Below are 72,089 nucleotides of genomic sequence, written 5' to 3'. Positions count from 1 at the left end.
CTACCCAAACTGACTGGACTCTACCCACACAATGACTGGACTGTACCCACACACTGACTGGACTCTACCCACACAATGACTGGACTCTACCCACACTGACTGGACTCTACCCACACTGACTAGTCTCTACCCACACACTGACTAGACTATACCGACACTGACTGGACTCTACCCACACAATGACTGGACTGTACCCACACACTGACTGGACTCAAACCACACACTGACTGGAATCTACCCACACACTGACTGGACTCTACCCACACACTTTCTGGACTCTACCCACAAACTGACTGGACTCTACCCACACTGACTAGACTCTAACCATACTGACTAGACTCTACCCACACTGACTGGACTCTACCCAAATTGACTGGACTCTACCCACACACTGACTGGACTCTACCCACACACTGGTTGGACTCTACCCACACACTGACTGGACTCTACCCACACTGACTGGACTCTACCCACACACTAACTAGTCTCTACCCACACACTGACTGGACTCTACCCACACTGACTAGATTCTACCCAAACTGACTGGACTCTACCCACACAATGACTGGACTGTACCCACACACTGACTGGACTCTACCCACACAATGACTGGACTCTACCCACACTGACTGGACTCTACCCACACACTGACTGGACTGTACCCACACACTGACTGGACTCAAACCACACTGACAAGATTCTACCCAAACTGACTGGACTCTACCCACACACTGACTGAACTCTACCCACACTGACTAGACTCTACCCACACTGACAAGATTCTACCCAAACTGACTGGACTCTACCCACACACTGACTGAACTCTACCCACACACTGACTGGGCCCTACCCACACTGACTAGACTCTACCCATACTGACTAAACTCTACCCACACTGACTGGACTCTAACCATACTGACTAGACTCTACCCACACTGACTAGATTCTACCCAATCTGACTGGACTCTACCCACACAATGACTGGACTGTACCCACACACTGACTGGACTCTACCCACACTGACTAGACTCTACCCATACTGACTAGACTCTACCCACACTGACCAGACTCTACCCAAATTGACTGGACTCTACCCACACACTGACTTGACTCTACCCACACACTGGTTGGACTCTACCCACACAGTGACTGGACTCTACCCACACAATGACTGGACTCTGCCCACACTTACTGGACTCTACCCACACTGATTAGTCTCTACCCACACACTAACTAGTCTCTACCCACACACATACTGGATTCAACCCACACTGACTAAACTCTACCCACACTGACTAGATTCTACCCAAACTGACTAGACTCTACCCACACAATGACTGGACTCTACCCACACAATGACTGGACTCTACCCACACAGACTGGACTCTACCCACACTGACTAGTCTCTACCCACACACTGACTAGACTATACCCACACTGACTGGACTCTACCCACACAATGACTGGACTGTACCCACACACTGACTGGACTCAAACCACACACTGACTGTAATCTACCCACACACTGACTGGACTCTACCCACACACTTTCTGGACTCTACCCACAAACTGACTGGACTCTACCCACACAGACTAGACTCTAACCATACTGACTAGACTCTACCCACACTGACTGGACTCTACCCAAATTGACTGGACTCTACCCACACACTGACTGTAATCTACCCACACACTGGTTGGACTCTACCCACACACTGACTGGACTCTACCCACACTGACTGGACTCTACCCACACACTAACTAGTCTCTACCCACACACTGACTGGAATCTACCCACACTGACTAGACTCTACCCACACTGACTAGATTCTACCCAAACTGACTGGACTCTACCCCACACAATCTGGACTCTACCCACACACTGACTGATCTCTACCCACACACTGAATGGACTCTACCCACACTGACTAGACTCTACTCATACTGACTAAACTCTACCCACACTGACTAGACTCTACCCAAATTGACTGGACTCTACCCACACACTGACTTGACTCAACCCACACACTGGTTGGACTCTATCCACACACTGACTGGACTCTACCCACACTGACTAGACTCTACCCACACTGACTAAACTCTACCCAAACTGACTGGACTCTACCCACACAATGACTGGACTGTACCCACACACTGACTGGACTCTACCCACACAATGACTGGACTCTACCCACACTGACTGGACAATACCCACACTGACTAGTCTCTACCCACACACTGACTAGACTATACCCACACTGACTGGACTCTACCCACACAATGACTGGACTGTACCCACACACTGACTGGACTCAAACCACACACTGACTGGAATCTACCCACACTGACTGGACTCTACCCACACACTAACTAGTCTCTACCCACACACTGACTGGACTCTACCCACACTGATTAGACTCTACCCACACTGACTAGACTCTACCCAAACTGACTGGACTCTACCCACACACTGACTGAACTCTACCCACACACTGACTGGACCCTACCCACACTGACTAGACTCTACCCATACTGACTAAACTCTACCCACACTGACTGGACTCTAACCATACTGACTAGACTCTACCCATACTGACTAGACTCTACCCACACTGACCAGACTCTACCCAAATTGACTGGACTCTACCCACACACTGACTTGACTCTACCCACACAATGCCTGGACTGTACCCACACACTGACTGGACTCTACCCACACTGACTAGACTCTACCCATACTGACTAGACTCTACCCACACTGACCAGACTCTACCCAAATTGACTGGACTCTACCCACACACTGACTTGACTCTACCCACACACTGGTTGGACTCTACCCACACACTGACTGGACTCTACCCACACTGACTAGACTCTACCCACACTGACTAGATTCTACCCAAACTGACTGTACTCTACCCAAACAATAACTGGACTCTACCCACACAGTGACTGGACTCTACCCACACAATGACTGGACTCTGCCCAAACTTACTGGACTCTACCCACACTGATTAGTCTCTACCCACACACTAAATAGTCTCTACCCACACACATACTGGACTCAACCCAAACTGACTAAACTCTACCCACACTGACTAGATTCTACCCAAACTGACTAGACTCTACCCACACACTGACTAGACTATACCCACACTGACTGGACTCTACCCACACAATGACTGGACTGTACCCACACACTGACTGGACTCAAACCACACACTGACTGGAATCTACCCACACACTGACTGGACTCTACCCACACACTTTCTGGACTCTACCCACAAACTGACTGGACTCTACCCACACTGACTAGACTCTAACCATACTGACTAGACTCTACCCACACTGACTGGACTCTACCCAAATTGACTGGACTCTACCCACAAACTGACTGGACTCTACCCACACACTGGTTGGACTCTACCCACACACTGACTGGACTCTACCCACACTGACTGGACTCTACCCACACACTAACTAGTCTCTACTCACACACTGACTGGAATCTAACCACACTGACTAGACTCTACCCACACTGACTAGATTCTACCCAAACTGACTGGACTCTACCCCACACAATCTGGACTCTACCCACACACTGACTGAACTCTACCCACACACTGACTGGACTCTACCCACACTGACTAGACTCTACCCATACTGACTAAACTCTACCCACACTGACTAGACTCTACCCAAACTGACTGGACTCTACCCACACACTGACGTGACTCAACCCACACACTGGTTGGACTCTATCCACACACTGACTGGACTCTATCCACACACTGACTGGACTCTACCCACACTGACTAGACTCTACCCAAACTGACTGGACTCTACCATCACACTGACTGGACTCTACCCACACACTGACTGGACTCTACCCACACTGACTGGACTCTACCCACACACTGACTGGACTCTACCCTCACACTGACTGGACTCTACCCACACACTGACTGGACTCTAACCACACTGACTCGACTCTACCCACACTGACTGGACTCTACCCACACTGACTAGACTCTACCCATACTGACTAGACTCTACCCACACTGACCAGACTCTACCCAAATTGACTGGACTCTACCCACACACTGACTTGACTCTACCCACACACTGGTTGGACTCTACCCACACAGTGACTGGACTCTACCCACACAATGACTGGACTCTGCCCACACTTACTGGACTCTACCCACACTGATTAGTCTCTACCCACACACTAACTAGTCTCTACCCACACACATACTGGATTCAACCCACACTGACTAAACTCTACCCACACTGACTAGAATTCTACCCAAATTGACTGGACTCTACCCACACACTGACTTGACTCTACCCACACACTGGTTGGACTCTACCCACACAGTGACTGGACTCTACCCACACAATGACTGGACTCTGCCCACACTTACTGGACTCTACCCACACTGATTAGTCTCTACCCACACACTAACTAGTCTCTACCCACACACTGACTAGACTATACCCACACTGACTGGACTCTACCCACACAATGCCTGGACTGTACCGACACACTGACTGGACTCAAACCACACACTGACTGGAATCTACCCACACACTGACTAGACTCTACCCACAGACTTTCTGGACTCTACCCACAAACTGACTGGACTCTACCCACACAGACTAGACTCTAACCATACTGACTAGACTCTACCCACACTGACTGGACTCTACCCAAATTGACTGGACTCTACCCACAAACTGACTGGACTCTACCCACACACTGACTGGACTCTACCCACACTGACTGGACTCTACCCACACACTAACTAGTCTCTACCCACACACTGACTGGAATCTACCCACACTGACTAGACTCTACCCACACTGACTAGATTCTACCCAAACTGACTGGACTCTACCCCACACAATCTGGACTCTACCCACACACTGACTGATCTCTACCCACACACTGACTGGACTCTACCCACACTGACTAGACTCTACTCATACTGACTAAACTCTACCCACACTGACTAGACTCTACCCAAATTGACTGGACTCTACCCACACACTGACTTGACTCAACCCACACACTGGTTGGACTCTATCCACACACTGACTGAACTCTACCCACACTGACTAGATTCTACCCAAACTGACTGGACTCTACCCACACAATGACTGGACTCTACCCACACAATGACTGGACTCTACCCACACTGACTGGACTCTACCCACACTGACTAGTCTCTACCCACACACTGACTAGACTATACCCACACTGACTGGACTCTACCCACACAATGACTGGACTGTACCCACACACTGACTGGACTCAAACCACACACTGACTGGAATCTACCCACACACTGACTGAACTCTACCCACACACTGACTGGAATCTACCCACACTGACTAGACTCTACCCACACTGACTAGATTCTACCCAAACTGACTGGACTCTACCCACACTGACTAGACTCTACCCATACTGACTAGACTCTACCCACACCGACCAGACTCTACCCAAACTGACTGGACTCTACCCACACACTGACTTGACTCTACCCACACACTGGCTGGACTCTACCCACACAGTGACTGGACTCTACCCACACAATGACTGGACTCTGCCCACACTTACTGGACTCTACCCACACTGATTAGTCTCTACCCACACACTAACTAGTCTCTACCACACACATACTGGACTCAACCCACACTGACTAAACTCTACCCACACTGACTAGAACTCTACCCAAATTGACTGGACTCTACCCACACACTGACTTGACTCTACCCACACACTGGTTGGACTCTACCCACACAGTGACTGGACTCTACCCACACAATGACTGGACTCTGCCCACACTGACTGGACTCTACCCACACTGACTAGTCTCTACCCACACACTAACTAGTCTCTACCCACACACTGACTAGACTATACCCACACTGACTGGACTCTACCCACACAATGCCTGGACTGTACCCACACACTGACTGGACTCAAACCACACACTGACTGGAATCTACCCACACACTGACTAGACTCTACCCACAGACTTTCTGGACTCTACCCACAAACTGACTGGACTCTACCCACACAGACTAGACTCTAACCATACTGACTAGACTCTACCCACACTGACTGGACTCTACCCAAATTGACTGGACTCTACCCACAAACTGACTGGACTCTACCCACACACTGACTGGACTCTACCCACACTGACTGGACTCTACCCACACACTAACTAGTCTCTACCCACACACTGACTGGAATCTACCCACACTGACTAGACTCTACCCACACTGACTAGATTCTACCCAAACTGACTGGACTCTACCCCACACAATCTGGACTCTACCCACACACTGACTGATCTCTACCCACACACTGACTGGACTCTACCCACACTGACTAGACTCTACTCATACTGACTAAACTCTACCCACACTGACTAGACTCTACCCAAATTGACTGGACTCTACCCACACACTGACTTGACTCAACCCACACACTGGTTGGACTCTATCCACACACTGACTAAACTCTACCCACACTGACTAGATTCTACCCAAACTGACTGGACTCTACCCACACAATGACTGGACTCTACCCACACAATGACTGGACTCTACCCACACTGACTGGACTCTACCCACACTGACTAGTCTCTACCCACACACTGACTAGACTATACCCACACTGACTGGACTCTACCCACACAATGACTGGACTGTACCCACACACTGACTGGACTCAAACCACACACTGACTGGAATCTACCCACACACTGACTGAACTCTACCCACACACTGACTGGAATCTACCCACACTGACTAGACTCTACCCACACTGACTAGATTCTACCCAAACTGACTGGACTCTACCCCACACAATCTGGACTCTACCCACACACTGACTGGAATCTACCCCACACAATCTGGACTCTAACCATACTGACTAGACTCTACCCACACTGACTGGACTCTACCCAAATTGACTGGACTCTACCCACAAACTGACTGGACTCTACCCACACACTGACTGGACTCTACCCACACTGACTGGACTCTACCCACACACTAACTAGTCTCTACCCACACACTGACTGGAATCTACCCACACTGACTAGACTCTACCCACACTGACTAGATTCTACCCAAACTGACTGGACTCTACCCCACACAATCTGGACTCTACCCACACACTGACTGGAATCTACCCCACACAATCTGGACTCTACCCACACACTGACTGAACTCTACCCACACACTGACTGGACTCTACCCACACTGACTAGACTCTACTCATACTGACTAAACTCTACCCACACTGACTAGACTCTACCCAAACTGACTGGACTCTACCCACACACTGACGTGACTCAACCCACACACTGGTTGGACTCTATCCACACACTGACTGGACTCTATCCACACACTGACTGGACTCTACCCACACTGACTAGACTCTACCCAAACTGACTGGACTCTACCATCACACTGACTTGACTCTACCCACACACTGACTGGACTCTAACCACACTGACTGGACTCTACCCACACACTGACTGGACTCTACCCTCACACTGACTGGACTCTACCCACACACTGACTGGACTCTAACCACACTGACTCGACTCTACCCACACTGACTGGACTCTACCCACACTGACTAGACTCTACCCATACTGACTAGACTCTACCCACACTGACCAGACTCTACCCAAATTGACTGGACTCTACCCACACACTGACTTGACTCTACCCACACACTGGTTGGACTCTACCCACACAGTGACTGGACTCTACCCACACAATGACTGGACTCTGCCCACACTTACTGGACTCTACCCACACTGATTAGTCTCTACCCACACACTAACTAGTCTCTACCCACACACATACTGGATTCAACCCACACTGACTAAACTCTACCCACACTGACTAGAATTCTACCCAAACTGACTAGACTCTACCCACACAATGACTGGACTCTACCCACACAATGACTGGACTCTACCCACACAGACTGGACTCTACCCACACTGACTAGTCTCTACCCACACACTGACTAGACTATACCCACACTGACTGGACTCTACCCACACAATGACTGGACTGTACCCACACACTGACTGGACTCAAACCACACACTGACTGGAATCTACCCACACACTGACTAGACTCTACCCACAGACTTTCTGGACTCTACCCACAAACTGACTGGACTCTACCCACACAGACTAGACTCTAACCATACTGACTAGACTCTACCCACACTGACTGGACTCTACCCAAATTGACTGGACTCTACCCACAAACTGACTGGACTCTACCCACACACTGACTGGACTCTACCCACACTGACTGGACTCTACCCACACACTAACTAGTCTCTACCCACACACTGACTGGACTCTACCCACACTGACTAGACTCTACCCACACTGACTAGATTCTACCCAAACTGACTGGACTCTACCCCACACAATCTGGACTCTACCCACACACTGACTGAACTCTACCCACACACTGACTGGACTCTACCCACACTGACTAGAATCTACCCATACTGACTAAACTCTACCCACACTGACTAGACTCTACCCAAATTGACTGGACTCTACCCACACACTGACTTGACTCAACCCACACACTGGTTGGACTCTATCCACACACTGACTGGAATCTACCCACACTGACTAGAATCTACCCACACTGACTAGATTCTACCCAAACTGACTGGACTCTACCCACACAATAACTGGACTGTACCCACACACTGACTGGACTCTACCCACACAATGACTGGACTGTACCCACACACTGACTGGACTCAAACCACACACTGACTGGACTCTACCCACACATTGACTGGACTCAACCCACACACTGTCTGGACTCTACCCACAACTGACTGGTCTCTACCCACATACTGACTTGACTCAACCCACACACTGGCTGGACTCTATCCACACACTGACTGGACTCTACCCACACTGACTAGACTCTACCCACACTGACTAGACTCTACCCAAACTGACTGGACTCTACCCACACAATGACTGGACTGTACCCACACACTGACTGGACTCTACCCACACAATGACTGGACTCTACCCACACTGACTGGACTCTACCCACACTGACTAGTCTCTACCCACACACTGACTAGACTATACCCGACACTGACTGGACTCTACCCACACAATGACTGGACTGTACCCACACACTGACTGGACTCAAACCACACACTGACTGGAATCTACCCACACACTGACTGGACTCTACCCACACACTGACTGGACTCTACCCACAAACCGACTGGACTCTACCCACACTGACTAGACTCTAACCATACTGACCAGACTCTACCCACACTGACTGGACTCTACCCAAATTGACTGGACTCTACCCACACACTGACTGGACTCTACCCACACACTGGCTGGACTCTACCCACACACTGACTGGACTCTACCCACACTGACTGGACTCTACCCACACACCAACTAGTCTCTACCCACACACTGACTGGACTCTACCCACACTGACTAGATTCTACCCAAACTGACTGGACTCTACCCACACAATGACTGGACTGTACCCACACACTGACTGGACTCTACCCACACTGACTGGACTCTACCCATACTGACTAGACTCTACCCACACTGACCAGACTCTACCCAAATTGACTGGACTCTACCCACACACTGACTTGACTCTACCCACACACTGGCTGGACTCTACCCACACAGTGACTGGACTCTACCCACACAATGACTGGACTCTGCCCACACTTACTGGACTCTACCCACACTGATTAGTCTCTACCCACACACTAACTAGTCTCTACCCACACACATACTGGACTCAACCCACACTGACTAAACTCTACCCACACTGACTAGATTCTACCCAAACTGACTAGACTCTACCCACACAATGACTGGACTCTACCCACACAATGACTGGACTCTACCCACACAGACTGGACTCTACCCACACTGACTAGTCTCTACCCACACACTGACCAGACTATACCCACACTGACTGGACTCTACCCACACAATGACTGGACTGTACCCACACACTGACTGGACTCAAACCACACACTGACTGGAATCTACCCACACACTGACTGGACTCTACCCACACACTTTCTGGACTCTACCCACAAACTGACTGGACTCTACCCACACAGACTAGACTCTAACCATACTGACTAGACTCTACCCACACTGACTGGACTCTACCCAAATTGACTGGACTCTACCCACAAACTGACTGGACTCTACCCACACACTGGTTGGACTCTACCCACACACTGACTGGACTCTACCCACACTGACTGGACTCTACCCACACACTAACTAGTCTCTACCCACACACTGACTGGAATCTACCCACACTGACTAGACTCTACCCACACTGACTAGATTCTACCCAAACTGACTGGACTCTACCCCACACAATCTGGACTCTACCCACACACTGACTGATCTCTACCCACACACTGAATGGACTCTACCCACACTGACTAGACTCTACTCATACTGACTAAACTCTACCCACACTGACTAGACTCTACCCAAATTGACTGGACTCTACCCACACACTGACTTGACTCAACCCACACACTGGTTGGACTCTATCCACACACTGACTGGACTCTACCCACACTGACTAGACTCTACCCACACTGACTAAACTCTACCCAAACTGACTGGACTCTACCCACACAATGACTGGACTGTACCCACACACTGACTGGACTCTACCCACACAATGACTGGACTCTACCCACACTGACTGGACTCTACCCACACTGACTAGTCTCTACCCACACACTGACTAGACTATACCCACACTGACTGGACTCTACCCACACAATGACTGGACTGTACCCACACACTGACTGGACTCAAACCACACACTGACTGGAATCTACCCACACTGACTGGACTCTACCCACACACTAACTAGTCTCTACCCACACACTGACTGGACTCTACCCACACTGATTAGACTCTACCCACACTGACTAGACTCTACCCAAACTGACTGGACTCTACCCACACACTGACTGAACTCTACCCACACACTGACTGGACTCTACCCACACTGACTGGACTCTACCCCACACTGACCAAACTCTACCCACACTGACTGGACTCTAACCATACTGACTAGACTCTACCCATACTGACTAGACTCTACCCACACTGACCAGACTCTACCCAAATTGACTGGACTCTACCCACACACTGACTTGACTCTACCCACACAATGACTGGACTGTACCCACACACTGACTGGACTCTACCCACACTGACTAGACTCTACCCATACTGACTAGACTCTACCCACACTGACCAGACTCTACCCAAATTGACTGGACTCTACCCACACACTGACTTGACTCTACCCACACACTGGCTGGACTCTACCCACACACTGACTGGACTCTACCCACACTGACTAGACTCTACCCACACTGACTAGACTCTACCCAAACTGACTGTACTCTACCCAAACAATAACTGGACTCTACCCACACACTGACTGGACTCTACCCACACAATGACTGGACTCTGCCCAAACTGACTGGACTCTACCCACACTGACTGGACTCTACCCACACACTGACTGGACTCTACCCACACACTGACTGGACTCTACCCACACTGACTAGACTCTACCCAAACTGACTGGACTCTACCCACACACTGACTGGACTCTACCCACACACTGACTGGACTCTACCCACACTGACTGGACTCTACCCACACTGACTGGACTCTACCCCACACTGACCGGACTCTACCCACACACTGACTGGACTCTACCCACACTGACTGGACTCTACCCACACACTGACTGGACTCTACCCACACTGACTAGACTCTACCCATACTGACTAGACTCTACCCACACTGACCAGACTCTACCCAAATTGACTGGACTCTACCCACACACTGACTTGACTCTACCCACACACTGGTTGGACTCTACCCACACAGTGACTGGACTCTACCCACACAATGACTGGACTCTGCCCACACTTACTGGACTCTACCCACACTGACTGGACTCTACCCACACACTGACTAGTCTCTACCCACACACTGGACTCAACCCACACTGACAGACTCTACCCACACTGACTGGACTCTACCCAAACTGACTGAGACTCTACCCACACACTGACTAGACTCTACCCACACACTGGCTGGACTCTACCCACACAGTGACTGGACTCTACCCACACAATGACTGGACTCTACCCACACAGACTGGACTCTACCCACACTGACTAGACTAGTCTCTACCCACACACCGACTAGACTATACCCACACTGACTGGACTCTACCCACACAATGACTGGACTGTACCCACACACTGACTGGACTCAAACCACACACTGACTGGAATCTACCCACACACTGACTAGACTCTACCCACAGACTTTCTGGACTCTACCCACAAACTGACTGGACTCTACCCACACAGACTAGACTCTAACCATACTGACTAGACTCTACCCACACTGACTGGACTCTACCCAAATTGACTGGACTCTACCCACAAACTGACTGGACTCTACCCACACACTGACTGGACTCTACCCACACTGACTGGACTCTACCCACACACTAACTAGTCTCTACCCACACACTGACTGGAATCTACCCACACTGACTAGACTCTACCCACACTGACTAGATTCTACCCAAACTGACTGGACTCTACCCCACACAATCTGGACTCTACCCACACACTGACTGAACTCTACCCACACACTGACTGGACTCTACCCACACTGACTAGACTCTACTCATACTGACTAAACTCTACCCACACTGACTAGACTCTACCCAAATTGACTGGACTCTACCCACACACTGACTTGACTCAACCCACACACTGGTTGGACTCTATCCACACACTGACTGGACTCTACCCACACTGACTAGATTCTACCCAAACTGACTGGACTCTACCCACACAATGACTGGACTCTACCCACACATGACTGGACTCTACCCACACACTGACTGGACTCTACCCACACACTGACTAGTCTCTACCCACACACTGACTAGACTCTACCCACACTGACTGGACTCTACCCACACAATGACTGGACTGTACCCACACACTGACTGGACTCAAACCACACACTGACTGGAATCTACCCACACACTGACTGGACTCTACCCACACACTGACTGGACTCTACCCACACTGACTAGACTCTACCCACACTGACTAGACTCTACCCAAACTGACTGGACTCTACCCACACACTGACTGGACTCTACCCACACACTGACTGGACTCTACCCACACACTGACTGGACTCTACCCCACACTGACTGGACTCTACCCACACTGACTAGACTCTACCCATACTGACTAGACTCTACCCACACTGACCAGACTCTACCCAAATTGACTGGACTCTACCCACACACTGACTTGACTCTACCCACACACTGGTTGGACTCTACCCACAAACTGACTGGACTCTACCCACACTGACTAGACTCTACCCACACTGACTAGATTCTACCCAAACTGACTGGACTCTACCCAAACAATAACTGGACTCTACCCACACAGTGACTGGACTCTACCCACACAATGACTGGACTCTGCCCAAACTTACTGGACTCTACCCACACTGATTAGTCTCTACCCACACACTAACTAGTCTCTACCCACACACATACTGGACTCAACCCACACTGACTAAACTCTACCCACACTGACTAGATTCTACCCAAACTGACTAGACTCTACCCACACAATGACTGGACTCTACCCACACAATGACTGGACTCTACCCACACTGACTGGACTCTACCCACACTGACTAGTCTCTACCCACACACTGACTAGACTATACCCACACTGACTGGACTCTACCCACACAATGACTGGACTGTACCCACACACTGACTGGACTCAAACCACACACTGACTGGAATCTACCCACACACTGACTGGACTCTACCCACACACTTTCTGGACTCTACCCACAAACTGACTGGACTCTACCCACACTGACTAGACTCTAACCATACTGACTAGACTCTACCCACACTGAATGGACTCTACCCAAATTGACTGGACTCTACCCACAAACTGACTGGACTCTACCCACACACTGGTTGGACTCTACCCACACACTGACTGGACTCTACCCACACTGACTGGACTCTACCCACACACTAACTAGTCTCTACCCACACACTGACTGGAATCTACCCACACTGACTAGACTCTACCCACACTGACTAGATTCTACCCAAACTGACTGGACTCTACCCCACACAATCTGGACTCTACCCACACACTGACTGAACTCTACCCACACACTGACTGGACTCTACCCACACTGACTAGACTCTACTCATACTGACTAAACTCTACCCACACTGACTAGACTCTACCCAAACTGACTGGACTCTACCCAAATTGACTGGACTCTACCCACACACTGACGTGACTCAACCCACACACTGGTTAGACTCTATCCACACACTGACTGGACTCTATCCACACACTGACTGGACTCTACCCACACTGACTATACTCTACCCACACTGACTAGATTCTACCCAAACTGACTGGACTCTACCCCACACAATCTGGACTCTACCCACACACTGACTGAACTCTACCCACACACTGACTGGACTCTACCCACACTGACTAGACTCTACTCATACTGACTAAACTCTACCCACACTGACTAGACTCTACCCAAATTGACTGGACTCTACCCACACACTGACGTGACTCAACCCACACACTGGTTGGACTCTATCCACACACTGACTGGACTCTATCCACACACTGACTGGACTCTACCCACACTGACTAGACTCTACCCATACTGACTAAACTCTACCCACACTGACTAGACTCTACCCAAATTGACTGGACTCTACCCACACACTGACTTGACTCAACCCACACACTGGTTGGACTCTATCCACACACTGACTGGAATCTACCCACACTGACTAGAATCTACCGACACTGACTAGATTCTACCCAAACTGACTGGACTCTACCCACACAATAACTGGACTGTACCCACACACTGACTGGACTCTACCCACACAATGACTGGACTGTACCCACACACTGACTGGACTCAAACCACACACTGACTGGAATCTACCCACACACTGACTGGACTCAACCCACACACTTTCTGGACTCTACCCACAAACTGACTGGACTCTACCCACACACTGACTTGACTCAACCCACACACTGGTTGGACTCTATCCACACACTGACTGGACTCTACCCACACTGACTAGACTCTACCCACACTGACTAGATTCTACCCAAACTGACTGGACTCTACCCACACAATGACTGGACTGTACCCACACACTGACTGGACTCTACCCACACAATGACTGGACTCTACCCACACTGACTGGACTCTACCCACACTGACTAGTCTCTACCCACACACTGACTAGACTATACCGACACTGACTGGACTCTACCCACACAATGACTGGACTGTACCCACACACTGACTGGACTCAAACCACACACTGACTGGAATCTACCCACACACTGACTGGACTCTACCCACACACTTTCTGGACTCTACCCACAAACTGACTGGACTCTACCCACACTGACTAGACTCTAACCATACTGACTAGACTCTACCCACACTGACTGGACTCTACCCAAATTGACTGGACTCTACCCACACACTGACTGGACTCTACCCACACACTGGTTGGACTCTACCCACACACTGACTGGACTCTACCCACACTGACTGGACTCTACCCACACACTAACTAGTCTCTACCCACACACTGACTGGACTCTACCCACACTGACTAGATTCTACCCAAACTGACTGGACTCTACCCACACAATGACTGGACTGTACCCACACACTGACTGGACTCTACCCACACAATGACTGGACTCTACCCACACTGACTGGACTCTACCCACACACTGACTGGACTGTACCCACACACTGACTGGACTCAAACCACACTGACAAGATTCTACCCAAACTGACTGGACTCTACCCACACACTGACTGAACTCTACCCACACTGACTAGACTCTACCCACACTGACAAGATTCTACCCAAACTGACTGGACTCTACCCACACACTGACTGGACCCTACCCACACTGACTAGACTCTACCCATACTGACTAAACTCTACCCACACTGACTGGACTCTAACCATACTGACTAGACTCTACCCACACTGACTAGATTCTACCCAATCTGACTGGACTCTACCCACACAATGACTGGACTGTACCCACACACTGACTGGACTCTACCCACACTGACTAGACTCTACCCATACTGACTAGACTCTACCCACACTGACCAGACTCTACCCAAATTGACTGGACTCTACCCACACACTGACTTGACTCTACCCACACACTGGTTGGACTCTACCCAACCAGTGACTGGACTCTACCCACACAATGACTGGACTCTGCCCACACTTACTGGACTCTACCCACACTGATTAGTCTCTACCCACACACTAACTAGTCTCTACCCACACACATACTGGATTCAACCCACACTGACTAAACTCTACCCACACTGACTAGATTCTACCCAAACTGACTAGACTCTACCCACACAATGACTGGACTCTACCCACACAATGACTGGACTCTACCCACACAGACTGGACTCTACCCACACTGACTAGTCTCTACCCACACACTGACTAGACTATACCCACACTGACTGGACTCTACCCACACAATGACTGGACTGTACCCACACACTGACTGGACTCAAACCACACACTGACTGGAATCTACCCACACACTGACTGGACTCTACCCACACACGTTCTGGACTCTACCCACAAACTGACTGGACTCTACCCACACAGACTAGACTCTAACCATACTGACTAGACTCTACCCACACTGACTGGACTCTACCCAAATTGACTGGACTCTACCCACAAACTGACTGGACTCTACCCACACACTGTTTGGACTCTACCCACACACTGACTGGACTCTACCCACACTGACTGGACTCTACCCACACACTAACTAGTCTCTACCCACACACTGACTGGAATCTACCCACACTGACTAGACTCTACCCACACTGACTAGATTCTACCCAAACTGACTGGACTCTACCCCACACAATCTGCACTCTACCCACACACTGACTGATCTCTACCCACACACTGACTGGACTCTACCCACACTGACTAGACTCTACTCATACTGACTAAACTCTACCCACACTGACTAGACTCTACCCAAATTGACTGGACTCTACCCACACACTGACGTGACTCAACCCACACACTGGTTGGACTCTATCCACACACTGACTGGACTCTATCCACACACTGACTGGACTCTACCCACACTGACTAGACTCTACCCATACTGACTAAACTCTACCCACACTGACTAGACTCTACCCAAATTGACTGGACTCTACCCACACACTGACTTGACTCAACCCACACACTGGTTGGACTCTATCCACACACTGACTGGAATCTACCCACACTGACTAGAATCTACCCACACTGACTAGATTCTACCCAAACTGACTGGACTCTACCCACACAATAACTGGACTGTACCCACACACTGACTGGACTCTACCCACACAATGACTGGACTGTACCCACACACTGACTGGACTCAAACCACACACTGACTGGAATCTACCCACACACTGACTGGACTCAACCCACACACTTTCTGGACTCTACCCACAAACTGACTGGACTCTACCCACACACTGACTTGACTCAACCCACACACTGGTTGGACTCTATCCACACACTGACTGGACTCTACCCACACTGACTAGACTCTACCCACACTGACCAGATTCTACCCAAACTGACTGGACTCTACCCACACAATGACTGGACTGTACCCACACACTGACTGGACTCTACCCACACAATGACTGGACTCTACCCACACTGACTGGACTCTACCCACACTGACTAGTCTCTACCCACACACTGACTAGACTATACCGACACTGACTGGACTCTACCCACACAATGACTGGACTGTACCCACACACTGACTGGACTCAAACCACACACTGACTGGAATCTACCCACACACTGACTGGACTCTACCCACACACTTTCTGGACTCTACCCACAAACTGACTGGACTCTACCCACACTGACTAGACTCTAACCATACTGACTAGACTCTACCCACACTGACTGGACTCTACCCAAATTGACTGGACTCTACCCACACACTGACTGGACTCTACCCACACACTGGTTGGACTCTACCCACACACTGACTGGACTCTACCCACACTGACTGGACTCTACCCACACACTAACTAGTCTCTACCCACACACTGACTGGACTCTACCCACACTGACTAGATTCTACCCAAACTGACTGGACTCTACCCACACAATGACTGGACTGTACCCACACACTGACTGGACTCTACCCACACAATGACTGGACTCTACCCACACTGACTGGACTCTACCCACACACTGACTGGACTGTACCCACACACTGACTGGACTCAAACCACACTGACAAGATTCTACCCAAACTGACTGGACTCTACCCACACACTGACTGAACTCTACCCACACTGACTAGACTCTACCCAAACTGACAAGATTCTACCCAAACTGACTGGACTCTACCCACACACTGACTGGACCCTACCCACACTGACTAGACTCTACCCATACTGACTAAACTCTACCCACACTGACTGGACTCTAACCATACTGACTAGACTCTACCCACACTGACTAGATTCTACCCAATCTGACTGGACTCTACCCACACAATGACTGGACTGTACCCACACACTGACTGGACTCTACCCACACTGACTAGACTCTACCCATACTGACTAGACTCTACCCACACTGACCAGACTCTACCCAAATTGACTGGACTCTACCCACACACTGACTTGACTCTACCCACACACTGGTTGGACTCTACCCAACCAGTGACTGGACTCTACCCACACAATGACTGGACTCTGCCCACACTTACTGGACTCTACCCACACTGATTAGTCTCTACCCACACACTAACTAGTCTCTACCCACACACATACTGGATTCATCCCACACTGACTAAACTCTACCCACACTGACTAGATTCTACCCAAACTGACTAGACTCTACCCACACAATGACTGGACTCTACCCACACAATGACTGGACTCTACCCACACAGACTGGACTCTACCCACACTGACTAGTCTCTACCCACACACTGACTAGACTATACCCACACTGACTGGACTCTACCCACACAATGACTGGACTGTACCCACACACTGACTGGACTCAAACCACACACTGACTGGAATCTACCCACACACTGACTGGACTCTACCCACACACGTTCTGGACTCTACCCACAAACTGACTGGACTCTACCCACACAGACTAGACTCTAACCATACTGACTAGACTCTACCCACACTGACTGGACTCTACCCAAATTGACTGGACTCTACCCACAAACTGACTGGACTCTACCCACACACTGTTTGGACTCTACCCACACACTGACTGGACTCTACCCACACTGACTGGACTCTACCCACACACTAACTAGTCTCTACCCACACACTGACTGGAATCTACCCACACTGACTAGACTCTACCCACACTGACTAGATTCTACCCAAACTGACTGGACTCTACCCCACACAATCTGCACTCTACCCACACACTGACTGATCTCTACCCACACACTGACTGGACTCTACCCACACTGACTAGACTCTACTCATACTGACTAAACTCTACCCACACTGACTAGACTCTACCCAAATTGACTGGACTCTACCCACACACTGACTTGACTCAACCCACACACTGGTTGGACTCTATCCACACACTGACTGGACTCTACCCACACTGACTAGACTCTACCCACACTGACTAAACTCTACCCAAACTGACTGGACTCTACCCACACAATGACTGGACTGTACCCACACACTGACTGGACTCTACCCACACAATGACTGGACTCTACCCACACTGACTGGACTCTACCCACACTGACTAGTCTCTACCCACACACTGACTAGACTATACCCACACTGACTGGACTCTACCCACACAATGACTGGACTGTACCCACACACTGACTGGACTCAAACCACACACTGACTGGAATCTACCCACACTGACTGGACTCTACCCACACACTAACTAGTCTCTACCCACACACTGACTGGACTCTACCCACACTGATTAGACTCTACCCACACTGACTAGACTCTACCCAAACTGACTGGACTCTACCCACACACTGACTGAACTCTACCCACACACTGACTGGACCCTACCCACACTGACTAGACTCTACCCATACTGACTAAACTCTACCCACACTGACTGGACTCTAACCATACTGACTAGACTCTACCCATACTGACTAGACTCTACCCACACTGACCAGACTCTACCCAAATTGACTGGACTCTACCCACACACTGACTTGACTCTACCCACACAATGACTGGACTGTACCCACACACTGACTGGACTCTACCCACACTGACTAGACTCTACCCATACTGACTAGACTCTACCAACACTGACCAGACTCTACCCAAATTGACTGGACTCTACCCACACACTGACTGGACTCTACCAACACACTGACTGGACTCTACCCACACACTGGCTGGACTCTACCCACACTGACTGGACTCTACCCACAGACTGACTAGACTCTACCCACACACTGACTGGACTCTACCCACACACTGACTAGGCTCTTCCCACACACTGACTGGACTCTACCAACACACTGACTGGACTCTCCCCACACAGTTACTATACTCTACACACACTGACTAGACTCTACCCACACTGACAAGACTCTACCCACACCGACTAGATTCTACCCAAACACTGACTGGACTCTACCCACACAGACTGGACTCTACCCACACACTGACAAGACTCTACCCACACTCTGACTGGACTGTACACAGATGCTCACTGGACTCTACCCACACTTACTGGACTCTACCCACACACTGACTGGACTCTACTCACACTGACTGGACTCTACCCACACACTGACTACACTCTACAAACACACTGACTGGACTCTACCCACAAACTGGCTGGACTCTACCCACAAACTGACTAGACTCTACCCACACACTGAATGGATTCTACCCACAAACTGACTAGACTCTACCCACACACTGAATGGATTCTAACCACACACTGACTAAACTCTACCCACACACTGACTGGACTCTACCCACACACTGACTGGACTCTACCCTCACACTGACTGGACTCTATCCCCACACTCTGACTGGTCTCTACCCACACACTGACTAGACTCTACCCACATTGACTAGACTCTACCCACACACTGACTAGTCTCTACCCAAACACTGACTGGACTCTACCCACACACTGACTGGACTCTACCCTCACACTTACTGGACTCTACCCACACACTGAGTGGACTCTCCCCACACACTGACTAGACTCTACCTACACTGACTATACTCTACCCACACTGACTTGTTTCTACCCAAACTGACTGGACTCTACCCACACACTGACTGGACTCTACCAACACACTGACTGGACTCTACCCACAGACTGACTGGACTCTACCAACACACTGACTGGACTCTACCCACAGACTGACTAGACTCTACCCACACACTGACTGGACTCTACCCACACACTGACTAGGCTCTTCCCACACACTGACTGGACTCTACCAACACACTGACTGGACTCTCCCCACACAGTTACTATACTCTACACACACTGACTAGACTCTACCCACACTGACTAGACTCTACACACACTGACTAGATTCTACCCAAACTGACTGGACTCTACCCACACACTGACTGGACTCTACCAACACACTGACTGGACTCTACCCACACACTGGCTGGACTCTACCCACACTGACTGGACTCTACCCACACACTGACTGGACTCTACCCACACCCTGACTGGACTCTACCCACACACTGACTGGACTCTACCCACACACTGACTAGGCTCTACCAACACACTGACTGGACTCTACCCACACACTGACTGGACTCTACCCACACACTGACTGGACTCTACCCTCACACTTACTGGACTCTACCCACACACTGACTGGACTCTACCCACACACTGACTAGTCTCTACCCACACACTGACTGGACTCTACCCACACACTGACTAGACTCTACCCTCACACTGACTGGACTCTCCCCACACACTGACTAGACTCTTCACACACTGACTAGACTCTACCGACACTGACTATACTCTACGCACACTGACTAGATTCTACCCAAACTGACTGGACTCTACCCACACACTGACTGGACTCTAACCACACACTGACTGGACTCTACCCACATACTGACTGGACTCTACCCACACACTGACTGGACTCTACCCACACACTGACTGGACTCTACCCACACTGACTGGACTCAACCCACCACCCGACTATACTCTACCCACACACTGACTGGACTCTACCCAAACACTGACTAGTCTCTACCCACACACTGACTGTAATCTACCCTCACACTGACTGGACTCTAACCACACACTGACTGGACTCTACCCACACACTGACTGGACTCTACCCACACACTGACTGGACTCTACCCACACTGACTGGACTCAACCCACACACCAACTATACTCTACCCACACACTGACTGGACTGTACCCAAACACTGACTAGTCTCTACCCACACACTGACTGAACTCTACCCTCACACTGACTGGACTCTAACCACACACTGACTGGACACTACCAACACACTGACTAGACTCTACCCACACACTGACTAGACTCTACCCACACACTGACTGGACTCTCCCCACACACTGACTGGACTCTCCCCACACACTGACCAGACTCAACCCACACTGACTAGACTCTACCACACTGACTAGACTCTACCCAAACTGACTGGACTCTACCCACACACTGACTGGACTCTACCAACACACTGACTGGACTCTACCCACACACTGGCTGGACTCTACCCACACTGACTGGACTCTACCCACAGACTGACTAGACTCTACCCACACACTGACTGGACTCTACCCACACACTGACTAGGCTCTTCCCACACACTGACTGGACTCTACCAACACACTGACTGGACTCTCCCCACACAGTTACTATACTCTACACACACTGACTAGACTCTACCCACACTGACAAGACTCTACCCACACCGACTAGATTCTACCCAAACACTGACTGGACTCTACCCACACAGACTGGACTCTACCCACACACTGACAAGACTCTACCCACACTCTGACTGGACTGTACACAGATGCTCACTGGACTCTACCCACACTTACTGGACTCTACCCACACACTGACTGGACTCTACTCACACTGACTGGACTCTACCCACACACTGACTACACTCTACAAACACACTGACTGGACTCTACCCACAAACTGGCTGGACTCTACCCACAAACTGACTAGACTCTACCCACACACTGAATGGATTCTACCCACAAACTGACTAGACTCTACCCACACACTGAATGGATTCTAACCACACACTGACTAAACTCTACCCACACACTGACTGGACTCTACCCACACACTGACTGGACTCTACCCTCACACTGACTGGACTCTACCCACACTCTGACTGGTCTCTACCCACACACTGACTAGACTCTACCCACATTGACTAGACTCTACCCACACACTGACTAGTCTCTACCCACACACTGACTGGACTCTACCCACACACTGACTGGACTCTACCCTCACACTTACTGGACTCTACCCACACACTGAGTGGACTCTCCCCACACACTGACTAGACTCTACCTACACTGACTATACTCTACCCACACTGACTTGTTTCTACCCAAACTGACTGGACTCTACCCACACACTGACTGGACTCTACCAACACACTGACTGGACTCTACCCACAGACTGACTAGACTCTACCCACACACTGACTGGACTCTACCCACACACTGACTAGGCTCTTCCCACACACTGACTGGACTCTACCAACACACTGACTGGACTCTCCCCACACAGTTACTATACTCTACACACACTGACTAGACTCTACCCACACTGACTAGACTCTACACACACTGACTAGATTCTACCCAAACTGACTGGACTCTACCCACACACTGACTGGACTCTACCAACACACTGACTGGACTCTACCCACACACTGGCTGGACTCTACCCACACTGACTGGACTCTACCCACACACTGACTGGACTCTACCCACACCCTGACTGGACTCTACCCACACACTGACTGGACTCTACCCACACACTGACTAGGCTCTACCAACACACTGACTGGACTCTACCCACACACTGACTGGACTCTCCCCACACAGTTACTAGACTCTACACACACTGACTAGACTCTACCCACACACTGACTGGACTCTCCCCACACACTGACTGGACTCTACCCTCACACTGACTGGACTCTCCCCACACACTGACTGGACAATCCCCACACAGTGACTAGACTCTACACACACTGACTAGACTCTACCCACACACTGACAAGACTCTACCCACACACTGACTGGACTGAACACACACACTCACTGGACTCTACCCACACACTGACTGGACTCTCCTCACACAGTGACTAGACTCTTCACACACTGACTAGACTCTACCCACACTGACTAGACTCTACCCACACCGACTAGATTCTACCCAAACTGACTGGACTCTACCCACACACTGACTGGACTCTACCCACACACTGACTGGACTCTACCCACACTGACTGGACTCAACCCACACACCGACTATACTCTACCCACACACTGACTGGACTGTACCCAAACACTGACTAGTCTCTACCCACACACTGACTGAACTCTACCCTCACACTGACTGGACTCTAACCACACACTGACTGGACACTACCAACACACTGACTAGACTCTACCCACACACTGACTAGACTCTACCCACACACTGACTGGACTCTCCCCACACACTGACTGGACTCTCCCCACACACTGACTAGACTCAACCCACACTGACTAGACTCTACCACACTGACTAGACTCTACCCAAACTGACTGGACTCTACCCACACACTGACTGGACTCTACCAACACACTGACTGGACTCTACCCACACACTGGCTGGACTCTACCCACACTGACTGGACTCTACCCACAGACTGACTAGACTCTACCCACACACTGACTGGACTCTACCCACACACTGACTAGGCTCTTCCCACACACTGACTGGACTCTACCAACACACTGACTGGACTCTCCCCACACAGTTACTATACTCTACACACACTGACTGGACTCTACCCAAACACTGACTAGTCTCTACCCACACACTGACTGTAATCTACCCTCACACTGACTGGACTCTAACCACACACTGACTAGACTCTACCCACACACTGAATGGATTCTAACCACACACTGACTAAACTCTACCCACACACTGACTGGACTCTACCCTCACACTGACTGGACTCTACCCACACACTGACTGGTCTCTACCCACACACTGACTAGACTCTACCCACATTGACTAGACTCTACCCACACACTGACTAGTCTCTACCCACACACTGACTGGACTCTACCCACACACTGACTGGACTCTACCCTCACACTTACTGGACTCTACCCACACACTGAGTGGACTCTCCCCACACACTGACTAGACTCTACCTACACTGACTATACTCTACCCACACTGACTTGTTTCTACCCAAACTGACTGGACTCTACACACACTGACTGGACTCTACCCACACACTGACTAGTCTCTACCCACACACTGACTGGACTCTACCCACACACTGACTAGACTCTACCCTCACACTGACTGAACTCTACCCTCACACTGACTGGACTCTAACCACACACTGACTGGACACTACCAACACACTGACTAGACTCTACCCACACACTGACTAGACTCTACCCACACACTGACTGGACTCTCCACACACACTGACTGGACTCTCCCCACACACTGACTAGACTCAACCCACACTGACTAGACTCTACCACACTGACTAGACTCTACCCAAACTGACTGGACTCTACCCACACACTGACTGGACTCTACCAACACACTGACTGGACTCTACCCACACACTGGCTGGACTCTACCCACACTGACTGGACTCTACCCACAGACTGACTAGACTCTACCCACACACTGACTGGACTCTACCCACACACTGACTAGGCTCTTCCCACACACTGACTGGACTCTACCAACACACTGACTGGACTCTCCCCACACAGTTACTATACTCTACACACACTGACTGGACTCTACCCAAACACTGACTAGTCTCTACCCACACACTGACTGTAATCTACCCTCACACTGACTGGACTCTAACCACACACTGACTGGACTCTACCCACACACTGAATGGATTCTAACCACACACTGACTAAACTCTACCCACACACTGACTGGACTCTACCCACACACTGACTGGACTCTACCCTCACACTGACTGGACTCTACCCACACACTGACTGGTCTCTACCCACACACTGACTAGACTCTACCCACATTGACTAGACTCTACCCACACACTGACTAGTCTCTACCCACACACTGACTGGACTCTACCCACACACTGACTGGACTCTACCCTCACACTTACTGGACTCTACCCACACACTGACTGGACTCTACCCACACACTGACTAGTCTCTACCCACACACTGACTGGACTCTACCCACACACTGACTAGACTCTACCCTCACACTGACTGGACTCTCCCCACACACTGACTAGACTCTTCACACACTGACTAGACTCTACCGACACTGACTATACTCTCACGCACACTGACTAGATTCTACCCAAACTGACTGGACTCTACCCACACACTGACTGGACTCTAACCACACACTGACTGGACTCTACCCACACACTGACTGGACTCTACCCACACACTGACTGGACTCTACCCACACACTGACTGGACTCTACCCACACTGACTGGACTCAACCCACCACCCGACTATACTCTACCCACACACTGACTGGACTCTACCCAAACACTGACTAGTCTCTACCCACACACTGACTGTAATCTACCCTCACACTGACTGGACTCTAACCACACACTGACTGGACTCTACCCACACACTGACTGGACTCTACCCACACACTGACTGGACTCTACCCACACTGACTGGACTCAACCCACACACCAACTATACTCTACCCACACACTAACTGGACTGTACCCAAACACTGACTAGTCTCTACCCACACACTGACTGAACTCTACCCTCACACTGACTGTACTCTAACCACACACTGACTGGACACTACCAACACACTGACTAGACTCTACCCACACACTGACTAGACTCTACCCACACACTGACTGGACTCTCCCCACACACTGACTGGACTCTCCCCACACACTGACTAGACTCTACCACACTGACTAGACTCTACCCAAACTGACTGGACTCTACCCACACACTGACTGGACTCTACCAACACACTGACTGGACTCTACCCACACAATGGCTGGACTCTACCCACACTGACTGGACTCTACCCACAGACTGACTAGACTCTACCCACACACTGACTGGGCTCTTCCCACACACTGACTGGACTCTACCAACACACTGACTGGACTCTCCCCACACAGTTACTATACTCTACACACACTGACTAGACTCTACCCACACTGACAAGACTCTACCCACACCGACTAGATTCTACCCAAACACTGACTGGACTCTACCCACACAGACTGGACTCTACCCACACACTGACAAGACTCTACCCACACTCTGACTGGACTGTACACAGATGCTCACTGGACTCTACCCACACTTACTGGACTCTACCCACACACTGACTGGACTCTACTCACACTGACTGGACTCTACCCACACACTGACTACACTCTACAAACACACTGACTGGACTCTACCCACAAACTGGCTGGACTCTACCCACAAACTGACTAGACTCTACCCACACACTGAATGGATTCTACCCACAAACTGACTAGACTCTACCCACACACTGAATGGATTCTAACCACACACTGACTAAACTCTACCCACACACTGACTGGACTCTACCCACACACTGACTGGACTCTACCCTCACACTGACTGGACTCTACCCACACTCTGACTGGTCTCTACCCACACACTGACTAGACTCTACCCACATTGACTAGACTCTACCCACACACTGACTAGTCTCTACCCACACACTGACTGGACTCTACCCACACACTGACTGGACTCTACCCTCACACTTACTAGACTCTACCCACACACTGACTGGACTCTACCCACACACTGACTAGGCTCTTCCCACACACTGACTGGACTCTACCAACACACTGACTGGACTCTCCCCACACAGTTACTATACTCTACACACACTGACTGGTCTCTACCCAAACACTGACTAGTCTCTACCCACACACTGACTGTAATCTACCCTCACACTGACTGGACTCTAACCACACACTGACTGGACTCTACCCACACACTGAATGGATTCTAACCACACACTGACTAAACTCTACCCACACACTGACTGGACTCTACCCACACACTGACTGGACTCTACCCTCACACTGACTGGACTCTACCCACACACTGACTGGTCTCTACCCACACACTGACTAGACTCTACCCACATTGACTAGACTCTACCCACACACTGACTAGTCTCTACCCACACACTGACTGGACTCTACCCACACACTGACTGGACTCTACCCTCACACTTACTGGACTCTACCCACACACTGACTGGACTCTACCCACACACTGACTAGTCTCTACCCACACACTGACTGGACTCTACCCACACACTGACTAGACTCTACCCTCACACTGACTGGACTCTCCCCACACACTGACTAGACTCTTCACACACTGACTAGACTCTACCGACACTGACTATACTCTACGCACACTGACTAGATTCTACCCAAACTGACTGGACTCTACCCACACACTGACTGGACTCTAACCACACATTGACTGGACTCTACCCACACACTGACTGGACTCTACCCACACACTGACTGGACTCTACCCACACACTGACTGGACTCTACCCACACTGACTGGACTCAACCCACCACCCGACTATACTCTACCCACACACTGACTGGACTCTACCCACACACTGACTGGACTCTACCCACACACTGACTGGACTCTACCCACACTGACTGGACTCAACCCACACACCAACTATACTCTACCCACACACTAACTGGACTGTACCCAAACACTGACTAGTCTCTACCCACACACTGACTGAACTCTACCCTCACACTGACTGTACTCTAACCACACACTGACTGGACACTACCAACACACTGACTAGACTCTACCCACACACCGACTAGACTCTACCCACACACTGACTGGACTCTCCCCACACACTGACTGGACTCTCCCCACACACTGACTAGACTCTACCACACTGACTAGACTCTACCCAAACTGACTGGACTCTACCCACACACTGACTGGACTCTACCAACACACTGACTGGACTCTACCCACACAATGGCTGGACTCTACCCACACTGACTGGACTCTACCCACAGACTGACTAGACTCTACCCACACACTGACTGGGCTCTTCCCACACACTGACTGGACTCTACCAACACACTGACTGGACTCTCCCCACACAGTTACTATACTCTACACACACTGACTAGACTCTACCCACACTGACAAGACTCTACCCACACCGACTAGATTCTACCCAAACACTGACTGGACTCTACCCACACAGACTGGACTCTACCCACACACTGACAAGACTCTACCCACACTCTGACTGGACTGTACACAGATGCTCACTGGACTCTACCCACACTTACTGGACTCTACCCACACACTGACTGGACTCTACTCACACTGACTGGACTCTACCCACACACTGACTACACTCTACAAACACACTGACTGGACTCTACCCACAAACTGGCTGGACTCTACCCACAAACTGACTAGACTCTACCCACACACTGAATGGATTCTACCCACAAACTGACTAGACTCTACCCACACACTGAATGGATTCTAACCACACACTGACTAAACTCTACCCACACACTGACTGGACTCTACCCACACACTGACTGGACTCTACCCTCACACTGACTGGACTCTACCCACACTCTGACTGGTCTCTACCCACACACTGACTAGACTCTACCCACATTGACTAGACTCTACCCACACACTGACTAGTCTCTACCCACACACTGACTGGACTCTACCCACACACTGACTGGACTCTACCCTCACACTTACTGGACTCTACCCACACACTGAGTGGACTCTCCCCACACACTGACTAGACTCTACCTACACTGACTATACTCTACCCACACTGACTTGTTTCTACCCAAACTGACTGGACTCTACCCACACACTGACTGGACTCTACCAACACACTGACTGGACTCTACCCACAGACTGACTAGACTCTACCCACACACTGACTGGACTCTACCCACACACTGACTAGGCTCTTCCCACACACTGACTGGACTCTACCAACACACTGACTGGACTCTCCCCACACAGTTACTATACTCTACACACACTGACTAGACTCTACCCACACTGACTAGACTCTACACACACTGACTAGATTCTACCCAAACTGACTGGACTCTACCCACACACTGACTGGACTCTACCAACACACTGACTGGACTCTACCCACACACTGGCTGGACTCTACCCACACTGACTGGACTCTACCCACACACTGACTGGACTCTCCCCACACAGTTACTAGACTCTACACACACTGACTAGACTCTACCCACACACTGACAAGACTCTACCCACACACTGACTGGACTGAACACACACACTCACTGGACTCTACCCACACACTGACTGGACTCTCCCCACACAGTGACTAGACTCTTCACACACTGACTAGACTCTACCCACACTGACTAGACTCTACCCACACCGACTAGATTCTACCCAAACTGACTGGACTCTACCCACACACTGACTGGACTCTACCCACACACTGACTGGACTGTACACAGACGCTCACTGGACTCTACCCACACTTACTGGACTCTACCCACACACTGACTGGACTCTACCCACACTGACTGGACTCTACCCACACACTGACTAGACTCTACACACAAACCTACTGGACTCTACCCACACACTGACTGGACTCTACCCTCATACTGACTGGACTCTACACACACTTTGACTGGACTCTACCCACACACTGACTAGACTCTACCCTCACACTGACTGGAATCTACCGACACACTGACTGGACTATCCCCACACACTGACTAGACTCTACCCACACTGACTAGACTCTACCCAAACTGACTGGACTCTACCCACACACTGACTGGACTCTATCCACACACTGACTAGACTCAACCCACACTGACTAGACTCTACCACACCGACTAGACTCTACCCAAACTGACTGGACTCTACCCACACACTGACTAGACTCTACCCTCACACTGACTGAACTCTACCCTCACACTGACTGGACTCTAACCACACACTGACTGGACACTACCAACACACTGACTAGACTCTACCCACACACTGACTAGACTCTACCCACACACTGACTGGACTCTCCACACACACTGACTGGACTCTCCCCACACACTGACTAGACTCAACCCACACTGACTAGACTCTACCACACTGACTAGACTCTACCCAAACTGACTGGACTCTACCCACACACTGACTGGACTCTACCAACACACTGACTGGACTCTACCCACACACTGGCTGGACTCTACCCACACTGACTGGACTCTACCCACAGACTGACTAGACTCTACCCACACACTGACTGGACTCTACCCACACACTGACTAGGCTCTTCCCACACACTGACTGGACTCTACCAACACACTGACTGGACTCTCCCCACACAGTTACTATACTCTACACACACTGACTGGACTCTACCCAAACACTGACTAGTCTCTACCCACACACTGACTGTAATCTACCCTCACACTGACTGGACTCTAACCACACACTGACTAGACTCTACCCACACACTGAATGGATTCTAACCACACACTGACTAAACTCTACCCACACACTGACTGGACTCTCCCACACACTGACTGGACTCTACCCTCACACTGACTGGACTCTACCCACACACTGACTGGTCTCTACCCACACACTGACTAGACTCTACCCACATTGACTAGACTCTACCCACACACTGACTAGTCTCTACCCACACACTGACTGGACTCTACCCACACACTGACTGGACTCTACCCTCACACTTACTGGACTCTACCCACACACTGAGTGGACTCTACCCACACACTGACTAGTCTCTACCCACACACTGACTGGACTCTACCCACACACTGACTAGACTCTACCCACACTGACTGGACTCTCCCCACACACTGACTAGACTCTCCACACACTGACTAGACTCTACCGACACTGACTATACTCTACGCACACTGACTAGATTCTACCCAAACTGACTGGACTCTACCCACACACTGACTGGACTCTAACCACACACTGACTGGACTCTACCCACACACTGACTGGACTCTACCCACACACTGACTGGACTCTACCCACACACTGACTGGACTCTACCCACACTGACTGGACTCAACCCACCACCCGACTATACTCTACCCACACACTGACTGGACTCTACCCAAACACTGACTAGTCTCTACCCACACACTGACTGTAATCTACCCTCACACTGACTGGACTCTAACCACACACTGACTGGACTCTACCCACACACTGACTGGACTCTACCCACACACTGACTGGACTCTACCCACACTGACTGGACTCAACCCACACACCAACTATACTCTACCCACACACTAACTGGACTGTACCCAAACACTGACTAGTCTCTACCCACACACTGACTGAACTCTACCCTCACACTGACTGTACTCTAACCACACACTGACTGGACACTACCAACACACTGACTAGACTCTACCCACACACTGACTAGACTCTACCCACACACTGACTGGACTCTCCCCACACACTGACTGGACTCTCCCCACACACTGACTAGACTCTACCACACTGACTAGACTCTACCCAAACTGACTGGACTCTACCCACACACTGACTGGACTCTACCAACACACTGACTGGACTCTACCCACACAATGGCTGGACTCTACCCACACTGACTGGACTCTACCCACAGACTGACTAGACTCTACCCACACACTGACTGGGCTCTTCCCACACACTGACTGGACTCTACCAACACACTGACTGGACTCTCCCCACACAGTTACTATACTCTACACACACTGACTAGACTCTACCCACACTGACAAGACTCTACCCACACCGACTAGATTCTACCCAAACACTGACTGGACTCTACCCACACAGACTGGACTCTACCCACACACTGACAAGACTCTACCCACACTCTGACTGGACTGTACACAGATGCTCACTGGACTCTACCCACACTTACTGGACTCTACCCACACACTGACTGGACTCTACTCACACTGACTGGACTCTACCCACACACTGACTACACTCTACAAACACACTGACTGGACTCTACCCACAAACTGGCTGGACTCTACCCACAAACTGACTAGACTCTACCCACACACTGAATGGATTCTACCCACAAACTGACTAGACTCTACCCACACACTGAATGGATTCTAACCACACACTGACTAAACTCTACCCACACACTGACTGGACTCTACCCACACACTGACTGGACTCTACCCTCACACTGACTGGACTCTACCCACACTCTGACTGGTCTCTACCCACACACTGACTAGACTCTACCCACACTGACTAGACTCTACCCACACACTGACTAGTCTCTACCCACACACTGACTGGACTCTACCCACACACTGACTGGACTCTACCCTCACACTTACTAGACTCTACCCACACACTGACTGGACTCTACCCACACACTGACTAGGCTCTTCCCACACACTGACTGGACGCTACCAACACACTGACTGGACTCTCCCCACACAGTTACTATACTCTACACACACTGACTGGTCTCTACCCAAACACTGACTAGTCTCTACCCACACACTGACTGTAATCTACCCTCACACTGACTGGACTCTAACCACACACTGACTGGACTCTACCCACACACTGAATGGATTCTAACCACACACTGACTAAACTCTACCCACACACTGACTGGACTCTACCCACACACTGACTGGACTCTACCCTCACACTGACTGGACTCTACCCACACACTGACTGGTCTCTACCCACACACTGACTAGACTCTACCCACATTGACTAGACTCTACCCACACACTGACTAGTCTCTACCCACACACTGACTGGACTCTACCCACACACTGACTGGACTCTACCCTCACACTTACTGGACTCTACCCACACACTGACTGGACTCTACCCACACACTGACTAGTCTCTACCCACACACTGACTGGACACTACCCACACACTGACTAGACTCTACCCTCACACTGACTGGACTCTCCCCACACACTGACTAGACTCTTCACACACTGACTAGACTCTACCGACACTGACTATACTCTACGCACACTGACTAGATTCTACCCAAACTGACTGGACTCTACCCACACACTGACTGGACTCTAACCACACACTGACTGGACTCTACCCACACACTGACTGGACTCTACCCACACACTGACTGGACTCTACCCACACACTGACTGGACTCTACCCACACTGACTGGACTCAACCCACCACCCGACTATACTCTACCCACACACTGACTGGACTCTACCCAAACACTGACTAGTCTCTACCCACACACTGACTGTAATCTACCCTCACACTGACTGGACTCTAACCACACACTGACTGGACTCTACCCACACACTGACTGGACTCTACCCACACACTGACTGGACTCTACCCACACTGACTGGACTCAACCCACACACCAACTATACTCTACCCACACACTAACTGGACTGTACCCAAACACTGACTAGTCTCTACCCACACACTGACTGAACTCTACCCTCACACTGACTGTACTCTAACCACACACTGACTGGACACTACCAACACACTGACTAGACTCTACCCACACACTGACTAGACTCTACCCACACACTGACTGGACTCTCCCCACACACTGACTGGACTCTCCCCACACACTGACTAGACTCTACCACACTGACTAGACTCTACCCAAACTGACTGGACTCTACCCACACACTGACTGGACTCTACCAACACACTGACTGGACTCTACCCACACAATGGCTGGACTCTACCCACACTGACTGGACTCTACCCACAGACTGACTAGACTCTACCCACACACTGACTGGGCTCTTCCCACACACTGACTGGACTCTACCAACACACTGACTGGACTCTCCCCACACAGTTACTATACTCTACACACACTGACTAGACTCTACCCACACTGACAAGACTCTACCCACACCGACTAGATTCTACCCAAACACTGACTGGACTCTACCCACACAGACTGGACTCTACCCACACACTGACAAGACTCTACCCACACTCTGACTGGACTGTACACAGATGCTCACTGGACTCTACCCACACTTACTGGACTCTACCCACACACTGACTGGACTCTACTCACACTGACTGGACTCTACCCACACACTGACTACACTCTACAAACACACTGACTGGACTCTACCCACAAACTGGCTGGACTCTACCCACAAACTGACTAGACTCTACCCACACACTGAATGGATTCTACCCACAAACTGACTAGACTCTACCCACACACTGAATGGATTCTAACCACACACTGACTAAACTCTACCCACACACTGACTGGACTCTACCCACACACTGACTGGACTCTACCCTCACACTGACTGGACTCTACCCACACTCTGACTGGTCTCTACCCACACACTGACTAGACTCTACCCACATTGACTAGACTCTACCCACACACTGACTAGTCTCTACCCACACACTGACTGGACTCTACCCACACACTGACTGGACTCTACCCTCACACTTACTGGACTCTACCCACACACTGAGTGGACTCTCCCCACACACTGACTAGACTCTACCTACACTGACTATACTCTACCCACACTGACTTGTTTCTACCCAAACTGACTGGACTCTACCCACACACTGACTGGACTCTACCAACACACTGACTGGACTCTACCCACAGACTGACTAGACTCTACCCACACACTGACTGGACTCTACCCACACACTGACTAGGCTCTTCCCACACACTGACTGGACTCTACCAACACACTGACTGTACTCTCCCCACACAGTTACTATACTCTACACACACTGACTAGACTCTACCCACACTGACTAGACTCTACACACACTGACTAGATTCTACCCAAACTGACTGGACTCTACCCACACACTGACTGGACTCTACCAACACACTGACTGGACTCTACCCACACACTGGCTGGACTCTACCCACACTGACTGGACTCTACCCACACACTGACTGGACTCTCCCCACACAGTTACTAGACTCTACACACACTGACTAGACTCTACCCACACACTGACTGGACTGAACACACACACTCACTGGACTCTACCCACACACTGACTGGACTCTCCCCACACAGTGACTAGACTCTTCACACACTGACTAGACTCTACCCACACTGACTAGACTCTACCCACACCGACTAGATTCTACCCAAACTGACTGGACTCTACCCACACACTGACTGGACTCTACCCACACTCTGACTGGACTGTACACAGACGCTCACTGGACTCTACCCACACTTACTGGACTCTACCCACACACTGACTGGACTCTACCCACACTGACTGGACTCTACCCACACACTGACTACACTCTACACACAAACCTACTGGACTCTACCCACACACTGACTGGACTCTACCCTCATACTGACTGGACTCTACAAACACTTTGACTGGACTCTACCCACACACTGACTAGACTCTACCCTCACACTGACTGGAATCTACCGACACACTGACTGGACTATCCCCACACACTGACTAGACTCTACCCACACTGACTAGACTCTACCCAAACTGACTGGACTCTACCCACACACTGACTGGACTCTATCCACACACTGACTAGACTCAACCCACACTGACTAGACTCTACCACACTGACTAGACTCTACCCAAACTGACTGGACTCTACCCACACACTGACTAGACTCAACCCACACTGACTAGACTCTACCACACTGACTAGACTCTACCCAAACTGACTTTACTCTACCCACACACTGACTGGACTCTACCCACACACTGGCTGGACTCTACCCACACTGACTGAACTCTACCCACAGACTGACTAGACTCTACCCACACACTGACTGGACTCTACCCACACACTGACTAGGCTCTTCCCACACACTGACTGGACTCTACCCACACACTGACTGGCTCTCCCCACACAGTTACTATACTCTACAAACACTGACTAGACTCTACCCACACTGACTAGACTCTACACACACTGACTAGATTCTACCCAAACTGACTGGACTCTACCCACACACTGACTGGACTCTACCAACACACTGACTGCACTCTACCCACACACTGGCTGGACTCTACCCACACTGACTGGACTCTACCCACACACTGACTGGACTCTACCCACACACTGACTGGACTCTACCCACACACTGACTGGACTCTACCCACACACTGACTAGGCTCTACCCACACACTGACTGGACTCTACCCACACACTGACTGGACTCTCCCCACACAGTTACTAGACTCTACACACACTGACTAGACTCTACCCACACACTGACTGGACTCACCCCACACACTGACTAGACTCTACACACACTGACTAGACTCTACCGACACTGACTATACTCTACCCACACTGACTAGATTCAACCCAAACTGACCTGACTCTACCCACACAATGACTGGACTCTACCCACACACTGTCAGGACTCTACCCACAAACTGAGTGGACTCTACCCACACACTGACTGGACTCTACCCACACTCTGACTGGACTCTACCCACACACTGACTGGACTCTACCCACACACTGACTAGACTCTACCCACACACTGACTGGACTCTCCCTACACAGTGACTAGACTCTACACACACTGACTAGACTCTACCCACACATTGACTTGACTCTACCCACACAATAACTGGACTCTACCCTCACACTGACTGGACTCTACCCACACACTGACTGGACTCTACCAACACACTGACTGGACTCTACCCACACACTCACTGGACTCTACCCACTCACTGACAGGACTCTACCCACACTGACTAGACTCTACCCACACACTGACTGGACTCTACCCACACATTGACTAGACTCTACCCACACTGACTAGACTCTACCCACACTGACTAGACTCTACCCAAACTGACTGGACTCTACCCACACACTGACTGGACTCTACCTACACACTGACTGGACTCTACCCACACACTAACTATACTCTACCCACACACTGACTGGACTTCACCGAAACACTGACTAGTCTCTACCCACAAACTGACTGGACTCTACTCACAAACTGACTGGACTCTACCCACACTCTGACTGGACTCTACCCACACACTGACTGGACTCTACCCACACACTGACTAGACTCTCTCCACACACTGAATGGACTCTACCCACACACTGACTAGACTCTACCCACCCACTGACTGGACTCTACCCTCACATTGACTGGACTCTACCCACACACTGACTGGACTCTACCAACACACTGACTGGACTCTACCCACACACTCACTGGACTCTTCCCACACACTGACAGAACTCTACCCACACTGACTGGACTCTACCCACACTGACTAGACTCTACCCACACACTGACTGGACTCTACCCACACACTGACTAGACTCTACCTACACTGACTAGACTCTACCCACACTGACTAGACTCTACCCACACTGACTAGACTCTACCCAAACTGACTGGACTCTACCCACACACTGACTGGACTCTAGCCACACACTGACTGGACTCTACCCACACACTGACTGGACTCTAACCACACACTGACTGGACTCTACCCACACACTGACCAGACTCTACCCAAACACTGACTGGATTCTACCCACACACTTACTGGACTCTCCCCACACACTGACTGGACTCTCCCCACACAGTGACTAGACTCTACCCACACTGACTAGACTCTACCCACACACTGACAAGACTCTACCCACACACTGACTGGACTGTACACACACACTCACTGGATTCTACCCACACTGACTGGACTCTACCCACACACTGACTGGACTCTACTCACACTGAGTGGACTCTTCCCACACACTGACTAGACTCTACACACACTGACTAGACTAGACTCTACCCACACACTGACTGGACTCTACCCACACACTGACTATGTTACTACCTGGTACTCCCTGTATAGCCATGTTACTACCTGGTACTCCTTGTATATAGCCATGTTACTACCTGGTACCCCTGCATACTGACTAGGTACTGGTACTCCCTGTATATAGCCATGTTACTACCTGGTACCCCTGCATACTGACTAGGTACTGGTACTCCTTGTAGCCTCGTTATTGTTTTCATTGCCTTACTATTTCCTTTGTAATTTAGCAAATATTTCTCTTACTTTGTAACTGCACTGTTGGTTAAGGGCTCGTAAATAAGCATTTCACAGTAAAGTCTACACCTGTTGTATTTGGTACATGTGGAAAATAACATTTGATTTGATGATCTGAAATATTGATTTCAGAGCAGAACAAAAGTAGAGAAATAGTATATTTAATTTGAGTTTTATTCTTAAAGTATAACTTCACTTTATACATGGATCTATTACAGTAAATTGCCAAAGCAAATAATACTTTTCAATTTTGCATGTATGCATTTGGCCGTTGTCAAGCTCCCATATTAAACAATATATAAATTCCCAGTTATACAGTACTTCAAAATAATGTATTATTTATTTATACCCAGCAGCATTGTACATTCACATACATCATCCTTCATAAATCCCTCATTTAGAATACTACATCATCCTTCATAAATCCCTCATTTAGAATACTACATCATCCTTCATAAATCCCTCATTTAGAGTACTACATCATCCTTCATAAATCCCTCATTTAGAGTACTACATCATCCTTCATAAATCCCTCATTTAGAGTACTACATCATCCTTCATAAATCCCTCATTTTGAGTACTACATCATCCTTCATAAATCCCTCATTTTGAGTACTACATCATCCTTCATAAATCCCTCATTTGGAGTACTACATCATCCTTCATAAATACCTCATTTAGAGTACTATATCATTAGAGTATAATTTCTGTTACCACTTCATTTTACATAATCAAATCATACAGAACAAAACAAAACATACATGTTCCTAAAATCTAATCTAAAATGCACATATTTACATATATTTGCATTTTATATGTGCATGATGGAGGGAGGGGTCCTCCTCACAACATACTGGTCTTCACCCTCTCAAAGATCTGTCGGACCTTCACCGCCGGGACGCAGCCTTCCCTCACAATACTAATCGTACCTGGAGGAGGAGGAGGAAACACAATATTGACTGAGTGATCATTGATACACAGTGAATCATAGGGTGGGACTAGGGTTGTAATGTCCCGGTAACTTTCCCAGGTTTTCCAGAAATCCTGGTCAGAGTATTCTTTGACATCCAGGAATCTTTCAACCTGGATTTCTGGAAAGCCTGGGAATTTGGGGAAAGTTTCCAGAATGTTCCATCCCTAGACAGGACAACACAACCTAAGTTGTTAGTAATTAGTTATTGTAGTGTGCTTCTGTTCTGTAACATCATACCTTCATCTATCTTGAGGCAGTTCACCACCGTTGAGGCTACGACCTCGTTGGAATCCCCATCACACAGAACCCCCTGGATCTTATGGCCCAGCCGACTAGGATACACATAGAGACAGACAGTGTCAGAGTAGGTTCAGGTTTAGGTTCAGGTTCAGGTTCAGGTTCAGCTTCAGGTTAGGTTTAGACTGGCCCAGCCGACTAGGATACACATAGAGACAAATAGTGTCAGAGTAGGTTCAGGTTCAGGTTTAGGTTAGGTTTAGACTAGCCCAGCCGACTAGGATACACATAGAGACAGACAGTGTCAGAGTAGGTTCAGGTTCAGGTTTAGGTTCAGGTTAGGTTTAGACTAGCCCAGCCGACTAGGATACACATAGAGACAGACAGTGTCAGAGTAGGTTCAGGTTTAGGTTCAGGTTCAGGTACAGGTTCAGGTTCAGGTTAGGTTCAGGTTCAGGTTAGGTTTAGACTGGCCCAACCGACTAGGATACACATCGAGACAGATAGTGTCAGAGTAGGTTCAGGTTCAGGTTAGGTTAAGTTCAGGTTCAGGTTCAGGATAGGTTTAGACTGGCCCAGCCGACTAGGTTAGCGGTTATGGTATGAAGGTTTGACTTGGAGAGGTTTTTTCACCTGGTCACAGAATAGTGAGTAGATACGAGAAGGAATTGTACAACGAGCAACGAGATCCTGCTGTTTGAACGTGACTGCTATGAAAGTGAACTGTGGTGTTGATCGGGGCTGTATTAATTCCGCCGATTCTGTAAAAATGTTTCTTAATAAAAGGAAGTAAATGGAACAAAACAGGGATAAACATACATGAATTTTCCGAGAGTTTAAAAGACTCCAGCCACCCCGGTCATAGACTGTTCTCTCTGCTACCACACGGAAGCAGTACCGGAGCCCCAAGTCTATGTCCAAAAGACCTCTTTACAGCTTCTACCCCCAAGCCATAAGACTCCTGAACAGCTAATCAAATGGCTACCCAGACTATTTGCATTGCCCTCTGCCCTTATAGCCTGCTGCTACTCTCTGTTTATTATCTATGCATAATCACTTTAACTCTACCTACATGTACATGTTACCTCAATTAACCAGTGCCCCCGCACATTGACTCTGTACTGGTACCCCCTGTATATAGCCTCCACATTGACTCTGTACCGGTACCCCCTGTATATAGACTCCACATTGACTCTGTACCAGTTCCACCTGTATATAGCCTCCACATTGACTCTGTACCGGTACCCCCTGTATATAGCCTCCACATTGACTCTGTACCGGTAACCCCTGTATATAGCCTCCACATTGACTCTGTACCAGTAACCCCTGTATATAGCCTCCACATTGACTCTGTACCGGTACCCCCTGTATATAGCCTCCACATTGACTCTGTACCGGTACCCCCTGTATATAGCCTCCACATTGACTCTGTACCGGTAACCCCTGTATATAGCCTCCACATTGACTCTGTACCGGTAACCCCCTGTATATAGCCTCCACATTGACTCTGTACCAGTACCCCCTGTATATAGCCTCCACATTGACTCTGTACCAGTACCCCCTGTATATAGCCTCCACATTGACTCTGTACCGGTACTCCCTGTATATAGCCTCCACATTGACTCTGTACTGGTACCCCCTGTAAATAGCCTCCACATTGACTCTGTACCGGTAACCCCTGTATATAGCCTCCACATTGACTCTGTACCAGTACCCCCTGTATATAGCCTCCACATTGACTCTGTACCGGTACCCCCTGTATATAGCCTCCACATTGACTCTGTACCGGTGCCCCCTGTATATAGCCTCCACATTGACTCTGTACTGGTACCCCCTGTATATAGCCTCCACATTGACTCTGTACCGGTACCCCCCTGTATATAGCCTCCACATTGACTCTGTACTGGTACCCCCTGTATAAAGCCTCGCTATTGTTATTTTACTGCTAGTCTTTGATTATTTATTACTTTTATTTTTTACTTATTTATTTTTTTACTTAACACTCCTTGTTCTTAAAACTGCATTGTTAGTTTAGGGCTTGTAAGTAAGCATTTCACCGTAAGGTCTACACCTGTTGTATTTGGCGCATGTGACAAATAACATTTGATTTGATTTGGACGAGTGATTCCACCCTCGATCAGCTAGATGCAGGCAAGAGTGTGAAAGTCGGTATTGAATGTGTCACTGTCTGTCACCTTGATTACACGACCTGTGCACCTACGTTGTAAACGTTCATTCGTAGGCTAGGTTGTAGCAACCTCATGATGAGTAGATGGAAAATTAGACTATCACGTATTAGCCTAAACCTATCACTGTTACATTGAACTGGGTGAATGGAATAATGAATTCCAGTCATTCAATAGGCTGTAATAGAATTAAGGCCAAGCTCTTAGAAAAATAATTGTCCTCACTAATGTTAAACGGCACCTACCATCACTGGAATCTAATCATCATGACCCTACAGCCAGCAGGACACAAGGCAGAGGACAGACTAACACAGATGCGTTAGTAGAACTGGATATTTACACAGCAGGCTGACTGATATAAAACCAGTCTGACAGGAAAGATCAGACCAGTTTACAATACAACCAGCAATCCAGGATAGAAAAATACTTCAATACTGACATCACTTTCAGTATCACAATCAGCATGAAGGGAGCATAGCTGTTCAAACTATCTGATGACGGGAGCATAGCTGTTCAAACTATCTGATGAAGGGAGCATAGCTGTTCAAACTATCTGATGAAGGCAGTATAGCTGATCAAACTATCTGATGAAGGCAGCATAGCTGTTCAAACTATCTGGTGAAGGCAGCATAGCTGTTCAAACTATCTGATGAAGGCAGCATAGCTGTTCAAACTATGTGATGAAGGCAGCATAGCTGTTCAAACTATCTGATGAAGGCAGCATAGCTGTTCAAACTATCTGATGAAGGCAGCATAGCTGTTCAAACTATCTGATGAAGGCAGCATAGCTGTTCAAACTATCTGATGAAGGCAGCATAGCTGTTCAAACTATCTGATGAAGGCAGCATAGCTGTTCAAACTATCTGAAGAAGGCAGCATAGCTGTTCAAACTATCTGATGAAGGAAGCATAGCTGTTCAAACTATCTGATGAAGGACGCATAGCTGTTCAAACTATCTGATGAAGGCAGCAAAGCACATCAACATGCTTAAGTGCTTAAAGTACAGGTGAGTACAGGTGAGTACAGGTGAGGTCAGGTGGGTACAGGTGGGTACAGGTGGGTACAGGTGAGTACAGGTGGGTACAGGTGGGTACAGGCGATTACAGGCGAGTACAGGCGAGTTCAGGTGGGCATAGGTGAGTACAGGTGGGTACAGGTGGGTACAGGTGAGTACAGGTGTGTACAGGTGGGTACAGGTGGGTACTGGTGAGTACAGGTGGGTACAGGTGGGTACTGGTGAGTACAGGTGAGTACAGGTGGGTACTGGTGAGTACAGGTGAGTATAGGTGGGTACAGGTGGGTACAGGTGAGTACAGGTGAGTACAGGTGGGTACAGGTGGGTACAGGTGGGTACAGGTGAGTACAGGTGAGTACAAGTGGGTACAGGTGTGTACTGGTGAGTACAGGTGAGTACAGGTGGGTACAGGTGAGTACAGGTGGGTACAGGTGAGTGATATGATAGGCCGTTACCTGATGACCATGTTGTGGTGCGTGCTGTCGGGTTCTCCACTGGGATTGGCTGAGGTGATGGCAAGCGGTCCGGTGATGTCACACAGGTGTCCGGTAACGGTGTGGTCAGGGACTCGGATCATGATGCTGTCATTGGTTCCCACGCGGTCGTAGGCCGGACCCACACCTGGACAACATAGGTAAACAATTAGAACATCAATCGAATGATCGCTCACAATATAGAATAAAGAAACCAAATAATATGTTGTTTCAATAAGTGGAAGTTAGGCATGCTGTTATCAAACCATTTCTGAGAGTATCCCTAACCCCCCCCTAGTCTGAGGAGCCAGTCTCCCTTGCTGACGATGCAGCTGATCTCTCCAGACTAACCCTAACCCCCTCCTCCCCCTCCTCCCCTCCCCTCCTCCTCACCCCTTACCCAGTCTGAGTAGCCAGTCTCCCTTGCTGACGATGCAGCTGATCCCTCCAGGGTAGACGTTCCTCATGAACTCCCAGAGTAGAGAGCTGAATGGGGGCTTGGCTGCTACCAGCTGCTCCACACTGGAGATACAGATACAGATAGGCTTCTCTGCTGGGCGGTCCTTGATGTTGTAGATGTTCTCGATGGCCTGAGGGTTCTTGCAGGATGCGGCCAGGGCGTAGACCGTATCGGTGGGGATTCCACAGACCCCCCCGTCGTCCAGCAGTCTGGAGATCTTCAGGAGACCGCTGGTCAGTCTGGAGTCTGCCACGGGACAGGGAAGGGCAGGGGAGGACTTCTGCTGCTGATTCACATCCTGAGACACAACAACACAGGGTGAGAGACACGATATGGAACACAATAGAAAGGAATGACCTGGATTGGAGAAAAGTAGAATGAAATGGAATGAAACACATGAACCCACTCCATTCTACTTGTCAGCTCATCCAGTGGAATGCAATAGAATGGAATAGTGCCTTGTTCTCACCTTAACCAGCGGAGGCCCCATGGGCATCACACTCTGACGGAAGGTACAGTTGACCAGTGATGCCAGGGTTCCATATAGACAGATGACAGAGAACACAGCTAGCATGGCAACTACAAGAACAACGGCAGAAATGTGTTAGAACAGTAACACAGCTGACATCTAGATAACAAAATAATGTGTACATTATACAAGTATTGTTTGAGCAGCAATCGTATTGATATACGGTCACGATGGATACCACATAACACTGGCTGAATCACAAACCCAACACTTCAACCACTTTGATCACTCGATAAAGGGCAGATGGCCAAGTGTTGGTTTTGGGATTCAGCCTTACTGTATATCACAAGAGGTTGCTGGAACCTTCATTGGGGAGAAAGGGCTTGTTCTATTGACTGGAGCGGAATCAGTGGAATGGAAGCAAATACATCAAACACATAGTTTCCAGGTGTTTGATGCCATTCCATTTGCTCCGTTCCGGACATTATTATGAGCCGTTCTCCCCTCAGTAGCCTCCTGAGCCGTTTATGTAGAATATGAGTCTTGTCAGTGTAGGGAGGTGAAAAGCAGGTTACTTACTCTCCAGCTGGTAGGGGAGCTGTTGCAAGGTGGACAGGAGGAAACACACCAGGACAGCCTCCATGACCACGGTCAGAGACAAGAGGACCAGGTTACCATACGCAGCTGGAGGGGACATGGAGAGGGTTAGGACCAGGTTACCATGGAGAGGGTTAGGACCAGGTTACCATGGAGAGGGTTAGGACCAGGTTACCATGGAGAGGGTTAGGACCAGGTTACCATGGAGAGGGAACACAGGATGAGATACTGGATGCATCCCAAATTGCACCCTATTCCCTATATAGCGCACTACTTTTGACCAGGGCCCTATTCTCTATATAGTGCACTACTTTTGACTAGGGCCCATGGGGCTGTATAGGGAATAGGATGCCATTAGGGAAACAACCACTACCGTCAGTTCTTCTCTCCCTCTGTGTTGCAGCAGGAGAAGAGGTAGATAGAGGTGATGTCATGTAAAGACTGACCAATGAGCATGAGGAAAGCGTTGATGACCAGGAAAGCGATGGCTCCAGCTGTAAACCCATAGGATCCTACTGGAGAGATCTGCAGCAAGGGGCCTGAGAAAGAACACAGAGATGTTTTACTGAAACAGGCAACAGAGCATGGAGACAGCAACAACAACATGAACAACAACATTAATAACAACCACATCAACAGCAACAACAACAACAACAACAACATCAATAACAACAACAGCATTAATAACAACCACATCAACAGCAACAACAACAGCAACAACATCAACAACAACAACAACAACATCAACAACAACAGCAACAACAGCAACAGCAACAACATCAACAACAACATCAACAGCAACAACATTAACAACAACATCAACAGCAACATCATCAACAACAAAAACATCAACAACAACATCAACATAAACAGTAACAACATCAACAACAACAACAACAACACTAACAACAACAACATCAACAACATCAACATCAACAACAACAACATCAACAACAACATCAACAACAACAACAACAACAACATCAACAACAACATCAACAACAACATCAACATCAACAACAACAACAACAACAACAGGGTACCAGATAATAACATGGCTATATATACAGGGTACCAGGTAATAACATGGCTATATATACAGGGTACCAGGTAATGACATGGCTATATATACAGGGTACCAGGTAATAACATGGCTATATATACAGGGTACCAGGTAATAACATGGCTATATATACAGGGTACCAGGTAATAACATGGCTATATATACAGGGTACCAGGTAATAACATGGCTATATATAAGGGTACCAGGTAATGACATGGCTATATATACAGGGTACCAGGTAATAACATGGCTATATATACAGGGTACCAGTATAACATGGCTATATATACAGGGTACCAGGTAATAACATGGCTATATATACAGGGTACCAGGTAATAACATGGCTATATATACAGGGTACCAGGTAATAACATGGCTATATATACAGGGTACCAGGTAATAACATGGCTATATATACAGGGTACCAGGTAATAGCATGGCTATATACACAGGGTACCAGGTAATAACATGGCTATATATACAGGGTACCAGGTAATAACATGGCTATATACACAGGGTAGAAGAGGTAGAAGCTGTTCAGGGTCCTGTTGGTTCCAGACTTGGTGCATCGGTACCGCTTGCCGTGCGCTAGTAGAGAGAACATGCTATGGATCGGGTGGCTGGATTCTGAATTTTTATGGGGGTTTTCCTAATGCAAAAACGTAACTCCAGTTAGGATTGGTTAGGGTTAGCTTAAAGTCATCCACATACCTGTGAAGCGGTACCATGTCCAGGTGGCCCAGACAGACAGGTAGAAGGATGGGATGACGGAGCCAAACCGCTGTCCTCCTCTGACCTGCAGCCTGCTGACGAACCCCTGTACCACCGCTCCAGATACCAGAACCCAGGGAACACTCAGCCGCAGGAAGGTCACGCTCTGACTGGATGAGGCCGTGTGGAGCGCCGAGAGAGCGGCCACGCCGTTAGTCAGGTAGAACAGAGCGTCAGGGATCTGATTGGTCGGGGATGATGCTGATGATGATGATGATGAAGGCAGCGCCCCCTGGATTTTCCCCGGAGAGCAACAACAGGACAGGATGGAGCAAAGACGGTCGGAGGAGATGGGCTGAGGACCCACCGGGATCAGACTCTTCTCAGCGATGGTGTTGATGAGGCGGCAAAATGTCCCGTAGATCGAAGCGGTGGCGAACAGGGAACAGGATACCCCAAAGAACACATAGTACCCCTGGAGGGGGATCTGGGGGACCGTACAGACGGACAGCAGCAGGAACAGAGCATTATGGGTAACCTCCAGGGCGTCATTACTCAGACTGACCACTAGGAGGAGGAGCGCCACCGCCACAAAGAACCAATCACCAACCATCGCCTGTCTCCCAGTAGCCACCTCTCCCTCCGGCTCCGACACGATCACAGCCGACAACACAAACTCCTCCCACGCCTTGGTAAGCCAGTAGGTTGCATGCAGGCCGGCCTTGGTGACCAGGTAGCCATCTTGCCGCAGGTGAGCGTAGTAGCTAGAGAGGAGTTGAGCAGCAGAGACGATGGAGACCCACACAGCACCCAGGGAGAAGGACGTGACGTATCCAAAGCTGTAGAACAACATGATGAAGGGAGATACCGTGTCACAGAAGAAGAAGAGCGCCTGGGGTTCAGCATACTTGGTGTTCTTCTTCTTCTCCTGTCCCAGGTTCTGGGCACTGGCCGCAGGGCTGTTGGTCCCCAGCAGGAGCACGTTGAACAGGGGCGTGCCGAACCCCTTGAGGACATAGCGCTGCACCAGACCTTTCACCAACAGGGCGGCGCTGCCGTACACGGCAAAAAGGAGAATGAGGAGTTCTAGAATGCCAGAGACGACCAGTGGCCAGGCCGAGGACACGCCCACCACCACAGCCTCAAACAGCAGGGTCAGCGTGATGGCACTGAACACGAAGGGCATGATGACGTTTACCGTGGCAGAGCAGAAGGCCAATAGGAAGGATAGAAGGATGTAGGGGACCAATCCTGCGATGGCGGACTGGGGGATGGTCAGGAGAGACAGCCAATCATGGCTCTGCGAGGTGCTGTTCCAGAGTTCAGCCGACAGGGATAGGTTGGTCGTGAGGGCAGTAGGCGGGGTCATGTTACTCATCAGGTCATGTGACAGGGTCAGGTTAGTTCTGATTGGTTGGGACGCACCCAGGAAGATGCGTGTGGCACCATAGCTGCCCCAGAGAGCTGCATAGCCAATGAAGGCGGTGCCACTCAGGTGGTCGTATTTACGGAACGACAGCAGGCCGGCAATCAGCTGACACACTCCACCTATCAGGATGAGATGAACACCTGAAAACACAACACAGTTAGTGATGTTGAACAACCACCTGAAACACAACACAGCAAGAACAGGGAATAGAGTAGGGTTAGTCATTGTGAAAGTGATCATGATGGGTGGATGGATTGATTGATTGATTGATTAGCGTACCTGCCAGAATGTTCTCCACCCCTCGGCAGATACTCCGGTTCTAGCTGTGTTGAAGTTCTGCAGTAGAACCAGGAACGCACTGATCCCATTGGCCAACATACCCAACACCCCCGGCTCCCCATAGAAACTGGCGGGAAAACCATCCAAGGTTGCCATGGCGTCAGTGGTTTAGCTACAGCTGTAAAAGAACAGAGAAGAGCATAATATCATGTAAACATGAGAGCGACAACTGTAAAATAAAGAAAGAGAGAGAGAGACGGCTGAATGATAAAAATAGAAGTTATTCAGTAGGCTTTTATTCCAGCCTTAGGTCAAATGTTTAACCACAAGGTTCTAGGCTGAGCCCTCCTTGGCTCCCTCTTTCCTATGGAGAACCTGGTCAAAAGTAGTGCACTAACGTATATAGGGAGTAGGTGGGAATTTAGGATGCAACCTAGCTGGTGTAGTTGGCTGGTCTGTCTGTCAACCTGCTCCTCCAACCCAGGGCTGGGACTACCTAAGCCTTCCTCTAGCTATACACTTAAACCTAATATTTGCTCTTTTCTTTATCCTGTAGAATGGAAATAAAGTATAAATGTGGTTTGGACAATAAACCAGAAGATATATGACTGGATAGATGACACAGTCAGATCCTCCTTACTCAGACAGACAGACAGACAGACAGACAGACAGACAGACAGACAGACAGACAGACAGACAGACAGACAGACAGACAGACAGACAGACAGACAGACAGACAGACAGACAGACAGACAGACAGACAGACAGACAGACAGACAGACAGACAGACAGACAGACAGACAGACAGACAGACAGACAGAGACAGACAGACAGACAGACAGACAGAGATTCTTCATGCTAACTGATCCTAGCTCAGCAGTTCTAGTCTGACAGGCTTCCTGGATACGGAGCAGGTCAGATTTATCTCAATACTTCATGTTATTTGTCTGTGAACAGAAAGTTCACAGCTCCCTCTAGATGGAACCCAGCAAACTACACTTGTTATGAGAAAACATTTATGAATGAATACACTATATCTGTTAGACTGACATACAGTATATCTGTTAGACTGGCATCTATATCTACAGTACATCTGATCAGGGTGTCTGTATCTATATCTACAGTATATCTGTATATATATATATATCTACAGTATATCTGTTATGTATCAGCAAGTATAGTATTATGTTGTTAGAGGACTGGTTTTAGTTTAGTAACTAGTAGAGAGGGATTCTACTAATTCATATCAGACCTCTCTCTCTCTCTCTCTCTCTCTCTCTCTCTCTCTCTCTCTCTCTCTCTCTCTCTCTCTCTCTCTCTCTCTCTCTCTCTCTCTCTCTCTCTCTCTCTCTCTCTCTCTCTCTCTCTCTCTCTCTACAGTGCTAAAAGCTGTTTTTAACATTCTCTGTTTTCATGATATGGTCAATATTTACATCAAATACATGTTATTACTAATCGTGCCATGAATGTTTTAATATAATATATTGTTTTATCTGAAACTAGCCTATACAGTGCATTTACACATGGAAGAGATGGACAGAGTATTCAGTTACAAGACAGACAGAGAGTTTTTACCTGGTGGTGGACAAGATGGAGGTGATGCTGGAGAGAAGAGGTGATGCTGGAGAGAACAGGTGATGCTGGGACGGAGAGAGATAACAGGTGACGCTGGGACGGAGAGAGAGAACAGGTGATGATGGGACGGAGAGAGAGAACAGGTGATGCTGGGATGGAGAGAAAGGCTGTTAATCTGATGCTCTGGAGGAATGTTGATGTTTATCACCAGAAATATCCTGTCTTCAGGGTGGGAGGAGTTTCTGGAGTTCCCCTGGCCCCACCCTTGAGTGGTGACATCATACCTTACCTAAGACGTCAATGACCTCCTTCTGATTATGATGATGATGATGATGATGAAAAATCTCAGCTTGTGATTGGAGTAGAGGTGGTGTTTTGGAAGTTCCAGCCCCTCTCCCTGTTGTGTATCAGTTCAGACCTTTTGTCCATTCTGCAGTATATAAGACAGGCAGACCTCACCTCAGAGACAACTTGCATCCTCTCTACCTACGCTACATCATCCACCCATCCATCGATCCCAAGTCAACAAAGAAGAGAGAGTAGGAGGAGAAACAGAGAGAAGAGACAAAAACGACCAAGCAGAGGACAGTCAAACATCCAAGGAAGAGTTGAACCACAGAGAGAGTGAAGACAGACAGACAAACACACAGACATGCTCTCCAAAGTACAGGTAAGGCTCAGTCATGTGGTCAATATGGTCACCAGGCATAACCTACAGTATATGGGACTTATATTAAATTATTTAGTTTGAAATGCCTTTTTCTGTTCAACTGCCTCATTGTGTTAGAGACCTAGAAACCTGTCAGTATATTAGTAGAGGTCAGAGGTTAGAGACCTAGAAACCTGTCAGTATATTAGTAGAGGTTAGAGGTTAGAGTCCTAGAAACCTGTCAGTATATTAGTAGAGGTTAGAGATTAGAGACCTAGAAACCTGTCAGTACATTAGTAGAGGTTGAGCCCAAGAAACCTGTCAGTGGCATGTTGCTCTCCTACCATGTTGTGTTTCTACCATGTTGTGTTTCTACCATGTTGCTCTGCTACGAATGTTGTGTTGCTACCATGTTGAGTTTCTACCATGTTGTGTTGCTACCATGTTGCTCTGCTAACATTTTGCTCTTCTACCATGTTGTGTTGTTACCATGTTGTGTTTCTACCATGTTGCTCTTCTACCATGTTGCTGTGCTACCATGTTGTTCTACTACCATGTTGCTCTGCTTCCATGTTGTTCTTCTACCATGTTGTGCTTCTACCATGTTGTGTTTCTACCATGTAGCTCTACTACCATGTTGTGTTTCTACCATGTTGTGTTTCTACCATGTTGTGCTCCTACCATGTTGCTCTGCTACCATGTTGTGCTGTTACCATGTTGCTCTGCTACCATGTTATGTTTCTACCATGTTATGTTTCTACCATGTTGTTCTTCTACCATGTTGTTCTTCTACCATGTTGTTCTTCTACCATGTTGCTCTCCTACCATGTTATGTTTCTACCATGTTGCTCTGCTACCATGTTGTGTTTCTACCATGTTGCTCTTCAACCATGTTGTTCTGCTACCATGTTGCTCTTCTACCATGTTGTTATGCTACCATGTTGTGCTGCTACCATATTGCTCTTCTACCATGTTGCTATGCTACCATGTTGCTCTGCTACCATGTTGTGTTTCTACCATGTTGTCCTCCTACCATGTTGCCCTGCTACCATGTTGTTCTTCTACCATGTTGTGTTTCTACCATGTTGTTCTGCTACCATGTTGTGCTGCTACCATGTTGCTCTGCTTCCATGTTGTGCTTCTACAATGTTGCTCTGCTACCATGTTGTTCTGCTACCATGTTGTGCTTCTACCATGTTGCTCTGCTACCATGTTGTTCTGCTACCATGTTGCTCTGCTACCATGTTTTCTCTTCTACCATATTGCTCTGCTACCATGTTGCTCTTCTACCATGTTGCATTTCTACCATGTTGTGCTGCTACCATGTTGCACTACTACCATGTTGTCCTGCTACCATGTTGTGTTTCTACCATGTTGTTCTTCTACCATGTTGTTCTTCTACCATGTTGTGCTGCTACCATGTTGAACTTCAAATCAAATCAAATCAAAGTTTATTTGTCACGTGCGCCGAATACAACAGGTGTATTTATATTTCACCTTACAGTGAAATGCTTACTTACAGGCTCTAACCAATAGTGCAAAAAGTATGTGTGTGTGTGTGTGTGTGTAGGTAAGTAAAGAAATAAAACAACAGTAAAAAGACATTTGAAAATAAGAGAAGCGTGGCTATATACAGACACCGGTAAGTCGGGCTGATTGAGGTAGTATGTACATGTCAATATGGTTAAAGTGACTATGCATATATGTCTCTAAATGTGTTTCTCAGAGATCCTTCAGACCTGTGTCTGTTACACTGAGACGACTCCACAAGTCAGCCCTGGATGGTCAGTAACAGCTCAGCTTGATCCCTCCTTTCTCTCTCTTTCTCTTTTTTTCTCTCTCTCTCTCTCTCTCTCTCTCTCTCTCTCTCTCTCTCTCTCTCTCTCTCTCTCTCTCTCTCTCTCTCTCTCTCTCTCTCTCTCTCTCTCTCTCTCTCTCTCTCTCTCTCTCTCTCTCTCTCTCTCTCTCTCTCTCTCTCTTACCCTCACATGGAGTAACAGCTCAGCTTGATCTCATCCTGTTAGGACTGTCCTTTACAATTTCAGCCTCATAGACAAACTCACCCATTGGGATATGAGGAAGCTGAGCTCTGACAGAAGTACATATTGGTCTAATGTGTTCAATATATAGAGGCTGTGTTGGTCTGATCTATACTAACATAGAACTAGGCTATATAGACCTTCCTAGATACAGGCTGTGTGTGTTGGTCTGATCTATACTAACATAGAACTAGGCTATATAGACCTTCCTAGATACAGGCTGTCTGTGTTGGTCTGATCTATACTAACATAGAACTAGGCTATATAGACCTTCCTAGATACAGGCTGTGTGTGTTGGTCTGATCTATACTAACATAGAACTAGGCTATATAGACCTTCCTAGATACAGGCTGTCTGTGTTGGTCTGATCTATACTAACATAGAACTAGGCTATATAGACCTTCCTAGATACAGGCTGTCTGTGTTGGTTCTATACCAACCTCTCCTCCATCTCTTGTCTCAGTTCACACATCAGTAAACTGAGCTTAGAACATACTGGGGAGGTTTAAAACATTCCTGACTTCTTTCCTTGTCTCCCTCCTTCTCCCCTCTCCTCTTCAACCCCTCCACTGCTCCTCTCCACAACTCCTCTCCTCATCTCCTCCTCTCCTGTCCTCCACCTCCTCAACTCCTCCTCTCCTCCTCTCTTCCTCTCTCCCTCTCCTCCTCCTCCTCTCCTCCTCCTCTCCTTCACCCCTCCAGTGGTAGAGCATCCAGCCCCAGAGGACAGTGTGACGGCCAGTTTTGGCAGGTTCATCCAGGGTGTCCAGCCCCACCAGCTGACCCCCACCCTGCTCCACCGCAGTAAGAGGATGGTCCTAGACTCCATCGGAGTGGGACTACTGGGCAGCACCACACATGTCTTCCAGCTGGCCCTGCAACACTGTCAGGTGAGAGAACAAAAGACAACTTTATTGTCCATTGGTTAGAATTCACACACACACTCCTCTGTCAAACAACACTGTGTCCATATTATCACAGTGCATATAAATAAATACAGCTACACAGGAACTCAGTGACCATGGGGACTGTGAGAGATGTGACCAATCTTTACAGAGCGTCCTCCATTCCTCCATTCCTCCTGTCCTCCTGTCTGTCTGTCTGCCTGTCTCTCTGTCTGTCTGTCTCTCTGTCTATCCTCTGTCTACCTACCTCTCTGTCTGTCTGTCTGTCTGTCTGTCTGTCTGTCTGTCTGTCTGTCTGTCTGTCTGTCTGTCTGTCTGTCTGTCTGTCTGTCCTCATTCTATCTACATGTCTGCCTGCCTGTCTGTCTGTCAGTCTGTCAGTCTGTATGCCTGCCTCTCTGTCTGTCTCTCTAACGCCCCCCTACTGTCTGTCTGTCTGTCTGTCTGTCTGTCTGTCTGTCTGTCTGTCTGTCTGTCTGTCTGTCTGTCTGTCTGTCTGTCTGTCTGTCTGCCCCCTACTGTTTATCCTCTGTCTGTCTGCCTGCCTGTCTGTCTGTCTGTCTCTCTAACGCCCCCTACTGTTTATTCTCTGTCTTTGCAGCACATGTACGGTCCTGATGTCATCAGCAGTGTCTACGGACGCAGAGGAACCAGACTCTCCCCAACCCTGGCTGCCTTCGTCAACGGAGTGGCCGTGAGTAGATATATTTACACTAGATCTGCACAGACACACGTTGAGTAGAGATATTTACACTAGATCTGCACAGACACATGTTGAGTAGAGATATTTACACTAGATCTGCACAGACACATGTTGAGTAGATATATTTACACTAGATCTGCCCAGACACATGTTGAGTAGATATACTAGCATGCCTCGCCCACCGGAGGATCTGCCATTTTCAGCCAACTATTTCCTGTGTTTGAGGGGTGCAAAATCCACATGTCACTTAAAACCTCTTAAATGTAAAGTCCCCAAATTTGGAGACTGTATTTGATTTTTTAAATGAAATTCAGTCTGGTATGAGAACGGTAGCCACTCTCTGCAAACGCAGGGTGTCTGCAGAAAGCTGAGTATCTTGGCTACTGATCAGTGCCGTCAAATATTTGGTATGATTTACTATCATATATGGCCATACGAATTTATAAGAACAGAACGAGCCGATGACCTCATTTCAAGATGGCTGCTACCTACATTTCGGTTGGCGTTGTGAAGCATAAACGAAATAAACACATAATACGTTGATTCACACCGAAAGCCGGGACTCCACAGATCATGAGGATATCTTATTTGTCTGCCTGTGACCTTCCGTTATTGATCACCAGCCCTGAGAGTGAAAATGTTTATTTTACAAGTTTTCACCAAACAGCAAACATCTTCCAAGGTAAGCTTCCATTTGGTCTGTGATTGAGCTGTAGCTACATTTACATTTACATTTACGTCATTTAACAGACGCTCTTATCCAGAGCGACTTACAAATTGGTGCATTCACCTTATGATATCCAATACAATAGTACATCTATATATTTTTTGGGGGGGAGGGTAGAAGGATTACTTAATCCTATCCCAGTTATTCCTTTAAGAGGTGGGGTTTCAGGTGTCTCCGGAAGGTGGTGATTGACTCCGCTGTCCTGGCGTCGTGAGGGAGCTTGTTCCACCATTGGGGTGCCAGAGCAGCGAACAGTTTTGACTGGGCTGAGCGGGAACTGTGCTTCCGCAGAGGTAGGGAGGCGAGCAGGCCAGAGGTGGATGAACGCAGTGCCCTTCTTTGGGTGTAGGGACTGATCAGAGCCTGAAGGTACGGAGGTGCCGTTCCCCTCACAGCTCCGTAGGCAAGCACCATGGTCTTGTAGCAGATGCGAGCTTCAACTGGAAGCCAGTGGAGTGTGCGGAGGAGCGGGGTGACATGAGAGAACTTGGGAAGGTTGAACACCAGACGGGCTGCGGCGTTCTGGATGAGTTGTAGGGGTTTAATGGCACAGAGAGGGAGCCCCGCCAACAGCGAGTTTCAGTAATCCAGACGGGAGATGACAAGTGCCTGGATTAGGACCTGTACCGCTTCCTGTGTGAGGCAGGGTCGTACTCTGCGAATGTTGTAGAACATGAAGCTACAGGATCGGGTCACCGCCTTGATGTTAGTGGAGAACGACAGGGTGTTGTCCAGGGTCACGCCAAGGCTCTTAGCACTCTGGGAGGAGGACATAATGGAGTTGTCAACCGTGATGGCGAGATCATGGAACGGGCAGTCCTTCCCCGGGAGGAAGAGCAGCTCCGTCTTGCCGAGGTTCAGCTTGAGGTGGTGATCCATCATCCACACTGATATGTCTGCCAGACATGCAGAGATGCGATTCGCCACCTGGCTATCAGAAGGGGGAAAGGAGAAGATTAATTGTGTGTCGTCTGTGTAGCAATGATAGGAGATACCATGTGAGGATATGACAGAGCCAAGTGACTTGGTGTATCGCGAGAATAGGAGAGGGCCTAGAACTGAGCCCTGGGGGACACCAGTGGTGAGAGCACGTGGTGTGGAGACGGTTTCTCGCCACGCCACCTGGTAGGAGCGACCAAGAGTGAGCCGCGCTGGAGATGCCCAACTTGGAGAGGGTGGAGAGGAGGATCTGATGGTTCACAGTATCAAAGGCAGCAGATAGGTCTAGAAGGATGAGAGCAGAGGAGAGAGAGTTAGCTTTAGCAGTGCGGAGAGCCTCCGTGACAGAGAAGAGCAGTCTCAGTTGAATGACCAGTCTTGAAACCTGACTGATTTGGATCAAGAAGGTCATTCTGAGAGAGATAGCAAGAGAGCTGGCCAAGGACGGCACGCTCAAGAGTTTTGGAGAGAAAAGAAAGAAGGGATACTGGTCTGTAGTTGTTGACGTCGGAGGGATCGAGTGTACGTTTTTTGAGAAGGGGTGCCACTACATGGGGGGTATCAAATGAATCCTTAGGTTGGTAGGAACACATCTAGCCTACTGCCATCTGATGATGTATGACTTAACGGGAACATTGAATGTTAACCGAGTGACTATCTGTGCACATCAAAAATATGATGTTGCCTGCTTACCAAGATTGAACTCTTTGGCCTGAATGTCAAGTGTCACGTCTGGAGGAAACCTGGCACCATCTTAACGGTGAAGCATGGTGGTGGCAGCATCATGCTGTGGGGATGTTTTTCAGCGGCAGGGACTGGGAGACTAGTCAGGATCGAGGCAATGATGAAGGTAGCAAAGTACAGAGAGATCCTTGATGAAAACCTCCTCTAGAGGCCTCAGGACCTCAGACTGGGGCGAAGGTTCACCATCCAACATGACAACGACCCTAATCACACAGCCAAGACAACACAGGAGTGGCTTTGGGACAAGTCCTTGAGTGGCCCAGCAAGAGCCCGGACTTGAACCCAGTTGAACATCTAGATATAGATATAGGTCAGGTAGAACATTAACCATTTCAGTGAGCGTTGCTAGATATAGATATAGGTCAGGTAGAACATTAACCATTTCGATGAGCGTTGCTAGATATAGATATAGATCAGGTAGAACATTAACCATTTCAGTGAGCGTTGCTAGATATAGATATAGGTCAGGTAGAACATTAAACATTTCAATGAGCGTTGCTAGATATAGATATAGGTCAGGTAGAACATTAACCATTTCAGTGAGCGTTGCTAGATATAGATATAGGTCAGGTAGAACATTAACCATAAGGGTACAGTGCTCTAAAGCCATGGCAGTACTTCAGCCAGACGGTGAGGATGGTGATAATGCACACAGCAGCCAGTCATGAAAACCCTGGGCTCACCTCACCTCTCCAGGGTTTCCCTGCTCTGTCTGAGCGTTAGAGACAGACAGACACAGACAGCAGAGAGGTAAAAATATCAAAACTGAGTGCTGACGGGCAGATCGTCATCTTGTCATGCTAAGATCATTTAGCTCCACCCTTGGCAGAGCTCAGTCCGAACTAAAACAGCACTAGAACAGAGCTTAGAGTCCTGATGTCCAAAACAGCCTGGATATGTCAGCAGGGTGGAGTCCAGCAGAGTGGACTGTCTGAAGTATATACTGAGGGAACATCCTTGTTGTAAAAACAATCTACCCTCTGTGCCTAATAACATGCTTAACTTAGAGCCTCTCTCTGTGGAATACATAAAGAGATATTACTGGGTCTCTACAGTCACTACACAGTCACTCTGACAGACCTGCTACAGTTATTATATTCCTGGGTCTCTACAGTCACTACACAGTCACTCTGACAGACCTGCTACAGTTATTATATTCCTGGGTCTCTACAGTCACTACACAGTCACTCTGACAGACCTGCTACAGTTACTATATTCCTGGGTCTGTACAGTCACTACACAGTCACTCTGACCGACCTGCTACAATTATTATATTCCTGGGTCTGTACAGTCACTACACAGTCACTCTGACAGACCTGCTACAGTCATTATTTTCCTGGGTCTGTACAGTCACTACACAGTCACTCTGACAGTTATTACCAGATCACTCTCTACTGTTTACTGTCTGGTGTGGTTACCCAGCTGTCTTCCTTGGATTAGTGATGACACATTTACTATCAAACACTGAGTCTGTTAATAACAGGTGTTTTTATTCTGGGTCTGTTGTCCAGGCTCACTGTGTCTGTTGTCCAGGCTCACAGAGTCTGTTGTCCAGGCTCACAGTGTCTGTTGTCCAGGCTCACAGTGTCTGTTGTCCAAGCTCACTGTGTCTGTTGTCCAGGATCAATGTGTCTGTTGTCCAGGATCACTGTGTCTGTTGTCCAGGATCACTGTGTCTGTTGTCCAGGCTCACAGTGTCTGTTGTCCAGGCTTACTGTGTCGGTTGTCCAGGATCACTGTGTCTGTTGTCCAGGATCACTGTGTCTGTTGTCCAGGATCACTGTGTCTGTTGTCCAGGCTCACAGTGTCTGTTGTCCAGGCTTACTGTGTCGGTTGTCCAGGATCACTGTGTCTGTTGTCCAGGATCACTGTGTCTGTTGTCCAGGTGCACAGTGTTTGTTGTCCAGGCTCACTGTGTCGGTTGTCCAGGATCACTGTGTCTGTTGTCCGGGATCAATGTGTCTGGTGTCCAGGATCACTGTGTCTGTTGTCCAGGATCACTGTGTCTGTTGTCCAGGCGCACAGTGTTTGTTGTCCAGGCTCACTGTGTCGGTTGTCCAGGATCACTGTGTCTGTTGTCCAGGATCACTGTGTCTGTTGTCCAGGATCACTGTGTCTGTTGTCCAGGCTCACTGTGCCTGTTGTCCAAGCTGACTGTGCCTGTTGTGTGTCTGTTCTCCAGGCCCACTCCATGGACTTTGATGACACTTGGCACCCTGCCACTCACCCGTCAGGGGCAGTCCTTCCTGCCCTGCTGGCGGTCAGCGATATGCTGCCCAGTAACAGCAAGCCTAGCGGGCGGGACTTCCTGCTAGCGTTCAATGTGGGTATAGAGGTCCAGGGGCGACTGATGAGGTTCTCCAACGAGGCTCACAACATCCCCAAGAGGTAAGGACTCTGACCCTGACCCCTAAACCTAACCCTGACACTAACCTACAACATCCCCAAGAGGTAAGGACCCTGACCCCTAACCTAAACCTAACCCTGACACTAACCCACAACATCCCCAAGAGGTGAGGACCCTGACCCCTAACCTAAACCTAACCTTGCCACTAACCCACAACATCCCCAGAGGTGAGGACCCTGACCCCTAACCTAAACCTAACCTTGCCACTAACCCACAACATCCCCAAGAGGTAACCAGGATGTCTATTGTCTGTTGAGTGTACACTTTAGAGACCAGAGGAAGGTAACAACAGATCCTAGGAGTGTACACTTTAGAGACCAGAGGAAAGTAACATCAGAACCTTGGAGTGTACACTTTAGAGACCAGAGGAAGGTAACACTCAGATCCTTGGAGTGTACACTTTAGAGACCAGAGGAAGGTAACATCAGAGTTTCTCTAAGAAGATAGTCGCCTCTAAGTCCATATTTAACTGGATGTGAAGTGGAACTGATTGGGCCTGTTTGAGTGTTATTCCAGCAGTACTAGAAGAGGTACACTGGGCAGAGTAATTTGTTTAGTTGAATAGAGTGCAGCAGATGGTGGATTCCACTAAATGCTCCTACAGACATGCACGTGTTTATACAACAGTCCACCCTCTCTGCCGTGTCACCACGGTCTGAATACGCTGACATTATTTGGAATCTGTTATTTCCCTCAAGGCCACTGAAATAGACTCTCAGGCTCTCCTCCCTACGCAGGCTGTATAAACCAGATGGCTGTCCTGTCCTGTTGCATTATGTCCTGTAGAAAGACAACTGTCCTCACTATAGACACCTGTCCTCACTGTAGACACCTGTCCTCACTGTGGACACCTGTCCTCACTGTAGACACCGGTCCTCACTGAAGACACCTGTCCTCACTGTATACACCTGTCCTCACTGTGGACACCTGTCCTCACTGTAGGCACCTGTCCTCACTGTAGACACCTGTCCACAATGTAGACACCTGTCCTCACTGTAGACACCTGTCCTCACTGACCTAGCAGTGACATCATTATGACTGAGCTGTTAGCTGGTTTACTCAAGGTTACCCGCTCCTAAAACAGACACGTTTAGTTTTAGTTTCGTCATCAGACTTGTGCTTCCTTAACATGTGACCCCCCCCCCATCCTCTCTCCTTCCAGGTTCCACCCCCCTACTGTTGTTCTTCCTTAACATCTGACCTCTCTCTCCCACCACCCCCCCTCTCCCTCCAGGTTCCACCCCCCGACTGTTGTGGGTACTCTGGGTAGTGCAGCAGCCTGCGCCCGCCTCCTCTCTCTGGAACGCTCCCAGTGTAGCCACGCCCTGGCCATCGCTGCCAGCCTATCAGGAGCCCCCATGGCTAATGCCGCCACCCAGTCCAAACCCCTCCACATCGGCAACGCGGCGCGGCTGGGGCTTGAGGCGGCTCTACTGGCCTCTAGAGGTCTGGAAGCCTCACCCAGGGTCCTGGATAACACTGCCGGGGTCGCAGGGTTCAGCGCCTTCTATGAGGACTACGCCCCACGACCTTTGGCCTCCCCAGAGGAAGAGGGGTTGCAGTTCCTCCTAGAGGACCAGGATATAGGGTTCAAGAGGTTCCCGGCCCACCTGGGGATGCACTGGGTGGCCGACGCTGCTGCCGCCGTACACAAACTGCTGCTGGGGGAGCATGGGTCAGGGGGGAGGGGTCAAGGGTCAGGGGTTGTAGGTCAGGTCCAGGACATCCTGCTCAGGGTTCCCCGCTCCAAGTACATTGATCGTCCGTTCCCGGAGTCGGAGCATGAGGCCAGACACTCCTTCCAGTTCAACGCCTGCTCTGCCCTGCTGGACGGAGAGGTCACCGTGGACTCATTCTCCCAGGAAGCACTGCAGCGCCCCGACCTCTACTCCCTGCTGGGGCGTGTCCACGTCGAGCATCCCCATGACAACCCCGCTAACTTTGACCGCATGTACGGCGAGGTGCAGGTGACGCTGGTGGGCGGGGACGTCCTGAAGGGACGCTGTGATACTTTCTATGGTCACTGGCGTAACCCGTTGACCAATGAGAGCCTGAGGAAGAAGTTCCGTAGCAACGCTGGGGTGGTTCTTCCCAGAGAGAAGGTGGAGGGTCTGATAGAGGCTGTAGAGGGACTAGACAGACTGGAGGACTGCTCTCCTCTGCTGGAGCAGCTACAGTGATCACACACACCATATCAAAGAACTCCTGACCAGCTGATGTTTCTGCATTTTACATCATGTTAACACTTTACACTGTGAGCCGAGTTACAATGAAGAATCCACTTCCAATGTGAGGGAAGAGACAATTAAATTATTTAAAGAATCAAAGCTAAATTAAGTTAAAATTAAGTATCTACTTCCAATGTGAGGGAAGAGACAATTAAATTATTTAAAGAATCAAAGCTAAATTAAGTTAAAATGAAGTATCTACTTCCAATGTGAGGGAAGAGGGAGAGTCTATAGGTGATTAACTTAAGCTTCACATTAAATTATCTAAAGAATCAAAGCTAAATGATTAAGTACTGTATCATTTACATGACCCCAATAGGGTCCCTGTGTTTCCTTGACAACGTATCTCTACAGTCCTAAGTGGATGTTGACAATAACAACAATTCATTTGAAGGATGGACGTGTATGTACATACGAATTTATGATGAAGTTTATTTTCTATTTTGTTCAACTGTCTTGTATTCTATCAAACATGTATATTATTCTGATTCTATACTTGAATCTTCATTAAATAAAAATATTCACTATACTAATTATAGCCTTAATCTGTTTAGTCCTCCTCATTTACCTCACTGTATCAGAAGCACTGTTCTCACAACAATAATATGGGAATGTTACCTGACAATAACACATAGATACTATATATATATATATATATATATATATATATATATATACAATAATAACACATAGATACTATATATATATTTATATATACAATAATAACACATAAATACTATATATATATATTTATATATACAAAAAAACACATAGATATTATTGTATATATATATATATAGAATAACACATATATACGATATATAAATATATATATATATATAGTAACACATAGATACTATATATATATTTATATATACAATAACAACACATAGATACTATATATATATTTATATATACAATAATAATAATAACACATAGATACTGTATATATATTTATATATAGAATAACACATATATACGATATTGTCACCGATTGCTAGGAGTGGTGGTAGGAGTCAGGCGCAGAGAGCAGAGGTAAGAAAAAATGTGTTTATTCCTTATTGTACGACAACGGTCGACGCCAACACAACCGGCGTGAGTAACGAAGTGCCCAACTCCTACACAACGGGTCCACAGTTCGCAAAGAAAATAACACAGGCAGATCGCCAGCACATCCAACAAAAAAGCACTCTGACGAAAATAATCCTGCACAAACCTGGGCGGGCTAAACAGGCTTAACCTGTTATGGCTAGGGGGCAGTATTTTCACGGCTGGATAAAAAACGTACCCGATTTAATCTGGTTACCACTCCTACCCAGTAACTAGAATATGCATATACTTATTACATATGGATAGAAAACACCCTAAAGTTTCTAAAACTGTTTGAATGGTGTCTGTGAGTATAACAGAACTCATTTGGCAGGCAGAAACCTGACAAGGTTTCAGGCAGGAAGTGGCCTGTCTGACAAGGTGTCGTTCTTCTTGTCTCTGTTTATTGAAGAGTGAGGATCTTAGCTGTCCCGTGACACTTCCTACGGCTGCCATAGGGTCTCAGAAGGCGGTAAAAAGCTGAATCGTGGCTTTGCAGGCTCTGGCTGAAAAAAAGTAGCGCGTTTGGGTAGTGGCTGGTTACAGTACTGTGAGACTCAGGCTCGTGCCCGCGTCGACCGAAAGCTTTGTTTACTTTCCTCTGTTTAGCTAAAAGGAGATTCCCGGTCGGAATATTATTGCTTTTTAACGAGAAGAATGGCATAAAAAATGGATTTTAAACAGCGGTTGACATGCTTCGAAGTACGGTAATGGAATATTTAGATTTTTTTTGTCACGAATTGCGCCATGCGCACGACCCTGATTTACCATTTCAGATAGTGTCTGGGACGCACGAACAAAACGCCGCTATTCGGATATAACGATGGATTATTTTGGACCAAACCAACATTTGTTATTGAAGTAGCAGTCCTGGGAGTGCATTCTGACGAAGACAACAAAAGGTAATCAAACTTTTATAATAGTAAACCTGATATTGGTGAGTGCTAAACTTGCCGGTTGTCTAAATAGCTAGCCCGTGATGCCTGGGCTATGTACTTAGAATATTGCAAAATGTGCTTTCACCAAAAAGCTATTTTAAAATCGGACATATCGACTGCATAGAGGAGTTCTGTATCTATAATTCTTAAAATAATTGTTATGCTTTTTGTGAACGTTTATCGTGAGTAATTTAGTAAATTGTTAGTGAATTCGCCGGAAGTTTGCTAGTTCTGAACGTCACATGCTAATGTAAAAAGCTGGTTTTTGATATAAATATGAACTTGATTGAACAAAACATGCATGTATTGTATAACATAATGTCCTAGGGTTGTCATCTGATGAAGATCATCAAAGGTTAGTGCTGCATTTAGCTGTCTTCTGGGTTTTTGTGACATTATATGCTGGCTTGAAAAATGGGTGTCTGATTATTTCTGGCTTGGTACTCTGCTGACATAATCTAATGTTTTGCTTTCGTTGTAAAGCCTTTTTGAAATCAGACAGTGTGGTTAGATAAAGGAGAGTCTTATCTTTAAAATGCTGTGAAATAGTCATATGTTTGAAAAATTGAAGTTTTTGTATTTTTGAGGAATTTGTAATTCGCGCCACGCCTATCATTGGATATTGGAGCAGGTGTTCCACTAGCAGAACGTCTAGATGTAAGAGGTTAAATAACCATAAATAACCACTCCTACCCAGTAACTAGAATATGCATATACTTATTATATATGGATAGAAAACACTCTAAAGTTTCTAAAACTGTTTGAATGGTGTCTGTGAGTATAACAGAACTCATTTGGCATGCAAAACCCTGAAACATTTTCTGACAGGAAGTGGATACCTGATGTGTTGTATTACCTTTAAACCTATCCCATTGAAAAACACAGGGGCTGAGGAATATTTTGGCACTTCCTATTGCTTCCACTAGATGTCACCAGCCTTTACAAAGTGTTTTGAGTCTTCTGGAGGGAGATCTGACCGAACAAGAGCCATGGAACGATGATGGCCCATTAGACACCTGGCGCGCGAGTTCATGTTGGGTACCCTCGTTCCAATACGTTATAAAAGAGTATGCATTCGTCCACCTTGAATATTATTCATGTTCTGGTTAAAAAAGGCCCTAATGATTTATGCTATACAACGTTTGACATGTTTGAACGAACGTAAATATATTTTTTCCCCTCGTTCATGACGAGAAGTCCGGCTGGCTTAGATCATGTGCTAACAAGACGGAGATTTTTGGACATAAATGATGAGCTTTTTTGAACAAAACTACATTCGTTATGGACCTGTGATACCTGGAAGTGACATCTGATGAAGAGAATCAAAGGTAATGGATTATTTACATAGTATTTTCGATTTTAGATCTCCCCAACATGACGTCTAGTCTGTATCGCAACGCGTATTTTTCTGGGCGCAGTGCTCAGATTATTGCAAAGTGTGATTTCCCAGTAAGGTTATTTTTAAATCTGGCAAGTTGATTGCGTTCAAGAGATGTAAATCTATAATTCTTTAAATGACAATATAATATTTTACCAATGTTTTCTAATTTTAATTATTTAATTTGTGGTGTTGACTTGACTGCCGGTTATTGGAGGGAAACGATTTCCTCAACATCAATGCCATAGTAAAACGCTGTTTTTGGATATAAATATGAACTTGATAGAACTAAAAATGCATGCATTGTCTAACATAATGTCCTAGGAGTGTCATCTGATGGAGATTGTAAAAGGTTAGTGCATCATTTTAGCTGGTTTTATGGTTTTGGTGACCCTGTCTTTGAATTGACAAAACATTACACACAACTCTTGTAAATGTACTGTCCTAACATACTCTAAATGTATGCTTTCGCCGTAAAACCTTTTTGAAATCGTAAAACGTGGTTAGATTAAGGAGATGTTTATCTTTCAAAGGGTGTAAAATAGTTGTATGTTTGAAAAATTTGAATTTTGACATTTATTTGGATTCAATTTTGCCGCTCTTGAAATGCACCTGCTGTTGATGGAGTGCACCACGGGTGGCACGCTAGCGTCCCACCTAGCCCATAGAGGTTAAACGGCCCTTCACACTGCGGGCCCAGCTTCCGGCAGGGCAAGCGGAGGGGTAGGTTTCGAGCCGAGAGCCAGACTCGATTACCCTGGTGCAAACACAGGGGTCTCACTGCGGTGCTGGTCAGCGCTCTTCTTCTGCCGTCCACTCGCCTTAGTGAGTGCGTCTTGGATGGCTCTCCAAGTGTCCTTCGAGCGCTGCACCCACTCCTCCACCGCAGGAGCCTCGGTCTGGCTCTAGTGCCATGGAGCCAGGACCGGCTAGTAGCCCAACACGCACTGAAACGGTGACATATTGGTCGATGAGTGACAGAGGGAGTTTTGGGCTACCTCTGCCCATGGGACGTATCTCGCCCACTCCCTGGGCCGGTCCCGGCAATACGTCCTTAGAAACCTACCCACCTCTTGGTTCACTCTCTCCACCTGCCCATTACTCTCGGGGTGGCAACCCGAGGTCAGGCTGACCGAGACCCCCAACCGTTCCATGAACGCCCTCCAAACTCTGGACGTGAACTGGGGACCCCGATCAGAAACGATGTCCTCGGGCACCCCGTAGTGCCGGAAGACATGGGTAAACAGGGCCTCCGCAGTCTGCAGAGCCGTAGGGAGACCGAGCAAGTCCACTGACAAGTGCGACCACGGCCGCTGTGGAACGGGGAGGGGGTGTAATTTCCCTCTAGGCAGGTGTCGAGGAGCCTTGCTCTGAGCGCACACCGAGCAGGAGGAAACATAAAACTGCACGTCCTTTACCAAGGTGGGCCACCAGTTCTTTCCCCTCAGGTTCCGCACTGTCCTCTCGATCCCAGGGTGACCCGAAGAGGTGAGATTATGGGCCCATCGAATCAATAACGCCTGCTCGACCGTAACCGTAACGCCTGCTCGATCTCCGCTTCCACCTCCCATACCACCGGTGCTACCAAGCACGACGCTGGGAGGATGGGAGTTGGATCGATGGCCCTCTCCTCGGTGTCATATAGGCGGGACAGTGCGTCGGCCTTCGTGTTCTGTGAACCTGGCCGATAGGAGATAGTGAACCGGAAACGGGTAAAGAACATGGCCCACCTGGCCTGACGTGGATTCAGTCTCCTAGCTGCCTGGATGTACTCGAGATTACGGTGGTCAGTCCAGATGAGGAAAGGGTGCTTAGCCCCCTCAAGCCAATGTCTCCACACTTTCAGAGCCTTGACTACAGCTAACAACTCCCGGTCCCCCACGTCATAGTTCTGCTCCGCCGGACCGAGCTTCCTAGAAAAGAAAGCGCACGGGCGGAGTTTGAGTGGCGTGCCCGAGCGCTGTGATGTCACGGCCCGCACCCCTGTCTCGGACGTGTCCACCTCCACTATGAATGCCAAAGAGGGGTCCGGATGAGCCAGCACGGGAGCATCGGTAAACAGCTCCTTCAGACGACTGAACGCTCTGTTCGCATCTGCTGACCAGCGCAAGCGTGCAGGACCCCCCTTCAGCAGTGAGGTAATGGGAGCAGCCACTTGACCAAAGCCCCGGATAAACCTCCGGTAGTAATTGGCAAACCCTAAGAACCGCTGCACCTCCTTTACCGTTGTCGGAGTCGGCCAATTACGCACGGCTTTAACGCGTTCACACTCCATCACCACCCCCGAGGTGGAAATGCGATACCCCAGGAAGGAAACGGCTCGAAAACACACATTTCTCAGCCTTAACGTACAGGTCATGCTCCAGCAGTCGCCCAAGCACCTTGCGCAACAGGGAGTGTGGCAGAATAGATCAGGATGTCATCAATATACACCACCACACCCTGCCCGTGCAGGTCCCTGAGAATCTCATCGACAAAGGATTGAAACACGGCTGGAGCATTCTTTAACCCATACGGCATGACGAGGTACTCATAGTGGCCCGATGTGGTACTAAACGCGGTTTTCCACTTGTGTCCTCCCCGGATACGCACAAGATTGTACGCGCTCCTGAGATCCAGTTTCGTGACAAAACGCGCTCCGTGAAATGATTCTACCGCCGTAGCGATGAGAGGTAGCAGGTATCTAAACCCTACTGTGATGGAATTTAGACCTCGATAATCAATGCACGGACGCAGACCTCCATCCTTTTTCTTCACAAAAAATAAACTTGAGGAGACGTGTGACATGAGGGGCGAATGTACCCCTGTCTCAGAGATTCCGTGACATATGTCTCCATAACCAGCGTTTGCTCTTGTGACAATGGGTACACGTGACTCCTTGGAAGTGTAGCGTTTACCTGGAGGTTTATCACGCAATCCCCTCGTCGATGAGGTGGTAATCGGGTCGCCCTCTTTTTACAGAAGGCGATAGCCAAATCGGCATATTCAGAGGGAATGCGCACAGTGGAAACCTGGTCTGGACTCTCCACCGTCGTCGCACCGATGGAAATTCCTTTACACCTGCCTGAACACTCCTCTGACCACCCTCTGAGAGCCCCCTGTTTCCACGAAATATCAGGATTGTGATTGGCCAGCCAGGGAATCCCCAGCACCACCAGAAACGCAGGCAAATCAATGAGGAAGAGACTAATCCGTTCCCCATGATCCCCCTGCGTTACCATGTCCAGTGGCACCATGGCCTCCCTGACCAGCCCTGACCCTAATGGTTGGCTATCTAAGGAGTGCACGGGGAAAGGTTGGTCCAACAACACCAGGGGAATCCCTAGCCTTAACGCGAGCCCACGATCCATAAAGTTTCCAGCTGCGCCTGAATCGACTAGCGCCTTATGCTGGAAAGAGGGAGGAAACTCAGGGAAAGTTACAAGTACAAACATATGACCAACAGGGAGCTCTGGGTGAGGTTGGTGCTTACTCACCTGGGGTGAACGAGGAGTGCTCTGCCTGCCATCCTGATTCCCAGAGGAGCTCCTCCAGCACCGGTCGGCAGTGTGTCCTCTCCGACCACACCAGGTACAGGAGGAGCCTCCTCCTCCGGTTCCCCTCGACGCGGCCCCCCCTAGCTCCATAGGGATGGGAGCTGGAGGGCCTGGAGGTGGAACCAACAGGGCCCGGTCTGGACGCCCACAGGCAGCCAGCAGGTTGTTGAGACGAATGGACATGTCAATTAGTTCATCCAGTGAGAGGGTAGTGTCCCGAAAGGCTAGCTCCCCGCGGACGTCCTCCCGGAGGCTACACCGATAGTGGTCCATCAGGGCCCTGTCGTTCCACCCCGCTCCAGCAGCCAAGGTCCGGAACTCCAGAGCAAAGTCCTGTGCGCTCCTCGTCTCCTGCCGCAGGTGGAACAGCCGTTCACCCGCCGCCCGGCCCTCCGGTGGGTGGTCGAACACGGCCCGGACACGGCGGGTGAACTCGGGGTAGTGATCCATTGCCGAGTCTGGGCCAACGCCCTGGAGTGGGTCAACGGCACGTCCCGTTAACCTCTTGACGGTCGCCTAGGATAGGGGGCGCTACAGCGATTTTTGAAAAACATTTGTGCCCATTTTAAACGGCCTCCTACTCAAACTCAGAAGCTAGGATATGCATATAATTAATACTTGTGGATAGAAAACACCCTAAAGTTTCTAAAACTGTTTGAATGGTGTCTGTGAGTATAACAGAACTCATATGGCAGTCAAAACCCCGAGACTGATCGTAACAGGATGTGGAATTCTGAATTGCGGACTCAACTTCAGCACCTTGCCTATAAATCACACCGTGAGCAATGGTTCATTGAGCACTTCCTATTGCTTCCACTAGATGTCCCCAGTCTTTACAAAGTGATTTGAGCCTTCTACTGTGAAAACTGAATGAATGAGACGCAGTGGAACGTGGTCACACGGAGAGGGCCATCACCATTATGACGCCGGCGCCCCTGGCTACCCTCCCCTTTCGAAACGTTTTGAAACACAATGCAATCGTCCCCCTTGAATCTTATTGGAGCTCTGGTTGAAAAAGGCCCTAAAGATTTATGTTATACAACTTTTGAACAAACCTAAATTTAAAAAAATGCATTTTGTTGAGAGAGAAGTCCCGCAGCCGATGGAAGTTTTGGAGCAGCCTTCAGAACGCGTTAACAAGAACAAGCTATTGGGACGTAAAGGATGAACTTTTTCGAACGAAAATACATTTGTTGTGGACCTGGGATTCCTGGAGGTGCTTTCTGATAAAGATAATCAAAGGTAAGGGATTATTGACAATAGTATACAAGAGTAGATTTGATATGCGATTGTTCCAAGATGGCGCTGACCTGTAACGGTAGTCTATTTTTCTGAGTATCGCATCCCCTTTTATCGCAAAGTGTGATTACCCAGTGAAGTTATTTTTAAATCTGGCATTACAGGTGCTTTCAAGAGATATTCATCTATAAATCTTAGAATGACAATATTACATTTTAAAAATGTTTTCGAATAGTAATTTAGTAAATTGTAGTGCTGTTTCACCGGATGCATTTGAGGGAAAATAGTTAGTCAACTTCACGCGCCGATGTAAAATGCTGTTTTTATATATAAATATGAACTTTATCGAACAAAATAATGCATGTATTGTGTAACATGATGTCCTAGGGGTGTCATCTGATGAAGATTGTCAAAGGTTAGTGCTGCATTTAGCTGTTTTTTGGTTATTTGTGATGCATGTGGTTGGTCGGAAAATGGCTATGTGGCTACTTTTACGATATACTCCTCTAACATAATCTAATGTTTTGCTTTTGCTGTAAAGCCTTTTTGAAATCGGACAACATGGTTCGATTCAGGAGAGGTGTATCTATAAAATGATATAACATAGTCCTATATTTGAAAAAAAAAAAAAGATTAAATTTCGTTATGCTAATGGCGATAGGATTTTTCGCTGGATGAGCCCGACCAGGGGTTAAGCAGGAGACGAGGACGCTCACGCTCTCCTCTCCCGAGGGAGTCGGACGAACGGTAGCCAGGTACAACTCCAACTGCAGCAGGAACCCCTGGCACCCAGCCGCCGCTCCATCGTACTCCCTGGGGAGAGCCAGGCGTAGGGCCCCGGGTCCGGATGCCGGAGGAGGGGTAGCTGGTGGAGGGGGAGGAGGTGCTGGGGATGCGGTAGGGAGGCCACTCCTCTCCCATCGGTCCATCCTCTCCATCATCTGATCCATCGCTGAACCGATCCGTTGGAGAATGCTGGTATGATGGAGGACCCTTTCCTCCATCGATGGGAGAGGAGGTGTGGCTGCTCCTGCTGACTCCATAATCTGGTGCGGGATTCTGTCACCGATTGCTAGGAGTCAGGCGCAGAGAGCAGAGGTAAGAAAAAATTTGTATATTCCTTATTGTATGACAACGGTCGACGCCAACACAACCGGCGTGATTAACGAAGTGCCCAACCCCTATACAATGGGTCCACAGTTCGCACAGAAAATAACACAGGCAGATCGCCAGCACATCCAACAAAAAAGCACTCTGACGAAAATAATCCCGCACAAACCTGGGCGGGCTAAACAGGCTTAAATAAC

At 48.7% G+C, this 72,089-nt stretch overlaps 2 protein-coding genes across 2 annotated transcripts; one reads left to right on the top strand and one right to left on the bottom strand.

Moving 5' to 3' along the window:
- Positions 1–39,950: 39,950 nt before the first annotated feature.
- LOC106591805 (uncharacterized) lies at positions 39,951–51,448 on the bottom strand. The gene is made up of 10 exons (XM_014183067.2): positions 51,262–51,448; positions 49,687–49,864; positions 47,979–49,547; positions 46,651–46,743; positions 46,187–46,291; positions 45,608–45,717; positions 45,079–45,436; positions 44,661–44,826; positions 41,005–41,099; positions 39,951–40,723 (listed from the first exon to the last, which is right to left on the bottom strand). Exons 3-10 carry the CDS (start codon positions 49,354–49,356, stop codon positions 40,638–40,640), a joined length of 2,391 nt encoding a protein of 796 aa, XP_014038542.2. The 5' UTR covers positions 49,357–49,547; positions 49,687–49,864; positions 51,262–51,448; the 3' UTR covers positions 39,951–40,637.
- Positions 51,449–51,689: 241 nt separating this feature from the next.
- irg1l (immunoresponsive gene 1, like) lies at positions 51,690–63,140 on the top strand. The gene is made up of 6 exons (XM_014183066.2): positions 51,690–51,931; positions 53,637–53,694; positions 54,652–54,839; positions 55,456–55,548; positions 60,150–60,355; positions 61,609–63,140. The coding sequence occupies exons 1-6, from the start codon at positions 51,914–51,916 to the stop codon at positions 62,552–62,554; spliced, it is 1,509 nt and encodes a 502-aa protein (XP_014038541.1). The 5' UTR covers positions 51,690–51,913; the 3' UTR covers positions 62,555–63,140.
- Positions 63,141–72,089: the final 8,949 nt, after the last annotated feature.

This window comes from Salmo salar, chromosome ssa09, assembly GCF_905237065.1.
Source record: "Salmo salar chromosome ssa09, Ssal_v3.1, whole genome shotgun sequence".
Taxonomy (NCBI): Eukaryota; Metazoa; Chordata; class Actinopteri; order Salmoniformes; family Salmonidae; genus Salmo; species Salmo salar.
The sequence above is the reverse complement of the archived record's forward strand: the minus strand, read 5'-3'. Positions and strand labels throughout refer to the sequence as shown.

Excerpts from the sequence above, each read along its gene's own strand:
- LOC106591805 (XM_014183067.2), bottom strand. The coding sequence starts at position 49,356 with ATGAGTAACATGACCCCGCCTACTGCCCTCACGACCAACCTATCCCTG. Across the intron at positions 46,744-47,978 it reads GACATGGTACCGCTTCACAG|GCCCCTTGCTGCAGATCTCT; the intron begins GTATGTGGATGA and ends GTTCTTTCTCAG. Across the intron at positions 41,100-44,660 it reads CACCACAACATGGTCATCAG|TCGGCTGGGCCATAAGATCC; the intron begins GTAACGGCCTAT and ends TGTGTATCCTAG.
- irg1l (XM_014183066.2), top strand. Across the intron at positions 53,695-54,651 it reads CCACAAGTCAGCCCTGGATG|TGGTAGAGCATCCAGCCCCA; the intron begins GTCAGTAACAGC and ends TCACCCCTCCAG. Across the intron at positions 54,840-55,455 it reads TGGCCCTGCAACACTGTCAG|CACATGTACGGTCCTGATGT; the intron begins GTGAGAGAACAA and ends CTGTCTTTGCAG.